This window comes from Eurosta solidaginis, chromosome 2 (genome assembly GCF_040869045.1).
Source record: "Eurosta solidaginis isolate ZX-2024a chromosome 2, ASM4086904v1, whole genome shotgun sequence".
NCBI classification, from domain to species: domain Eukaryota; kingdom Metazoa; phylum Arthropoda; class Insecta; order Diptera; family Tephritidae; genus Eurosta; species Eurosta solidaginis.
The window spans coordinates 91,219,389-91,291,477 of NC_090320.1; positions in this window are offsets into that span (position 1 = coordinate 91,219,389).

Consider the following 72,089-nt stretch of genomic DNA (forward strand, 5'->3'; position numbering starts at 1 on the left):
TTAGAGACGCCAATTTGGTAGGGTCTCCATATGACAGCCGCATACTCCAACTTCGACCTGATCGAAATTAAATTTAGTGTCAAAATACACCCCTAGGTTTTTGATTTCTTCAACAGATTGCAATGTATAGCCAGCGATACTATAGCAAGTACGAAGGGTATTAACTGATTTTGAAAAAGTCACTGAAAGCATTTTTTAATGCTTAACGATAAACGATTTAAACTACACCAGTTTTCGACATTATTAAGGTCTGATTGCAGACGTTCAGAGTCGCCAGAACTATTTATAGCAGCAAACACTTTTAGATCATCCGCATACAGCAGATATTCCGCAAACGAGAAGCATGAGCCAATGTCGTTTATAAAAAGTATAAACAGGAGAGGTCCTAGAATGCTACCTTGTGGGACTCCTGAGAATGCAATGAAGGGACGGGATGTGGTATTATCAACATCTACGACACAGCGCCTGTTAGATAAGTAAGACTTAATCCACATCAAAAAAGTAGAGTGAAAACCCAGAGCAGCCAGCTTCAATAAAAGTATTCTGTGAGAAACTTTGTCGAATGCCTTCGAGAAGTCAGTATAAATTGTATCAACTTGAAATTTATTCTGAAAAGCAGAAATGCAGTATTCACTAAACACTGTTAGGTTGCTTACAGTTGAGCGATTTGGTACGAAACCGTGTTGGTTGATAGTGATTAAACTTTTAACCGCAAAATACAATTTGTCATTGACAATAATTTCAAAAAGTTTGGACACCGAAGATAGCTTCGAAATCGGTCTATAATTGCGAACATCGTTTTTATTTCCACTCTTAAATATAGGTGAAACCGTTGTCAATTTCCAGTCATCCACAAAAAGACCAGCGGCCAGAGAATTGTTGAAAATGATTGTGAGTGGCATTGCCAAACACAGACAGCTTTTTAGCAAAATGACCGAGAGGCCGTCAGAGTCAGTCCTAGTTGACGGCTTAAGTTTCTTTATGCCGTTTATAACATCCGAAACGTATACACGCAGAGACCCGAAGTTAAGAGAAAAATCCTTCGTGGAAGGAAAACTTGAATCAGAGAGCAAATCGGATTCAAAGTTGGAGCAAAAAAAATCAGCAAATAAATTAGCGGAATCTACAGCACTATTAGCAAATGTGCTATCGTAGAATACATTATTTGGAAACGTTCGAAGAAGCCTTTTTAGATTTTATGAAGCCCCAAAAAGCCTTCGAGTTAGAAACTATATTTTTCTCAAAACTTAAAATGTAGTTTCTATACAGAAACTTATTCAAACAGTTGAACTCCTTCAAATAGTATTGAAATTTATAGTGGTGTACTGCATTCCCAGTTTTTTTTGTACAGCTTCCCAAATTTGTTTTTTAGATTCCTCAAATGCATTAACCGCTTGGAATGCCAGGGTGTCTTTTATGGTTTTATTTTTAAAATAGGAACATACTGCAAGCACAACTCATAAACCTTATTTTTAAAAGATGAATAACAAGATGTAACATCTTTGCCACAGAAAGCATCGCACCAATCAATGCTTGACAAAATTTCATTTAAGGTAGATAGGTCACAAGCGCTATAGTTAAATTTTATACCAGCCTCAGGAGCAACGTCGGCAAATTCATAAAATTCCAACTCCAGAGAAAGAGGAACGTGATGTTTATCGCGAGATTGGTGTGATGCATTCCGACAAAGTGTAATGAATATTATTAGAAATGAATACTAAATCTAGAATTCTATTTAAACCGTTATAGAAATGATTAATTTGAACTAATTCAGTACTTAAAATATTATCTATAAGGTGAATTTCGGCTGAAGAATTGACATTAGTGGCCATAAGTGCACCCGTGTTATCAATTCGGGACCAATTTAAATGGCATAAATTAAAATCCCCGAGGACACAAAGATGGTTGTCACCAACAATATTTGATGCTAATGAAACAACATTGTCAGCATGCGCAAAGTATAAACCATCTGCACTATTCGGTGGAATATACGAGGCGCATACATACAATATATCAGACGAACCATGCACACGTACGCAAAGCTGGTCAATGATTGTGTCCGAGTTGGTAAGTGTTACCAATGCGGCGCGGAATTTCCTCCGAACAGCAATAAGAACGCCACCACCTCGGAGGCAACCAGTTTTAACAGGATCACGGTCTTTACGAAAAACGTCATAAAGATTAGGATCAAAAATTTCGCTATCAAAGAAGTTATCATTAAGCCAAGATTCAACAAACACAAATATATCATAATCTAGGTCAGAGCTATACCTGTATACAGCCGAACATTTGGTCCGAAGGCCAGACATATTTTGAAAATATATTTTTAAACATTTTTTAGCCGAATTTGATACAGCTACATTATAAGGAGGCCTCCTGGTTCGCACGAAAAGAACGAAAAGGTCGTACTGTGACATTAGCTGGCCAGAGTTCTGATTTTAAAACAGTGTCAGAAACTGCAACAGGAACGCCAAGCTTGAAATTAACCCATTTAAGGGTTTTTGGCTCAACGCCTTTTTTGACCAATTTGTAGCAAGTTAGTTGACTTTTATCAAGAGCAGCATGTAGGGCAACGTAATCTATGATGTTTTCTTCTGTTACGGTGTGCAAAAATGATGATAAATGAAACCACTCAATTCGCCTCACGGCGTCACGTCGCACAACATCCAAATCTGAATTTAAGCTTGTACCAACAACAATTTTTTGCATTTCTTTATTTTGCGTGATCGCCTTATTTGACTGAGTGTTCTTCTTCTTATTTTTGTTTCTGCGTTTGTCCACAGTGATCCACTCAGAATTTCCTTCTGACGTAGATGCTTCCACTGGGATGACGTCAGCAGTATCATTATTATTGCTATTATTATTGTCAACATAGCTAATGGTAGCATCAGTTATAGCAGGTTGAGACTGAGCATTCATTATTGAGAGACTCTCATTGCATTTGCTTTGGGTATTGTTCGTAGCATTAACTAAATTATTACTATATTGACTATTATATTGACTATATGTGAAGGCGTTTTCGAGATATCGACCAAAATGTGGACCAGGGTGATCCAGAACACCATCTGTCGGGTACCGCTAATTTATTTATATATGTAATACCACGAACAGTATTCCTTCCAAGATTCCAAGGGCTTTTGATTTCGCCCTGCAAAACTTTTTCATTTTCTTCTACTTAATATGGTAGGTGTCACACCCATTTTACCAAGTTTTTTTCTAAAGTTATATTTTGCGTCAATAGACCAATACAATTACCATGTTTCATCCCTTTTTCGTGTTTGGTATATAATTATGGCATTTTTTTCATTTTTCGTAATTTTCGATATCGAAAAAGTCGGCGTGGTCATAGTCGGATTTCGGCCATTTTTTACACCAATACAAAGTGAGTTCAGATAAGTACGTGAACTGAGTTTAGTAAAGATATATCGATTTTTGCTCAAGTTATCGTGTTAACGGCTGAGCGGAAGGACAGACGGTCGACTGTGTATAAAAACTGGGCGTGGCTTTAACCGATTTCGCCCTTTTTCACAGAAAACAGTTATCGTCCTAGAATCTAAGCCTCTACCAAATTTCACACAGATTGGTAAATTTCTGTTCGACTTATGGCATTAAAAGTATCCTAGACAAATTAAATGGAACAGGGCGGAGCCACGCCCATTTTGAAATTTTCATTTATTTTTGTATTTTCTTGCTACATATCATTACTGGAGTTGAATGTTGACATAATTTCATTTCATTTCATTTTCATTTCATTTTTATTGAGCATTTTTCTTATACCTCTCTATTTACATATGTAGCAAAGTTACAATAGCAAAAAAATAAAATAAAAAAGTTTAACATTATGAAGTATAAATTAACGAATGCATAATATGTGTATGAGACCGTGTAGATAAAGGATAAGAAAAAGGTAAGACATTTTTTATCTTAAGCTTAACATAGTGACAAATGTCATATTTATCAAAAATATTGAAACATTAGTGCAGTGGGGTGACTGCTAAATATAGAAATTAAGTTATAATTTTTTTAAAACCTACATATGATTTTTAGCCTTATTACAAGATGCTACTATTGGAAAAGCTAAAAGTAAGTAAAAGAAAAAATAATGGTGTAGGTATATAAAATAAAGTAAAGAAGGTTACTACTATTATTTGCTTTTAGTCTCTGTTAATAAGCTGCTTATTGAATAGGTCGTAGCAAAACTTCGATTTCATTATGTGAGAAACTCAGAAGAAAGGATTTCACACATTTTGTAAATTGTAGAACATTCCTCTTGGCCCGAATTTCGGAGGGTAGTATGTTGAAGAGTTTCCTTGATACAATTGTATAAAACTTTGTTGAGCGTGTGGTTCTGGAAGGAGGAACAATAACTGTAGGATGAAAGTTTATCCTAAGGTTATAAGTTTCCGACCTCATACTCTGCAGATAACCACACCTAATGAAAACGATTTTTAAAACTTTAAAATAATAAAGGTCCCTTATTGGAAGAATCCTTAGATCTCTAAAAAGCTCTCTTGAGGGATGCAGTCGATTTACACTAGATATTTTACGAATAACGAATTTTTGTAAAACTAGGATAGACTGAATTATCTTAAGGGATGCTCCCCCCAACAGCTGATACCATATAACAATTTAGAATGAACAAGCGCATAATAAACTGTTTTAAGGGTGTAGTTAGAGCAGCAACCTCTGAGATGATAGAAACAACGTAAAGAATATTGGAGATAATGCTTTAGGCGGGATATGTGGATGCCCCAGTTCATATTTTGATCTACAGTTACACCTAGATACCGAAAGTCTTCAACAACGTCAATTATAAAGCACTCGTTATTACAAATAGCGAGCGGATTAAAAATACCATACCGAGCCATTTGGCACGAATTATCGTGGAGAGCGAGACGCTCACAACTGGAGGAGTGGAAAACAATGTCTACGTCTGGTCTTATTTTTGCATTCAAGCTAAAAAACATTAGCTTGGTCTTATTGCTAACAACGAGCTTGTGTTTAGCGAACCACGTTCTTAAAACATGTACATCATGATTTATGCTACTTATCAAGTCGAACGTATTTGATGAGCCGTAAGCTATCGCTAGATCATCTGCAAATGCAGTGACCTTCCCTAAGAATAGCATGTCGAAAATTGAATTTACGTAGACCAGAAATAAAATAGGACCGAGGACGGAACCTTGTGGAACGCCAACTTTAATTGGATTAGAGCTACTGAGGGTTCCGCAGACTTTAACGCGTTGTACTCTTCCAGTAAGATAAATCCTCGAAAGCCAGTATGATATAATTTATCAAGTAGAATTACATGATCCACAGTATCAAAAGCTTTTGTGATGTCAACGAAAAGACTCGCGCAATGTTTTTTACTGTCCAATTCTTGGTGAATAAATATACAAAAATCTAATAGAGCATCCTCGGTTGACCGGTTGGCTCTAAATCCAAACTGCCTTGGGCTGAAAAAGCTCTTGCTTTCAAGAAAAAGTAAAATACGGCTTTTAAGGGCTTTCTCGAAAACCTTAGAAATGGAAGGTACTAATGAAATTGGCCTATAATTGTTTTTATCTTCCCTGTTACCCTTTTTGAACAGAGGAATAATAATCGTACATTTCAAGTCTTCTGGAAAGATATTAACTGATGTAAAGATATTAACTTTTCTTTTAAAATTTGAATTTAAAAAATATTTATTTTAAAAAGTGGGCGTGTTCATTATCCGATTTTGCTAATTTTTATTAAGCAGATATATAGTAATAAGAGTAACGTTCCTGCCAAATTTCATCATGATATCTTCAACGACTGCCAAATTACAGCTTGCAAAACTTCTAAATTACCTTCTTTTAAAAGTGGGCGGTGCCACGCCCATTGTCCAAAATTTTACTAGTTTTCTATTCTGCGTCATAAGTTCAACTCACCTACCAAGTTTCATCACTTAATCCGTATTTGGTAATGAATTATCGCACTTTTTCGATTTTTCGAAATTTTCGATATCGAAAAAGCGGGCGTGGTTATTGTCCGATATCGTTCATTCAAACAGGAACGGACAGACGGACGGATGGACGGACGGACATGGCTCAATCGAATTTTTTTTCGGTACTGATGATTTTGATATATGGAAGTCTATATCTATCTCGATTCCTTTATACCTGTACAACCAACCGTTATCCAATCAAAGTTAATATACTCTGTGAGCTCTGCTCAACTGAGTATAAAAACTACAATAAAAAGCGAATCAGTGGAAGTTTTGACAGCAAAACTCCTGAATATGCAACAGCGCAGTAAAACCGCAAACAAATACACTGCGGATATAGAAAAAATAACTAGGTCATTGGAGGGAGCCTATACCTCGGATGGTGTAAATCCAGACTTGGCAACCAGATATGCTACTCGAGCAGCAGTCAAAACCAACTGCTTCAATGATAAATTGAAAATGATCATGCAAGCGGGAACGTTCACAACAATGAACGATGGATTTCACAGTTCACAAACAGCTGCACGGAAATAACAGGCAGCTGAAACACTATTTTTAATATAAGACATCAAAATGAATATCGGAGTAATTTCCGTGGGGGTTACCGAAATAGTAACTACGGAAGTTATAGAGGCAGAAGCTTCAGACCACAACCAGGATATAACAATAACACAAGACCCAATAATAATTCCCAAAGGGTCGCAACCCAAAATGGAAATAGAAATTATAGCCATACCCGTAACGTACGCAACTGTACGCACCAGGAAAACCAGCAGACTCCACTTCAAGAGCAGTAAGCAGAAAAATATGTGTACTAAATTTACATTTAAATAGCTACATATCCACTAAAACGACTCTAAGTAACTCAGTTTCAAACCTCCTAGTAGATACAGGAGCAAATATTTCAATTATCAAAAATAATCAAATAGATAATCATACAAAAATAAATACAACACAAATAATATATTTAAAGGGCATAGGTCAAGGCATAACCAGCAAACTATACACAGTCAAAGCGGACTTAAAAGGTGATGACCTCCTAATTTATCATAAATTTCACGTCGTAGAAGACGACCGTGCGATGGAATTATAGGTCAAGGCTTTATAAAGAAATATAATTGCATTCTAGATTATGGCAAAACAGAGGATAAATTAATCCTAAGGCCATATGATTTTCCCCAAACAATAACAATGTATTTTAAACATTGTCTGTCCGTTAATACAATTACAATCCCTGCTAGATCTAAAGTCATTAGACAAGTTACAGTAAACACTGATAGTAAAAACATCTTCATACCCCATCAACAATTGAAGGCATTTTTATGGCAAACACAATTACAAATAAAGATCAAATATTGGTTAGAATTGTCAACACAACAAATAAAACACAACTATTTAAAATTACAAAATTAATACTGAAAATTTAGATGACTATACACTAATTGAAACAAGTACACGCAATAAAAATAGGAATGATACAGAAAACTTAAAAAGACTAACCAAAAACTTTCCAAAATTTGTCAATTCTCAATTAACATCATTATGCACAGAATTCATAGACATATTTGCACTAGAAACAGAACCAATTTCTTCCAATAATTTTTATAAACAAAAACTACACATGAAAGACGAGACCCCAGTTTACATAAAAAACTATAGATTGCCTCAGGCACAAAAAGGGGATATAAGCAAACAGGTTAATAAGTTGACCGAAGATTACAGAATAAAACTTTCCATATCAGAATACAACAGCCCGATCCTACTAATCCCTAAAAAATCACCTCCAGGGCAAACAGAAAAAAGATGGAGATTAGTTGTTGATTACACTGGTCAACAACATTTTTGTACATGGGTCGTGCGTATATTTTTTGTATTGCTTTTGCACACAGAAATAAGAATATGAACATAAAAAAGTTTTTGTTTTGGTTTTGATCAAAAAAAAAAAATGAAAAAAACGAAAAACATCAAAATTCATCAAAATTTGACATAGATTTGATTTCTTCTAGTATAGTAAAAATCAATTTAAGATTTATTCTTATAAATTTAATTTTAGAATACAGTTTAAATGTTTAAAAATGCTTTTTCCTGCTTTTCCTGCCATATTCGGTAACATTTTCTCTTATTAACGTCCAAATATAGTCCCCCATCATGCTTTCCGTATACTGGCCTTGGTAGCATTTCTCAAACTCCATTATATCTTGAGGGAATCGCTCCCCGTGTTCTTCTGAATAAGCTCCCATATTATCTTTGAATTTTTCCAGATGTGAATGTAACATGTGAATCTTTAGCGACATTCTACATCCGATGGCGGAAAAATTCGTAATCATGACAGTTATCAGCTCATCATAATTTTCATCCCTATGATTTTCCTCATTGCTAAGTAGGTCCGCGAAAATATCGCAGTTCATATTTTTTTTTATTTGAGGGCCAACAAAGACTCCAGCTTTAATTTTCGCCTCTGACAGCTTTGGAAAAGTCTGCAAATATTTGTAAGCTTGAGACTCAATATTAAGAGCCTTCACAAATTGTTTAATAAGGCCCAATTTAATATGCAATGGCGGCATCAATATATTTTTAGGATCGACAATTGCTTCATGTTTAATATTAAATCTTCCCACTCCATACTCAGTACGTTCAGGCCAATGTTTTTGGCGATAGTGGGCGGCATCATTTCTGATATCCCATAGGCAAAGATAACAGGAGTGTTTGGTATATCCACCTTGCATTCCAGTAAAAAAAACAAACCATCTTGAAGTCTCCAATAACTTCCCACTTGTATTCCGTATATTTGATTGCAGTTAATAGCATTTCAATACTGTCATAATTTTCTTTGAGATGTAGGGAATGTGCCAGTGGAATAGATGGAAATTTGTTCCCATTGTGTAGTAGAACTGCCTTTAGACTTTTTGTTGAGCTGTCGATAAAGAGGCACCATTCATTTGTATTACAAGGAATACCAATTGCTTCAAATAAACATTTCTTGTCATAGCAAAAACAGAGTCCATCTTCCTTACTGTAGAAACAAGAAAATTCTTCATGACGCTTTCTTTGCCGAGATATTCGAACATCAGGAGTAAGTAAATTTCGTTATTTAAGCCGCGATGCTAATAACTCTGCTTTGTCTTTTAATAGATTTAAGTCTCTTATTAAGTCATTGAGATCTTCATAGTTGATGAGATGTGGTATTCCTGGTTCAAATTGATGAACAAATTCGGAATGTACGGATGCAGATGAACTCGGTGTTTGAAAGCTGCCTTGAGGGAATAACTGCTTTTCCAATACAGATGTATCAGGTACAGGATTTTGTTCCGAATGTGGTACTGGATCGGATGTCGATGGTAGTTCCGGATATATTGTTTTCTTTAAACATTTCCCTTTCAGTGGTTCCACTACACAAAAATAGCAATCAGTGTCATGATTACTCGGTTCCCCCCAAATCCTCGGCACTGCGAACTTCATGGCTCTTTTCTTACCCTGGTACCAAACTATAATAAAATGTAAAGCATTTAATAATAATTTCAGTTATTATGCAATTATATATATGTAGATATATGTATATATATATGAAACAGTTAATACAATAAAAAAAAGAAAATAAACTTACGCCCCAAAGTGCTTCTGCAAGAGTTACATGAAACCTGTGGAGCCCATTTTTTGTCCTGGTTTTTAACAGGTAGACCGAAGTAGGCTATGTAGGTCTCGCAAATCCTTGTGTTTTTAGTTAAATCAAACTTTTTTTGTCTTCTTTTAATACATTCGCTACATATATAGCAAAACGAATTAGCCGCTCGTTTACAACTTCTCGAAGACATCATTCCTCTGTGATATGCAAAAACATAGTGTCGCCCACAACGAGTGACCTAAGAAAATACAGCTTCTTAAAAAAAATTTTACTTACAAAAACGCTAACAAGGTAGCTGGCATGCTCTTTTGCTAGGCCTGCCAATCCGTCAGTAAAAGTTTCGATGAGTTTCTTAATATGTACTTAACGAATTGCCAAATCTACCTAAATTCATGTGTATCTGGGGCCTTTTATCTCCCTTTTACTGTTTCTCAGCCACATTTTTTTGGTTTCGTTTTTAAGATGAGTATGTTGTGCTTTAAGTAGATCTTTTTTCGATGCATTGCTGCATCAGGTAGCTACCCGCCGCCCTCTATCGACCGAAATAGCGCTACATTAGCCTGGTGCAAAAATGCAAAATTTTCAAATCGCTATAACTTCTACAAAACCAAATATGTTTGATTCGTAGTTGCATTTTTTTTATAGAATTGAACATAGAATCCAAATATATAGGGCAAAACCCATGTACAAAAAACATTTTTTTTGTTGCCCTGTGTTATAGACAGGTTAATAAAAACCTTGCAGCAGATAAATTTCCACTCCCAAGAATTGATGACATTCTAGACCAACTTGGAATAGCGAAATATTTTTCATGTCTAGACCTTATGTCAGGTTTCCATCAAAAAAATTAGAACTGGCCTATAGGCATATAACTTCATTCATTGCTGAAGACAGGTTCAAAAGGCTACCGTATTGATTAAAAGTAGCACCTAATTCGTTCCAAAGAATGATGACATTAGCGTTCGCAGGCATTTAAACTTTCCCAAGCATTCCTCTACATGTATGATTTGGTTGTATTAGGTTGTACTGAAAAACATATGTTAAAAAACCTAAGAGTCGTGTTCCCTACTTTTAGGAAATGCAACCTAAAATTACATCCAGATAAATGCCTATTTTTCAGCCACGAAGTAACTTACTTAGGACATAAATGCACAAGCAAGGGAATATTACCCGACCCAAGCAATTTGAACTACCCAACAAACAAAACAGCCGATGAAGTTAAAAGGTTCGTAGCGTTCTGCTACTACTACAGAAGATTTGTACCGAATTTCGCAGAATATTCAAGAAAACTAAATAGGCTTTGCAAAAAGAATGTTTCTTTCATTTGGACAGAAGAATGTCAAAAAGCTTTTGTCTACTTAAAGGAAGCATTAATCAGTCCAAAACTTTTGCAATACCCAGACTTCAATAAAGAATTCTGCATAACAACAGACGCTAGTGGGTATGCTTGCGGAGCAGTCCTCAGCTAAGAACACGATGGCAAACAGTTACCAATTCCTTACGCTTCTAGATCTTTCACTAAAGGTGAAACCAACAAAGCTACAATAGAGAAATAATTAGCGGCAATCCATTGGGCCATAACCTTCTTCAGACCATACGTCGAAGGCAGAAAATTCCTAATTAAGACCGACCACCGCCCTTTAACATACCTTTTCTCGATGAAGAGTCCTTCATCTAAGTTAACACGAGTAAGACTCGATTTAGAGGAGTATGATTTTGAAGTGGAGTACATTGCTGAAAAAAAAACTACGTCACGGATGCATTGTCCCGCCTAAAAGTAATGAAAGTCACAACTAGGCCAGCAGCTAAAAATACTAAAGATAATATTAAAAATAAAGAAAGTCACAAAGAGATCCCACCCCAAAATATATGAAGCGCTAAATAAATTTGAAGTAAAACGACATGTGAGGCTCGTTTTCGATCCCCTGAAATTATATTTCAAAAAGGGAAAGAAAATTTGTAACACTATAAATACAAGCAACCTAATTGTTGATGATAAAATTGATTTAGGAAAATTCTTTACCAGGCGTGAAAAAGAAGCCGCCAATTTAGGACTTGTACAAATAAAGTTGTCCTTAGGGGACAAATTGTTTAAAATTAATTATACTGCAGTAAGAAAATTTATAGAAGAAGATACCAAGGTTCTCAAAAATCTAAAAATCGCACAAACACCAGAGGTTATATATGTGACAAATACCGGGAAAATTAAAGAAATTTTGCACAAATATCATGACGATCCTATTAGTGGTGGCCAACCAGGAATAAATCGCATGATAAAGAAAATCAAGCAAAAATATAGCTGGAAAAACATGAGATAAAAATAAATAAATATAAGGCGCGTTAACCTCCGAAGAGATCTAAGGACGAGCTTCTCTTCCAATTTGCGTCGTGCTCCTCTTGATTTTCCCTACAAATTGGCCGGACTGGACCTACATGATTTTATGCCGACTCCGAACGGCATCTGCAAGGCAGATGAGTTTTCACTGAGAGCTTTTCATGGCAGAAATACACCCGGAGCGCCTTCCAAACACTGCCGAGGGGCGACCCCGCTTAGAAAAATTTTCTTCTAATTGAAAAACCTTATTTCTAAAATTTTTGATGTTGCTTTGCCTGGGGTTTGAACCCAGGGCATCCGGTGTGGTAGGCGGAGCACGCTACCATCACACCACGGTGGCATAGAAGTGACATAAATAAATACGTAAACAACTGCACCCACTGCAAACGAATAAAGTTAATAAGCATATAAAGGAACCAATGACAATAACGGAGACACCTCCGATGGCTTTTGATATTGTACAAATCGATACGGTCGGACCATTACCAAAATCGATAAATGGAAACGAATATGCAGTTACCATTATATGCGACCTAAACAAGTACTTGGTAGCAATCCCAGTCCCAAGCAGACATGCGATAACAGTTGCTAAAGCTGTATTCGAGCATTTCATTTTGACTTATGGTTGCATGAATATAATCGTAACAGACATGGGAACCGAATACAAAAACAGCTTATTCGAAGAACTGTGCAAACTGCTAAAAATTGAGCATAAAACCTCAACGCCATACCATCTCCAAACTTTGGGCACTGTAGAGCGTAGTCAAAGAACATTTAATGAATGTGTACGTTCATACATATCCAGTGACAAAGATGATTGGGATGAATACATCAAGTATTTCGCGTACTGTTACAATACGAATGCCATCGACCGTACATGGGTATTGTCCTTTCGAGCTTATATTCGCGAAAAACCCCCCGACCTACGAATTTCTAGAAGAAATTAAAATAAGCCCAGTGTATAACCACGAGGAATACCATAAAGAAATAATATACAAACTTCAAATAGCCCAGCAACGAGCTAGAAAACTAGTCCAAGAGACTAGAGAAAAACAAAAAACAAACTATGATAGAAGTAGCTACAGTAAGAATATAGATATAGGTGACCTAGTTTTAGTCAGATATGACCCGGGCAATAAGTTAAATAATAAATATAAGGGACAGTATAAGGTAAAGAATATTTATAAAAACAAGAATTTCACATTAATACCAAATAGAGTAGGAAATAGTGATAGGAACAGTAAAGATAAGGAAATAATTGTCCATAAGAATAGGCTTAAAACAATATAAAACATCTGCTAGTAACTCACATAATTTAACAAAAAAAAAAAAAAAACAGTTTCAACATCACCATTCCACTTTACTCGTCAAAAAAAAAAAGAAAAAAAATAGAGCAAAACAAATGCCTACACAATATGTTCAAAACAAAAATCAGCATAATAGATATGTATGTAAAGGAAATCTTAACAAACAAAAGCATAGAACGCATAAACATACAAATTCATTTTAGCATAAAGTTAGCATTACCTCATAAATTATGACCATACAAAGATTAAATGTTAAAGAATAATTTGTACACACAAGCGGATTTTAAGTGTGTCGAAACACTTAAAAGTCGATTGTGTCAAACGAATTTCAACAGGTAACACATGTGTAAAATGATACAATACTTCACTCACAATAATAAATATACAAACATGCCAAAGAAAAAACAAAATACCATCATATGAAAAAAAGTAAATAACAAAAGTCAGCATAACAAAAACAAATAAAAACTAATGTAAACAAATAAAAACGGCATAAGCACACTCATCACTGTCATATTTTTTATTTTATTTTATTTATTTATTACGACTCTAAGAACCTAGCTTATACAATTGAATAAAATTATTGCATTAATTAACAATAGGTTCAGTAGTATAGATAGATATATGTATACATATTTAAGAGGAAATTTGTAATTTTAGAATTAGATATATAAATTAGGAATACGTATCACAAACCAGCTCAGATCTTAGTAATTATTTTATCCCCATAGATTTGACGTAAGTGTATAACCTTTTTTTAAACAAGTTATTATCACTATATCTTGTGTATTCAGGTCGTTCATTGAAGCATTTAACCCTTTGTAAAAAAGACTATTCTGTTCAGATTCTGTTTTATAATTAGGTAATTTGAAATCATTTCTTTGTCTTGTATTCCTTCCATGCACATTATTAATAATTAATTTTAATACTTGTTCTTAAGTATTTAGGTAAATTTCCTGTTTTTATATTGTATATAAACTTCAACGTAAAGAAAAATATTTAGTCACCCAGCCGTATGAAAATTAGCCTCTACTAAAGCACTCATCAACAGCTTTCATTTGATATCCATATTCTCTAAACACATTCTAGGGGTAACCGGGTCCACGATTCGGCCTATATCTCGAGATCCTGAGCGTCGATCGCAACCAAACCTATGTGCAAACCACCGTGTGAGGTATGTGAAAGTTTGAACAAAATCGACCGGCGCATCTTTGATTCTATAAGCCTCACACAAACGAACATTCATTTTTATATATATAGATTGGGACTGTGATATAAACTGTAATATTTAATAATTTAGGTGTACAGTTTTAATGTTAAAAATATATAATTATGTACAATATGGAATTTTTTTGTCGCAGACGAAAAAGCCTAATTTCTCGAGTGTCTTCGTGATTCCAAGATGACCTCCACTTGGACCATTATGCAGCTCGCTGAGCACGTCAGGAATCCTCTTTCTGGGAGCAACTATCAGTTTCTTCTTGCATTGACCATCCTCACTCTCCCATACTCGATGCAAGCAACCGGATATCAATTCTAAACTGTTCCACTGTGCCCAATATGACTTCGCAATGGGACTCTCTGCTGACATCTCCTCTCTGCTTGGTCTTTCGTTTCGTTCGAGCCCTTGCATAACATGTGACAGATCTGTATCTTCTAGCTGACACTTTCTTAGTTGTTCCTTGTCCCATTCTTCCGTACACGTTATAGTCATTAGCCGGACTTCTATAATGTCTTCTTTAGCCTCGGCCTTTGAACAGTGCTTGCATTCCCAACTACATGGTCTTCGTGACATTGCATCGGCATTTCCATGGATACTACCTTTTCGATGCTCAATGGAAAAGTCATAGCTTTGTAGTCGCTCGATCCACCGTGCCAATTGTCCTTCCGGATTACGGAACTGCAGAAGCCATTTCAACGCTGCGTGATCTGTCCTGACACGGAACCGCTGGCCGTAGAGGTATTTGTGAAAATGTTTAATGCACTCTACCAATGCCAACAGCTCTCTCCACGTAACACAGTAGTTCCTCTCTGGTTTTCCAAACGAACGGCTGTAATATGCAACTACCTTCTCGTGTCCATCGACCAGTTGTGATAAAACGCCTCCTATAGCATATCCACTCGCATCTGTATCTAGAATAATTGTTGCTCCTGGAATCGGATATGCTAACATTGGGGCAGTGCACAAACGCTCCTTCAATGTTTGGAAAGCAACTTTTTGCTCCTTCTTCCATTCAAAAGCTTTGTTTTTTCTTGTAAGCTCATGGAGGCTATGGACTACGCTGGAAAAATTTGGTACAAATCGACGGTTATATGTGCACAGTCCGAGGAAACTTCTCAATTCATGCAGATTCTGTGGTCTTGGAAAATCCTTTACTGCCTCTATCTTTTCATTCGCTTTACGAATACCTTCTGCCGTTACCTTGTGACCCAAATAATTTACTTCCTTTTTAAACAGCGCACACTTTTTGGGACTTAACTTCAGACCAGCGCCATCTATTCTCTGGAAAACGTCATCTAAGTTTTTAAGATGTTCATCAAAGTTCTTGCCCAATACGATGATGTCGTCCAGGTACACCAAGCATGTTTTCCAATGTAGTCCTTTCAATACCTGATCCATGAGTCTCTCGAAAGTAGCTGGTGCATTACATAGTCCAAAGGGCATTACTGTAAATTGCCAAAGACCATCTCCGACGCTGAAGGCTGTTTTCTCTTTGTCTTCCTCCTTCACCTCCACTTGCCAGTAGCCGCTTTTCAAGTCCAGTGTGGAAAACCATTCCGTACCAGATAGCGAGTCCAGAGTGTCGTCAATTCTTGGCAATGGGTAGCTATCCTTTTTCGTAACGTCATTCAACTTCCGGTAGTCCACGCAAAACCTCATTTTTCCATCCTTCTTCTTTACAAGTACTACCGGTGAGCTCCATGGACTAGCTGATGGTTCGATGACGCCGCTGTCGCTCATTTCTTGTATAATTTGACTTACAACTTCCCGCTTCGCCAGTGGAACACTACGTGGAGCTTGACATATCGGCCTCGCGTCTCCAGTGTCTATTTGATGTTTCACAACATTGGTGCGGCCTGGTTTGGAACCATCGTGGTCAAATATGTTTGCGTACTTTAGGAGCAGTTGCTTTGCCTTACCCTGATAATCTTCCTCTAGCCCCTCCGTCCATGCCGTGATGTTATTTGAAAGACCAGTATTACTAGATGAAACGTGTTCCTGGAGCTGTTCACAGTTAATAATTACTTCAGCCTCTTGGCATCTTCCAAAATAGCTCCTTTGGTCAGTTTGAGTGGTTACTTGAACTCATTGAGTACTCTTACCGGAATACGTCCTTCTTGTTTTGTCATAGCCAGGGTTTTTCCTACAAGTATGTTCGGCGCTGATTTGTTAAATACACCCGCTCACCAAATTTTATCAAGATATCTCAAGAATTGAGGGACTAGTTTGCATACAAACAGACAGACGGACAGACGGACATGGCTAAATCAACTCAACTCTTCAACCTGATTATTTCGGTATACTTAATGGTGGGTCTATCTATTTTCTTTTAAGGACTTACAATTTTGGGTTTCGTGACGAAATTAATATACCATTTCATTTTCATGAAAGGTATAAAAACGCAGTTTCTTTGATTAGTTATATATGCTTCTCTATCATATAGCTCTATATTATTACAAATATCAGTAATACTATCAACAAAATATTTATTTAAGCTGACAGCAATCTCCGATTTGCGATTGTATATTTGACCGTTTATTACAATCCTCTTGATTGATGTATCTTATTTTCCTTTACTTATGGTATGTTTTAGATATTTCCACATCATTTTGCTATCATGACTATTTTTATTTATATTATATTCCATATACTTAATTATACCTTTCATGAAAATTAAATGGTATATTAATTTCGTCACGAAACCGAAAATTGTAAGTCCTTAAAAGAAAATAGATAGACCCACCATTAAGTATACCGAAATAATCAGGTTGAAGAGCTGAGTTGTTTTAGCCATGTCCGTCTGTCCGTCTGTCCGTCTGTCCCTCTGTCTGTTTGTATGCAAACTAGTCCCTCAATTTTTGACATATCTTGATAAAATTTGGTGAGCAGGTGTATTTGGGTGTCCGATTAGACATTTGTCGGAACCGACCGGATCGGACCACTATAGCATATATCCTCCATACAACCGATTTTTCAGAAAAAGAGGATTTTTGTAATATCTTACCCAATTTAACAGATTGAAGCTTCAAACTTCACCATATACTTTCGTATATTGAACATATTGTTGCCTGAAAAAATTTATGAGATCGGTCGTATATATAGTATATATCCCCACAACCGATTGTTCAGATAAGGAACTTTTCGTAATTACTGCCCTATTTTAAGAGCTAGAGGCTTCAAATTTCAGCGAATGCTTACGTATATAGCATATATTGTTGTCTGAAAAAATCATAAAGATCGGTGGTATATATAGTATATATATGGTGGTATATATAGTATATATATATAGTATATATATATATATTTTCGCAAATTTTAGCCCCATTTTAACAGCTAGAAGCTTCAAATTTCACCGAATATTTACTTATATAGCATATATTGTTGTCTGAAAAAACCATAGAGATCGGTTGTATATATAGTATATATCTCATACAACCGATTGTTCAGATAAGAAACTTTTCGCAATTTCTACCCCATTTTAACAGCTATAAGCTTCAAATTTCACCGATTGCTTACGTATATAGCATATATTGTTGTCTGAAAAAATCATAGAGATCGGTTGTATATATAGTATATATCTCATACAACCGATTGTTCAGATAAGAAACTTTTCGCAATTTCTACCCCATTTTAACAGCTATAAGCTTCAAATTTCACTGATTGCTTACGTATATAGCATATATTGTTGTCTGAAAAAATCATAGAGATCGGTTCTATATATAGTATATATCTCATACAACCGATTGTTCAGATAAGAAACTTTTCGCAATTTCTACCCCATTTTAACAGCTAGAAGCTTCAAATTTCACCAACTGCTTACGTGTATAGCATATATTGATGTCTGAAAAAATCATTGAGATCGGTGATATACATAGTATATATCTCATACAACCGACTGTTCAGATAAGAAACTTTGCGCAATTTCTGCCCCGTTTTAACAATTAGAAGCTTCAAATTTCACAAAATGCTTTCGTATATAGCATATATTGTTGTCTGAAAAAATCATAGAGATCGGTGGTATATATATTATATACTTCATATAAACTGTCATATTGACCCCTTTTTTACGGCTAGAAGCTTCAACATTCATCAAATTTCATCAAATAGTTACGTTTACGTCATATATTTTTGAAATACGTGATTCGTAGCCATAGTTTTTACATGCAGACCACAAAAAACGTGAAGCTTTGCATCCTCACACAGATTACCTACCTATTTTTTATTTTATATTTATCTTAAAATCGTTTAGATATGTTCAAATTTCACCAAATGCTTACGTGTATAGCATATATTGTTGTCTGAGAAAATCATAGATACCGGTGGTATATATAGTATATATCCCATACAACCGATTGTTCAGATAAGAAACTTTGCGCAATTTCTTCCCCATTTTAACAGTTATAAGCTTCAAATTTCACCGATTGCTTACGTATATAGTATGTATTGTTGTGTCAAAAAATCATAGAGATCGGTGATATATATAATATATATATGATGGTATATATAGTATATATATATAGTATATATATATTTTTTTTACGATTTCGGCCCCATTTTAACAGCTAGAAGCTTCAAATTTCACCAACTGCTTACGTGTACAGCATATATTGATGTTTAAAAAATCATTGAGATCGGTGGTACACATAGTATATATCTCATACAACCGATTGTTCAGATAAGAAACTTTGCGCAATTTCTGCCCCGTTTTAACAGTTAGAAGCTTCAAATTTCACAAAATGCTTACGTATATAGCATATATTGTTGTCTGAAAAAATCATAGAGATCGGTCGTATATATATTATATACTTCATATAAACTGTCATTTTGACCCCTTTTTTACGGCTAGAATCTTCAAAATTCATCAAATTTCATCAAATAGTTACGTTTTCGTCATATATTTTACGTGATTCGTAGTCATAGTTTTTACACGCAGACCACAAAAAACCTGAAACTTTGCATCCTCACACAAAGTACCTACCCGTTTTTATACCTTTCATGAAAATGAAATGGTATATTAATTTCGTCACGAAACCGAAAATTGTAAGTCCTTAAAGGAAAATAGATAGACCCACCATTAAGTATACCGAAATAATCAGGTTGAAGAGCTGAGTTGTTTTAGCCATGTCCGTCTGTCCGTCTGTCTGTTTGTATGCAAACTAGTCCCTCAATTTTTGAGATATCTTGATAAAATTTGGTGAGCAGGTGTATTTGGGTGTCCGATTAGACATTTGTCGGAACCGACCGGATCGGACCACTATAGCATATATCCTCCATACAACCGATTTTTCAGAAAAAGAGGATTTTTGTAATATCTTACCCAATTTAACAGATTGAAGCTTCAAACTTCACCATATACTTTCGTATATTGAACATATTGTTGCCTGAAAAAATTTATGAGATCGGTCGTATATATAGTATATATCCCCCACAACCGATTGTTCAGATAAGGAACTTTTCGTAATTACTACCCTATTTTAAGAGCTAGAGGCTTCAAATTTCAGCGAATGCTTACGTATATAGCATATATTGTTGTCTGAAAAAATCATAAAGATCGGTGGTATATATAGTATATATATGGTGGTATATATAGTATATATATATAGTGTATATATATATATTTTCGCAAATTTTAGCCCCATTTTAACAGCTAGATGCTTCAAATTTCACCGAATATTTACTTATATAGCATATATTGTTGTCTGAAAAAATCATAGAGATCGGTTGTATATATAGTATATATCTCATACAACCGATTGTTCAGATAAGAAACTTTTCGCAATTTCTACCCCATTTTAACAGCTATAAGCTTCAAATTTCACCGATTGCTTACGTATATAGCATATATTGTTGTCTGAAAAAATCATAGAGATCGGTTGTATATATAGTATATATCTCATACAACCGATTGTTCAGATAAGAAACTTTTCGCAATTTCTACCCCATTTTAACAGCTATAAGCTTCAAATTTCACTGATTGCTTACGTATATAGCATATATTGTTGTCTGAAAAAATCATAGAGATCGGTTCTATATATAGTATATATCTCATACAACCGATTGTTCAGGTAAGAAACTTTTCGCAATTTCTACCCCATTTTAACAGCTAGAAGCTTCAAATTTCACCAACTGCTTACGTGTATAGCATATATTGATGTCTGAAAAAATCATTGAGATCGGTGATATACATAGTATATATCTCATACAACCGATTGTTCAGATAAGAAACTTTGCGCAATTTCTGCCCCGTTTTAACAGTTAGAAGCTTCAAATTTCACAAAATGCTTTCGTATATAGCATATATTGTTGTCTGAAAAAATCATAGAGATCGGTGGTATATATATTATATACTTCATATAAACTGTCATATTGACCCCTTTTTTACAGCTAGAAGCTTCAAGATTCATCAAATTTCATCAAATAGTTACGTTTACGTCATATATTTTTGAAATACGTGATTCGTAGCCATAGTTTTTACATGCAGACCACAAAAAACGTGAAACTTTGCATCCTCACACAGATTACCTACCTATTTTTTATTTTATATTTATCTTAAAAATCGTTTAGATATGTTCAAATTTCACCAAATGCTTACGTGTATAGCATATATTGTTGTCTGAGAAAATCATAGATACCGGTGGTATATATAGTATATATCCCATACAACCGATTGTTCAGATAAGAAACTTTGCGCAATTTCTTCCCCATTTTAACAGTTATAAGCTTCAAATTTCACCAATTGCTTACGTATATAGTATGTATTGTTGTGTCAAAAAATCATAGAGATCGGTGATATATATAATATATATATGATGGTATATATAGTATATATATATAGTATATATATATTTTTTTTACGATTTCGGCCCCATTTTAACAGCTAGAAGCTTCAAATTTCACCAACTGCTTACGTGTACAGCATATATTGATGTTTAAAAAATCATTGAGATCGGTGGTACACATAGTATATATCTCATACAACCGATTGTTCAGATAAGAAACTTTGCGCAATTTCTGCCCCGTTTTAACAGTTAGAAGCTTCAAATTTCACAAAATGCTTACGTATATAGCATATATTGTTGTCTGGAAAAATCATAGAGATCGGTCTTATATATATTATATACTTCATATAAACTGTCATTTTGACCCCTTTTTTACGGCTAGAATCTTCAAAATTCATCAAATTTCATCAAATAGTTACGTTTTCGTCATATATTTTTGAAATACGTGATTCGTAGTCATAGTTTTTACACGCAGACCACAAAAAACCTGAAACTTTGCATCCTCACACAAAGTACCTACCCGTTTTTTATTTTATATTTATCTTAAAAATCGTTAAGGTATGTAGATCTGTTCACTATATATTTCTTATCTTATACATCCGATTATTCGGAGATTACGAACGGGATAAGATTATTGTTCAGCCCCATTCATAAAAGGTATGAAGTCTTCGGCACAGCCGAAAACAGTCCCGTTCTTACTTGTTTATTTTATATTTATCTTAAAAATCGTTTAGATATGTTCAAATTTCACCAAATGCTTACGTGTATAGCATATATTGTTGTCTGAGAAAATCATAGATACCGGTGGTATATATAGTATATATCCCATACAACCGATTGTTCAGATAAGAAACTTTGCGCAATTTCTTCCCCATTTTAACAGTTATAAGCTTCAAATTTCACCGATTGCTTACGTATATAGTATGTATTGTTGTGTCAAAAAATCATAGAGATCGGTGATATATATAATATATATATGATGGTATATATAGTATATATATATAGTATATATATATTTTTTTTACGATTTCGGCCCCATTTTAACAGCTAGAAGCTTCAAATTTCACCAACTGCTTACGTGTACAGCATATATTGATGTTTAAAAAATCATTGAGATCGGTGGTACACATAGTATATATCTCATACAACCGATTGTTCAGATAAGAAACTTTGCGCAATTTCTGCCCCGTTTTAACAGTTAGAAGCTTCAAATTTCACAAAATGCTTACGTATATAGCATATATTGTTGTCTGAAAAAATCATAGAGATCGGTCGTATATATATTATATACTTCATATAAACTGTCATTTTGACCCCTTTTTTACGGCTAGAATCTTCAAAATTCATCAAATTTCATCAAATAGTTACGTTTTCGTCATATATTTGTGAAATACGTGATTCGTAGTCATAGTTTTTACACGCAGACCAACAAAAAACCTGAAACTTTGCATCCTCACACAAAGTACCTACCCGTTTTTTATTTTATATTTATCTTAAAAATCGTTAAGGTATGTAGATCTGTTCACTATATATTTCTTATCTTATACATCCGATTATTCGGAGATTACGAACGGGATAAGATTATTGTTCAGCCCCATTCATGAAAGGTATGAAGTCTTCGGCACAGCCGAAGATAGTCCCGTTCTTACTTGTTTTTTAATTAAAATATGATTGCAGCGACCTTTTTACTTTGACTTTATCAAACTGTGATATTTGCCGGCTCAAGGTCCAATGTAAAAAAAACACTTTTTTTAATATTTCCCAATATATTTCAATCTCCTTCGGAGATCGTCTTCAGGGGCTATACAAATAACAAACAAATATTCACATATAAAACTGAATACAATTGGGATACAATTTTTCCATACATACATACATTAATTCTTTTGTCCGGTACACGACACTTGTTAGTTCGCGATGCAGTTCAGAACTAATTTTTTGTTTTTTGGTGAGTCAAGTAAGTGTCTATAAATATGTGAGCAATTTTCTGTGTCCGTTTTGTAGTTTAGTCTCTTGCTTGGTGGTGTATTTGCTATGTGTAGCATTTCTAACGTAAACCTTTTGCTATAATTTGTCTCCTGCTCTAGTATGCTCACCGCTTTAAAATCTGGTTGGTGTCCGTTCTCTGTACAGTGGGCCGCAAGTGCTGTTTTATGAATGTTGCCAGATGATCTACATTTAATATCCGATCTGTGTCCTGCTGTTCTTGTTTTTAATTTGTTCTTTGTTGTACCCACATATTCTTTTACACAGTTATTATTTTCATTTCCCGCACATGTAATCTTATATATTACATTATGTTTGTCTGAATTTGTTATTTTGCTTTCCATGTTATTAAAAAATATGTTTGTTGTATACGATGGTTTGTGTGCAATTCTTATATTCTCCTTGTCATAAATGTCTGAGCCCTGCAATCTTTCTGAAAACCCTGGTATACATATATACTACAGATCTCTCTGTTCTTCCGAAACACGACTACAAAATTTGTTGACAAAGTCACTGTCTTCATAAGTTCAAATATGGAATTTATAATTTTTGCACATAAAAGAGTTTATTTAACAATTCAGATAAATAATTAAAAGCCCCATTTCACATGAAAATAAAAACTGACACGGATCAAATAAAAACACGTCCGTCTTCTTTCGCTTCTCCTTACACTCCCATATCAAGTAACCATTAAGTAATAAACTACAATAGAATATGAAAAAAACAATTAAAAAGTTAAGTGGGTCATTAAGTATATTGAATAGTCATATACAATTGTCTTCAATTATATATGACTCTTTTTAAGGCGGATGGTGCAGCGTTATGCACTTCTCTGCCAATGCATTTTTATGCGTATATAAATATCAGCCGCACACATTCAAATAACATTCAAATTACAACATCGACCCACATAAATTTTGTTCAACCCAACACAGCGGGATTTCAACATCACATACAAATGCCGACAGCAACACCCATATCTGTTTACATTCGTCAACTCTATTTGACTGGCACATTGACCAACTCGTTAACAGCACGACTGAACGTCATTAACAGTTTGTCAACGTGCCTGCCAAAATATTTATATGTACATAATAACAAATATCTAAAATTAGGTCAAAGTAATATGCTGACACAGAATGATGCATTAGGAATGTAGATACCTTTAGGTTGTAAGAGTTGGTGTAATTACCTATGTGTAAAATAACAAATCTTGTATAAATAGGAAGGCATTTATTCAATAGACGATCATATTTTGACGCTACACTTCAGCGTTTCTTTTGTATTAATTGTTAATATTACACTATGTCTTCGGCTTTTAATAACCTTAATATTTCTGCAAGAGCTGAGTCGAACCGTTGGAGCTGTCCATTGGCTTTGCTTGTGTGTGGTGGGGTTTTGTAGATTTTAATTCTCAACTGAGCTTCTAGCATGAAACTTATCGAATGGAAGTTAAGTGACTTTTCATTGCCTTTGACTACTGTTTGGGTACTCCAAATATGAAAAGGATTTGTCGTAAAAGGTCGCGTATGTCTTCCGTTGATCTAATTATTCTTGCTTGGGCGTACTTTGAATACTTGTCTATAGCGGTTAGCACCAACTTTTTTTCGGCTATAAATATGTCTATATGGATGATTTGCCCTGGATATTCGGGAATTGGAGTTGACTATATTTCGGGTTTGATTGGATGTCTATCATATTTGTTTTCGGAACAGGTTCTGCACTGTTTAACTAGTTTGTTTATTTTAGCCTGCATTTTGGGGATGTAAAAGTTTTTGATAATTTGTTTATTTTCTATCGCATTCCTACGGGCTCTTTTGTGTTCAATCAAAATTTGTCGTTCTTGTCGTTCGTTTCTTTGTAAGTCCTCTACTTGCGATTGGATGAATCTAATTTTGAAGGTGTTAAAATGTATGGGGTATAACTTCTGAATTTGGCCCATTATCTCCTCTGAGGTAAATAAGGCGTTGATTACAGAAGGGTTTAAATATTTGAAGCTTCTGTTGCTGATATTAGGTTGTGTCCTGAGCTCTCGTCGGAGTGGGTGGCTATTGTTACTGAATTTAGTTCCGGAGGTCTAGAAAGAGTGTCGGCAACGACATTAGTTTTGCCTGGTTTATATTTAAGTTCATGGTCTTATTCCTCCAAAATCGCTTTCCATCTTTTTAATTTTGAATTGTCATTTGTATTACTGAGGGCGTATGTTGAGGGTTGGTGATCCGTAAATATTTTTATTTTTGCTGTCCCATATAAATAATTTCTTGGAGATTTTAAAGCCCAGATTTTCGCGAGCCTCTCTTTTTCGCTTGCAGCATAATGCTCTGCTGTTCTTGTTAGTGTTCTTAAGATGAAAGTGATTGGTTTTCCGTCTTGTTCTAGAACTGCACCAATAGCGTGTTTTGAAGCATCCGTGGTTAGGAGAAATTCTTTTTGATAGTTCGGGTAGGTGAGAATAACATCTCTTGAAATAAGTGAGCTTTTAATTTTGTCCAATGCTTTAATTTCCTCGTCGTTTAATTGAATAGATTTCTTTTTTGATTGGTTTTTCGATACTCTACCTCCTTCTCCTCTAAGAAGGGTAGTGAGCGGTTTTGTAATTTTAGCGTAATCTTTCACGAATCGTCTATAGTAGCCAGAGAGGCCTAAGAATGATCTTAAGTGTTTTAGTGTTCTCGGATATGGGAAATCAACTATTGCTTTTACCTTAGTGGCATTTGTAGTAATTCCATTAGATGAAACCAGGAATCCTAAAAATTCAATTTCTTTTTTGAAAAATTCGCACTTGTCTATTTGGACTTTCATGTTTGCTTCTTGTAGGGTTTCAAAAATTTCGCGGATATTTTGGGCATGTGTTTTCTCGTCTTTACTGAATATGATTTGTATAAACTTGCACTATGTGGGGTATGTGCGCACGGGAGATAAGGGGAAAGCACTTCACTGCGAAAGAAATAAAACAATGCGATAACTTTCGGTTTGTATATATATAAATATAAACTTTATTAATATTAATGTTTATTATTTAAGTCTTTGTTTCAACGATTTGGGATTTAACACTTTTATTTATTTAGTAGGTATGTATCTTTGACGCGATTTTAGGTTCTTTAATTTTAGAGGCGTGAATATAGATAGGCTGACGGCGAATAACTAACTTAAAAGCGGTCCAATGCATTCAGTTGGACCGCTTACTTTTTAACTTAAGGAGAGAGAAAAACGGTAAGTGTATAAATAGGTAAATAGGAAAATATGTATGCATTTCTTAAATCTGCATATTTTAGGCAAACGGTAGCTTACTAAATCGATACAGGGTGAATGTAAAATATGAGTATGAGTATGAGTATGTGATTTTATACAATGTAAATATTTCTGAATGGTAAGTATTTCAAATAAGTAAGTATTTCTGAAATGTCTATATATAATTAAAAAGGGTAGGTATATATTACAAATTTAAGGTAAGTATTAAGATGTAAGGATTATATATATTAATATTGTACGTGTATGCATATGTATATTTGACTCATGTCTTCAACATGGCGGCCGGCCTGCGGAGCTGAGGGATGTAGAGAGTTGCTATGGCGGCAGTTCCTGAGATGGGAGGAGGCAGAGTTTAGTAATGTTTCGCGTGACTATACCTGCTTGGGTGCGGACATCTACCACACGAACCCGTTGATCGGCGCCCGCATGGAGTTTGATAACTCGGCCCAAACGCCATTCATTGGGGGGGGGGGGGGGGGGGGGGGGGGGGGTGAATGTCGTCTTTAATAACGACCATATCTCCTTCGCGAATATTTTGTTGGAGATGTTTCCATTTATATCTTTTATGCAAGGTTTGTAGGTACCCGCTCTTCCAACGTGAGCTGAACTGGTGATGCAGAACCTTTAATCTTTGCCATTTCATAGTAGGGCATTCGGTTCGGGTGAGGAAGTTAAGGGGGCTCCTCGAAGAAAATGTCCAGGAGTTAGGGCTAATAAGTCGCTTGGATCCTGTGACATGGGAGAGAGAGGGCGAGAATTGAGCACTGCTTCGATTCGAATGAGGAGAGTGGTGAATTCCTCAAATGTAAACTTTTGATTTCCAGCTACTTTTGTGAAATGGGTTTTGAAGCTTTTTACTGCGGCTTCCCATAGGCCGCCCATGTGTGGGGCATACGGCGGTATGAATTGCCAAGAGAGGCCCTGTACCGCATACCTTTGTGCAATATCAACAGCTGCTTCTTTGAGGAATAGGGCTATCTCCCTCTGGATCGCTCGTTGTGCGCCAACAAACGTCTTTCCGTTGTCAGACATTATTTTGTGGGGTAATCCGCGCCGCCCTACGAAGCGGGTGAAGGCGGCTCTGAAGGCTTCAGTTGTCAAATGTGTGCATGATTCGAGGTGGACTGCTTTAGTGGAGAAGCAGACGAATACGCAAACGTACGCTTTCGTGTGAGAAGCGGGACGTTTTCACCATAAATGGGCCAGCGAAATCAACTCCTGTTACGTGAAATGGCACTGAGTAAGTGGCACGTTCGGGGGGTAGAGGGGCCATTATTTGTGAACGCATTTGTTGTTTGTATATCGTGCACGTCTTGCATTGGAATATGCATTTCTTTACTTTCTGCTTGATGCGGGGAATATAGTATTCCGCTTGTATCATGCGAATCATCAGTTGCACCTAAGCATGAAGCAATACTTTGTGGAGAAAGTCTAACAGCAGTGAGCAGTACTTGGAGTTATCTGGGATAATTATCGGGTATCGTTCATTCTCGCTGATGTCGGCATTAACTAAACGACACTTAACTCGCAGGATGCCAGCGTTATCTAGCACGGGATTGAGGGTCAACAATGAACTTTTCTTGCTGATGTGGTTTGAGGCTTCTAATTGCGCGAATTCTGCTGGGAAATGATGGCGTTGCGTTAACATGATGAGTTTAATTTTTGCGAAATATAGTTCTTCCTGCGTGAGAGCTAGGGAACTGGAAATTGGTTGTTTCTGGGTTTGGCGGATAAACCGGTACATGAAGGCCACAACTCTTAACGCGCGCGGATATGATGAGAATCGTTACAGTATATCGGCATGATCGACAGCATGCCAGGCTTCTACGAGTTTCTTCTCCGGAGGGGTTGAAGTAGAAGAGACATATTTTGGCCAGAACAAGCTCGGTTTAGAGAGCCATTGGGGTCCATTCCACCATTACGAAGAGTCAGCTAAGTCTTGCGGCTTGCATCCTCGGGTTCCTAAATCGGCGGGGTTGTCAGCACTGGGTACGTGGCGCCAAGATGCGTTACTAACGTTCTGTAGAATCACGGTGATTCTATTTGCCACGTAGGTTTTCCATGTATGTGGGGGCTTTTCTAGCCAAGCCAACACGATGGCGGAGTCTGACCAGAGTGTCAGTTCGTGTGGTGGCAGATTTAATTGGGATTGAGTGTTTGCTACTAATTTTGATAACAGTACTGCGCCACAGAGTTCTAATCGTGGTAAGCTAATCGTCTGTAGAGGAGCGACTTTGGTTTTAGCCACGAAAAGCTGAGATGAGAAGGAGTTTTCATCATGTTGTACTCTGATATAGACGCATGCTGCATATGCTTTTTCTGAGGCATCTGAGAAACCGTGTATTTGGATGCATTTATTTGTGGCGAATTGCACCCATCGTGGAATACGTATATTGCTTATGGCTGGGAGACTTTCCCGGAAAGTGTTCCACTTATGAACAGATGCGGGTTTGACCTGTTCATCCCAGTCGGTACCTTCTAACCATAGCTGTTGGAGGAGAATTTTGGCTTGGATCATTATTGGCGAAAGCCATCCTGCGGGATCGAACAGCTTAGCTACGGCCGAGAGTATTTGCCGTTTTGTGTGTGACGTAGAGTCCGGTATTGGGTCGTAAGAGTACGAAAAGGAGTCAGTTAGAGCATTCCATCTTATGCCCAGAGTTTTAGTGGAGCTGGTGTCATGGAATTTAAGAAATTCCGCATCTAAGACATCAGAGGCTGGAATCGAATTGAGAATTTCTGCTCTGTTTGCAGTAATTTTTTTGAGTGGAAAGCCAGCCGATTTTAGAGCTTCGATAGTTTGATTCATGGAAGCGAGAGTGGACTGTAATTATGCCCGCCTGAGAGGACGTCATCTACGTAAGTTTCTCGAAGAATGATGTCTTTAGCGAGCGGGTGAGTTTCTTCGCAATCCTGAGCGAGTTGGTGGAGTGTACGGATTGCGAGATGTGGAGCGCAGTTTACACCGAAAGTGACGGATTTCAACTTAAAGTCTTGGAGTGGCTGGTAAGGAGCTTTCCGAAAGAGAATTCTCTGAAAGTCTTGATCATCTTCCTTGACGAGAATTTGGCGATACATTTTTTCGATATCGCCATTGAACACGAACTTGTAGAGGCGCCAATTGAGAAGTTGTTTTGGAGAATCGGGCCTGGGTATAAAACATCATTCAGAGAGTTTCCTGAGTGCGATGTCTTTGATGCATTAAATACCACGCGAACCTTTGTGGTTTTGCTGTCGGGTTTGAGAACAGCGTGATGAGGGTGGTAAAATGAGAAATATTTACCATTTCTGATTACTTCTGTGTTTGGAGCGGGCTGCATGTGGTCCATTTGGAGGTACTCTGTGAGTACTTCCGAGTACTTTTCACATAATTCGGGATTTTTTTCCAGACTCCTTTCTAGACTGATGTATTGTTGCTGCGCTGATGGGCGGGAGTGACCTAGTGCCAATGAGTGGGGGAAATTGGGTTTAAAGGGAAGTTTTACGACGTAACGTCCATCTTCTCTTCTTGTAGGTGTAGATGTGTAGAGGGCCTCACAAAATTGGTCCTCCGGTGATCTGGACAGAGTTGTGTGGATCTCTTCCTGTTCCCAGAACCGTTTGAGTAGAGTGCTGATGTCCGGTTCTGTTGATTCACTGGCTTGTGTAGAGTAGGGGGAGACTAGTTTCTTTACTAGTCCGCTGAGAACCCATCCAAATATTGTGTTTTGAGCTATAAGGGTTTCTTGCGGATTTCGTTGCAGACCATCGAGCAGTATTTGGGGAATTATATCGCTTCCTATAACCATGTCTATTTTTGAGGGATGGGGACAGTTAGGATCTGCGAGCTGGAGAGATTGGAATGCCTCTAAGCTGACTTTTGAGATTTTCTTATTGGGAAGAAAATGAATGAGTTGTGGGAGCAAAATTGCGTTGGTGCTAATCTCTTTGCTTAAGTCTGAGGAGCAAAGAGTTACCTCGCAGATTTTGTTTGCTTTTTGCACCACTGTGCCTCCCATTCCTGAGATTTCATATCTTGCATTTTTTGTTGGGAGGCCTAACATTTTTTGGATTCGGGTTGCCAAAAATGTTTTCTGAGAGCCTTGGTCAATAAGTGCGCGAATTTTATGGTACTCCCCGGCATGGTGAATGGGGACTAGTGCCGTTGGGAGTAGTGTTGTTTCACAGCTACTGGAGAAATGTGACGAGACCGTGTGGGTGGTTGAGTCCTGGTGTTTCTGCGCCACTGCTTCAATTGCTGCTTGCCTTGATGTCGATGCTTGTTCATCATTTATTTGATATGGGATTGTGGTTTGGGCTAGTGTATTTTGGGGTCTGAGGCCTGTTGCCCGAGATGCGTTCTGATGTTGTTGACAATGGAGGAGAGAGTGATGTCGTTTTTGGCAATAAACGCATGAAAACTTGCTTTGACAATCACGCTTGAGATGTGAGTATGACAAACAATTCTCGCAATAATTGTTTTCTTTTACAAATTTGAGGCGGTCTGCTACCGTAAGCTCTTTGAATTTCACGCAAAACATCATTGAGTGGTTTGAGTTACACAGCTTGCAAGAGACTTGCTGTGGTTTTGAGTGATGATTATTAGAGTGAAAATTATTTGTTCTGTTTTTATTTGAGAACGTGGAGTTGTGGATTGAGTTTTGGTTTGTGGACCTGGGTGTGAAGTTTGGTAGAAAATTTCTAGGCTTACCTGGTCGGTAATTGTGGAGTCTCTCTACTACTTCGTATCTGGAAGTCAAAAATTTGTCCATATCTGACCACAGTGGCAACTCTTTCCGAGAAGTAAGAGATTGCTCCCATAGGGACAGGGTTTCACTGGGCAGCTTTGAGGAGCAAATATACACAAGAATGGGGTCCCAATTAGAGGTTGGGATACCTTGTGCTTCCAGGGTACACAAACAATTATTTATGGTGGTTTGCAGCTTTTGAATTTGCTCCCCGTTTTCTGAGAAATTTTGCTGAAGACTAAAGAGGGTCTTCAGTTGGTTATCAACCAATATTCTTCGGTTTTCGTACCGAGCTTTGAGGGTGTCCCATGCTAACTGAAAACTGTTGTCTGTGAGAGGGTATTGCTTCACTAACTGACCTGCTTGGCCTCTCGTTTTCTGCCGTAGGTGATATAGTTTTTGAGCTTGAGTGAGTTTGGGATGATTGCCGTAGACTGCCGTAAACATATCCCTGAATGCCGGCCAGTCTTCGTATCCGCCGTGGAATATTTCAGTATCGCAGGGTGGTACTTTGAGGTATACTTGTGATGAGAAGTATTTGGGGGATTTAAGGGCTGAGATGTTTGAGGCGAGGGTCGCAGTAGTTGTATGGCGTCCATAATTTGTGACATGCAAATTTCATAGCTTTCAGAGCACTTTTGCTATTTTTGCTCTATCGAATCGGTGGACTCCTGATGGGATGGAGAAAGGGATACATTTCTGTAGGAATCTAGGAGTGATTCCCACAATCTTTCGAGCTGTTGTGTTTTTACCTTAAGAAGTGACTCAGTTTGGTCAGCTATCAGGGTTGCTGACCACTTTGAGTAAAAGGCCTCTAGTCTATTGCTTTCGAAAATGAAAGTATCAAGGCTTGCATCTGATCCGCTTGCGGGGAGAGATTCATTTTTATTTTCCAATCCCATTTTTCCGCTTTGAGTAATACTTGAAATTTAATTTATTGGAAAGAGGTAAAAAAAATTAATTGAGTATTGAGCGGGGAGCTCACAAAATTATTTTTGATATTTTGTATTGATTTTGTCCCACTGTGAATAATTTCCTTTTTGCTACACTGTACTTTAACACCGCTTATGTATCAGTGATTGAATTGAGAGTGAGCAATGTGGGTGGCGCTTACGTATATACGTATATGAGTTGTGCAAACGGTAGCTAAATTAGACTGGCCCTTTTTTATTTATTATTATTTTTTTTTTTCCAACCCGAAAATCTTATTTGAGAAAATATTTTAACGAATGTGTACTCAAGCTGGAGACTATTACTATTAAATTGTTAATATGAGTAAGTATTTTATGTTTAGGGGTTTATTGGGTCACTCTAGTAATGGTGTTTTATTATACCTTTCTCTGTTCTGCCTTAGCGCGTCTAAGTGCAGTTAGCGGATTTTTTGGAAGTTTTTTTTTTTTTTGACGCTGCTAATGAGTGAGTAGCGTGGGGTATGTACGTGATGGGATTTGGGTTGGTATGTACATATGTATATTGGTAGCGGTTTCTTTCCAGAGATTTTTTGTGAACAAGAGTATTTTGAGAAAATTAAATATCGGTAAGTATATGTAGGATATATACTGTTACCCTTTGGAGGAGAGTTAAAGTTCACTAACTTTAATTAACGACCGCTACTTATATACTTATTAAATTGAGACTTACCGCTTGTCTGCTGTTACTAGGGCTTTTTTTTTTTTTTTTTTTTTTGGGGACTGTACCTTGCTGAATGTTGTTGTTGCGGTTGTGGAAGGGAAGATTTCGTGCTGTTGTTTCTTCTTTTCTTATTAACTTTAGTTTTCAGGTTTGCAGATCACCTCTTTTCTAACTTTTGGTTTTTCTTTTCAACAATTTATTCGTTTCTTTGCAGGTTTTTCCGGAGCACCACACTTATGTAAACCTTTCTTTTCCTTTTCAGGTTTTTTTTTGTTTTTTGTCAAGGTTCTGGTGCACCACTTTTGCAGGTCTACTGCTCGTGGTAAAAACAAATATTAATTCGTGATTTTATTTTTCACTGCTATTTCAAAAATTTAGACCGCTCTTCTTTTTTCCGTTTTTTGAATTTTCTATTGTTATATTTTTGTTGCACACCCTATTATGCACTATTTATATATGTATGATTATATATAACTATGCTTCAAAAACTTTTTTTTCACTTCCACTGTATTTGCTCTTTCTTTTTTTTTTTCTTTAAAAGTTCTTATATGCAAAAAAAATTTTTCTCAATTATACTGTTTCTCGGTTTTTTCCAATTGTAAATTTTTTCACTTTGTTGATTTTTTTTTTTCGCACCACTCTATTTATATGTAGGTACTCTTTTGCGGTTTTCCTTTTGGCATGCACAAAATTCTTTTTTACTTTAGATTATGCACTTTTAATTTTCTTCTTTCTTTACTTGTTGCTTCTTAATTTTCACTTGTGTACACTGTAAGCGTTGTGGTAAACCTTTTTTATGTTGTTGTATTTGCACAGTAGGCTTTAGAAAGTTTTGTTGATTACTGAATTTTTTTTTTTTTTTTAACAATTTTTTTTTTTTTAGTTCAGCCTACTGAGCGGTATGTATGTACATATGTATGTGATTAGATGAATGTTTCACTGCTTTCTTTTCTTTTTAATTTTTACTTTATTTTCACAATTTTAAAAAGTCAACGCGTCGCGAAAGCCGATATAATTATGTTTAACTTTTTATTTAAATTTTGAGTGTTTCGTAGGTCACTGTTTCACTTTTATGGCTCCAAAAGGACCATGTATAAACTTGCACTATGTGGGGTATGTGCACACGGGAGATAAGGGGAAAGCACTTCACTGCGAAAGAAATAAAACAATGCGATAACTTTCGGTTTGTATATATATAAATATAAACTTTATTAATATTAATGTTTATTATTTAAGTCTTTGTTTCAACGATTTGGGATTTAACACTTTTATTTATTTAGTAGGTATGTATCTTTGACGCGATTTTAGGTTCTTTAATTTTAGAGGCGTGAATATAGATAGGCTGACGGCGAATAACTAACTTAAAAGCGGTCTAATGCATTCAGTTGGACCGCTTACTTTTTAACTTAAGGAGAGAGAAAAACGGTAATTGTATAAATAGGTAAATAGGAAAATATGTATGCATTTCTTAAATCTGCATATTTTAGGCAAACGGTAGCTTACTAAATCGATACAGGGTGAATGTAAAATATGAGTATGAGTATGGGTATGTGATTTTATACAATGTAAATATTTCTGAATGGTAAGTATTTCAAATAAGTAAGTATTTCTGAAATGTCTATATATAATTAAAAAGGGTAGTTATATATTACAAATTTAAGGTAAGTATTAAGATGTAAGGATTATATATATTAATATTGTACGTGTATGCATATGTATATTTGACTCATGTCTTCAACATGATTATATCATCGATATAAATATAAAAGATTTTTCCGATCCATTTTCTTAATATATCGTCCAAAGTACGTTGGAAAATTGCCGAGGCATGGCCGAAGTAGGAGTAATTTCAGTTTGAAAAGGCAAAAAGTTCCCTACGGACCTTCTCACTGATCGGAGGGTTAAATATCGTTAGTTATCCGGTAGTCTTCCAATAGTTTCTTTGTAAGTTCTTGGTAAATATTTCCAAAATTATAGCCTAATTTACCGATGTTTTCATGTCCAGTTACTTACTAGTTAATAATTCCAAATTCCAAATTAAATACCAATAAAGTCAATACTCTATCAAAATTTATTAATAATTCATTTTTTATTTAACAATAATTAGAATTCGAACTAAATTTAAAAAGGGTAACTTCTAAATTTAAAATTTAAAAAAGTTAGCACGTGGTCACTAGGGTAGGCACTTTGTCGTTGGTGTGAGGGCTTTGCCGAATCCTATAGCGCCCGACTATGAGGTGGAGTTGTTTAGGACTGACATCTACGCCGCCTCACCTCATAGGAGGGCGGCGGGATGTCGGTGACCAAGAACTGCCAACCCCCTAATCCAGAGTGTTATGCGGACCGTGCCTATTGGACGATTTGCAGCCAGGGGATAAATTCGGCTGTATTAGAACGGAGCCTTCCCGATACCGGCCCACCTCGGGAAGAATTTATGGCCTTACTACAGTAAGGGGCGCTGGTGTGGCGGACGGTTCTTTCCACGATATAATACTGGACCGCTGAACCCGCCTTGTCGGGCAGGTGGTCGTAAAACCAAGATGAACGACTCATTGCCTGATTGTAATAAGGAAGATGTAAAGAGGAGGACTGAGTCGTAATCCAAGGACGACAAATACGAATTGAGCGATGCTTCGGACTCGGGGAGCGAGAGTAGTGCTAATTCAATGAACTCCGTGTTGGAGAAAATGGAGTAGAAGTGTGGAGAAGGGTACGGAGCAGAGGAAGTAAAAGGTCTCTCTCGCAGTACCGTGCAGCACTAAGAATTGTACAACGCTTGGGAGCAGTGGTCGACCCAACAGAAGTGGACCCAATCAATATGGAGTGGGCCCATGAAGCGGTAGAAGTAGGCCGAAGGCTATTCAAAAGGTTTGCTGCGAGAAACCCTCGGTTCTGCAACCGGTACGAGGAGGAAGAAGCGTCGAATGGCAGAATGAAGAGGCAACGTTCGGCGGAAGGCGACAAGCCTGCTTTCAAGACTGGGCATAGACAAGACAAGTACGCCCAAAGCTGTAAGACAGATGGGCTCCAATAGCGAGGTAGCAACTACCTCGAAAGCGAGTCAGAGGGAAGTTCCAACTACGGAAGTAGGAGATAAGCAAAAGGGAGATAACGCTAAGACTCCGGCTTTCTCGGAGGCACTGTAGGGAGTTAACGCTAAGACTCCGGCTTTCTCGGAGGTGCCAAAGGGAGATAACACTAAGACTCCTGCTTTCCCCGAGAAGATGAGTGATATAGAAAAGCAGTCACTGGCAGTGGCGCTGGTTGATCGTAGCAGTCCTTTCGGAAAAATGACTAATGGAAGGTGGAGATCTGTGGAAAGGGAGCTTATTAGCTTAATGCTTAAGATGATGCGGGAACAACCAAGTAAGCCCCTTCCAATCTTTGGGATGGTATAATGGTGTGAAGATGATAGCGTGCGACAACATCGCGAGCTTGCGGTGGCTGGAGGAAGTGGTTCCAAACCTCCAAAGGCAAGGCACGAATGCGCGGTTTGAGGTGGTGAATAAAGCGCAAATCCCCACGGTACCAAAAGTTAAGGTATGGATACCATGCGTGATAAAGTCGGAGAATACACTGCGACTTCTGCAGAATCAGAATCCGAACATACCGACACAGGATTGGAAGGTACTTACTGTATCTCGGCCTACCGAGGATGGTCAGTTCTACATCTTCCAAATAAACAAGCAGGCGGAGGATATTTTATTTTATTTACATGCAACTCAGGAAAAGAAGTCCCGAGGATAAACCCTAACACGCTAGAAGTGGGCGAAGTCGAAAAGGACCTCAAAAGCATAAGGGAAAAAAGACAGGTGGAGGTCACCGACGTCACCACGAACGTGCTAGAAGAGGACCAACCACTAAATGGTGCTGTTACTCGCACAGAGGAGCGCCCGGCACAACAGTCACGAGAGGCTGAAGGGGGCCTCGAATACTCTAAACCAAAAGGACAAGGGGGGGGACGACGACGTCAAGACAAAGGTGCTGGAGGGGGAAAGACAGCCCAAGCTGCGAGTCCTACAGATAAACCTCCAACACAGTAAAGTGGCGTCGAGCGAACTCCTCCTAACCTTTGAGGAGGGTTCGTTTGACGTGGCGCTGATCCAGGAGCCGTGGCTCTCATCGGGAGGAAAGGTTTCTGGACTTAGCGTGCGCGGGTTTGGCGTTGACTACGCGCAAACGGAAGGACGGGTGCGAGCTGTAGTAATGGTAAGGAAACAGCTGCATTCATATATGCTGCCTAATTACATCACTGAGGATCTCGTAGCGGTGGCCGTTGAGCAAAAGAATAAGCAGGCATTTATCCTGGCGTCCTGCTACATGGTCCATGCTGCGGAGGTTCCACCGATGGAGTGCAAAAGGCTAGTACAGGAGGAAGGGCGCAAAGGGCGGTTGGTCATAGGCGCGGATGCAAATGCGCACCACAATGCGTAGGGAGGAGCAGATACGAACGAGAGAGGCGAATCTCTATTTTGTTACGTTGTGAGGTTCCATTCTGGAACCTCTGAAAATTGATGTGCGCTGCTCAAACTCTTTTAAACGGCGATGCTTGTTGGCTTGCACTTTATGGTGATGAAAGTGAACCTCCCTTTAACCTGAGCAAAACTTCGATTTGCTCCAAATTTATTTAATGCACTTTGCACCTTAACACGTCCCCGGTCGCTTTAGCCATCGAGTTGCTAATTGCATATATAAAAAGCATTTATTCACTTAGCAATCAAATGCTTTTCCAAAAGAAACCCAGAACACGCCAAGTAAAACAAAAGATGTCAAGTTGACTATATTTTTAATTTTAGTTTTCTCGCACTAGCTTGTGTGTTAACTTTCATGTCCAAATTTTAATAATAATGGCCGGTCTTTTTCTGCCGAGCCGAATTGTTCTGTTTCCAAATTGTTCCAACACCTGTTGTTCGTTCACAGTACACAACGGGTGTTGCAGCAATTTGGAAACAGGGTAACATTTTTATAATTTGGTAAGGCTGCTGTTACATCATCCTTTTTGGGGAAAAGAAGAATTGACAAAGTGATCAGTTTTGTCACATTCTTCTTTGGCCATAAACTTATAAAAATTGTTGCGAACAAACGAATATATATTTATATTAGGGTGTACCTCCCCTTTTTAATTCGTTGGTTCGGAACCATTTTTATTATTAATTGAAAAATGAACTTAGAACTAAAATGCTTGAATTTTAGTTACATTTTTGTTTAAAATATTGTTGGTTGTTTGTGTTTTTTTGCTTGAATTTTTCTTTGTATAACATGTATATTTTAATATCAACTTAAGGTTTTATTTGTTTATAAAGTATTAATTTGTTACATGTAGAATATGTTTTTGTTTGTAGCTTAAATACAATTTGTTCGATAATAGCCTAAGCTTTTGTTAAACTTTTTTTTTGGTTGTACTATAATTTTGATAGGTTATATTTTTAATTTGAATGTACACAATTTTTGTGCTATTTTTTTTTTTTTTTTTGTTTTAACAATTTTTTTTGAGCCTTCGTGGCTGCTTACATGCTATAAAAAAAATTTTTTTTTGGATTTTTTTCAATCAAATTTTCGGTTTATTCAAAGTATTAAAGTAATGTTAATTTACTTTACTTAGGCGATTTTTATGTACTACTTTTTCTTTGTTTTTAACTTCATCGAAAATAGTTACGTTAGGTTCGTTAATTTTGGTTATAATAAACGGACCTTGATAAATATTTTCGTGTTTATGATGTGGTTCTTTCTGTAAAAGTACTTTATCTCCGATTTTGACAACTAAAGGTCGTGCCTTTTATCGTACAGATTTTTACTTTGTAACTTATTTTTATTAATTAGGTTTTGTGCCATTTTGTGTGCTTTTTGCATTCTATACTTAACTTCTTTGGCATAGTTTTCGACATTATAGATTGGGTAAATTTTTTCTTTTGTCAATTCATTAGGCAAAGTTGCCTTTTTCCCAAAGACTAACTCGAAAGGCGAAAATTGATTGTCGAAAACTCTGCTACTCGTAGTATTGTGTAGGAAAGTAAAGTATTTTAAATAAACATCCCCATCAGAAAAAGTATCTTTTAAATATGCACGTAAGTATTCATTAAAAACTCTATGATTACGTTCAATCGTAACAACAGTTTCGTCATGGTAAGCAGTTGAAAAATTAAGTTTAATATTTAGAAGTTTAGTTAATTCTTCAAATAATTCATTTTTAAATTCAGTACCTAAATCTGATTTAATGGCATTCATTGTGCCGTATGTTAAAATGAATCCTTCAAAAATTGCTTAAGCGATTGTTTTTGCCGATTTGTCTGGCACAGCGACTGTTACCAGGTATTTAGTCATGTCGCAAATCATGGTAAGTGCGAACTTGTTACCATATTTGGACTCAGGTAGGGGTCCTATTGTGTCAATTACTAGTATATCAAATGGTTTACAAGGAGTTGGTGTTAACACAAGTTTTTCTTTCGTTTTAGGTTTAAACTTGTTTAAAAGACAATCTTGAAAATTTTTAATATATTTCGATATATCACAAGTCATGTTCTTCCAATAAAATTTTGTTCGCAGTTTTGCGTAAAGTCTTTTCATTCCGCAATGTCAACCAGAAATGGGATCATTATGGTAAATTTTCATTAGCTTTACTTTTGTATCTTCATCTGTTGCTGTCTCCAGTGGATCTGTTAGTATAATTTCTAATGATTTTAAAATTTTATTTCCAATATTTTTGAAATTTTGTAATAGTATAATGTTCGAACAAAATATCGTTTTTAGATCATTCAATCTGCTTAATTTTGCGTTTGCCGGCTTCTGATTCAAACTTCGAAAGTAATTTCTCTAAAGTCATTATTTCGTTAACAAGCTCAAAACTATGTAAATCGAGTTTCTTATGTTTAATATGCGCAAAAATTCTTAAATTTGATGTTTTATTATTTTTATCGTACGTAATTGCAGATCTTATTCGTGGAACTTTTTTCGAAAAATTAAATGAAAATTTGTCGTAGACGTGTAAAGTAAGTTGTTTTTCGTCGTTTTTGTCTGTTTTAATAGGAAGGTTATTGTCATTGATCTTATCTGTACTGCTAAAATTTGTTTGTTAGCTTCTTTAATCTCATCCATAGTGATGCACGATAGTGCATCAGCACCAACGTTTGAAATTATATTCAGCTAGTTCCAGCCTTATTCTTGAAAGTTTTGAAGATGGGTCTTTCATATTGAATAAGTATACTAGAGGTCTATGATCTGACTTTACAATAAAATGGGTTCCATAAACGTATGGTCGAAATTGCTTGATTGCAAAGTAAATAGCTAAAAGCTCTAATTCTTTTTCCGCTCTGCTTTATTAAATGATTTAGAAGCGAAACAAATTGGTAAATTACTACCTTGCTGTTCTTGACTTAAAATAGCGCCACATCCAGTTGTGGAAGCATCAACGGTAATAATGAATTGTTTAGTAAAATCTGGATATTGAAGTAATTTTGGTGAAAGTAACGCTGATTTCAAAGATAAAAATGCTCTTTCGCAATCTACATCCCATACAAATTCAACTCTTTTCCTGCTTAATCGGTTTAGAGGCTCTGCCAGAGATGCAAAATTAGATATAAACAGTCTGTAATAGTTTGCAAACGCGACGAATCGTCGTACCGCGTCTTTGTCAGTCGGTTATGTATACTTTTTAATTGCGTTTATTTTAGAGTTGTCTGGCAACAAACCTTTGGCTGAACATTTATGCCCTAAAAATATAACTTCTGGTCGTAAAAAGTTGCATTTATTTGGGTTAAGTTTGAGATTGAAAGACCTACAGGTATCGAAACTTTTGAAAGATTTTTAATATGGTGTGCTTCACTACAACCTATGACGATAATATCGTCGACGTACAGAAATGCGACGTTGGGTGGTATGCCCGAAAAAGCTATCGTCATCATTCGTGAGAATGAATTAGGTGATATATTTTAACCGAATGGAAGCACTTTCCATCTAAATGCACCTCGGTCAGTGCTGAAAGAAATAATGTCACGTGAGTCAGGATGCAAGGGGATTTGATGAAATCCTGAAAAAAGATCTAATGTGGAAAAATATTTTGCTCTACCGAGATTATCTAAAATATCGTCAACTCTAGCTAGTGGAAATTTATCAGCAATGAGTTTTTTGTTTACTGCGCGAAAATCTACGCACATACGATAAGCTTTCTGATCATTAGTATCTAGTTGTTGTTGATTTTCTATGTTGAGACTATTGGATAGTTTTTGTTGAAGGATTTCGCTATCAATTATATTACCTTTTTCATTACAATCGCCAGAAGTGGTGAATATCCTTCGTTTTTTACTTGCAGGAGTGGTAATTTTATCTTTTTGTGGTTGCGCTGCTGGAATTTGTTCTAATTGGGTATAGAACCCACATCCTGCAAATGGAGCTTTCATTATGTCAGAGTTATTAAAAAACTAGTCAGCATACCCTTCATATTAAGTTCATTATGAGATAGTTGCGGTATTTCAACTGCGGTATGCTGAGTGCCAAATGATCCCCATTCTAGATTTTCGAATGCTGTTGTCTCCATATTCTAGTGTATTATATTTTTTTATTAGTTATTATGTTTCATTATATACTAACAGACCTGGCAGACGTTGTTTAATAAGCTTTTTCCGTCTAACTCTGCCCTCGCCCGTATAAAATTTTTCCTAATCTTTGTATTCACTACTCCCTCCGTATTTTTCGCTTCATCTATCGCCATCTTCGTCTCATTCTATCTCTTTCTCAGTCTCCTTCTCCCCTCTTTTTCTCTTCTGTCAAGTTTTTCTCATTCTTCATATCTTATTGCCAGTCCCAGGGGGTGGTATGTATTTTGTTCCAGTCCCATTCCGAGTCTCAGTCCCAGTCCCACCCCGAGTCTCAGTCTCAGTCCCAGTCATAGTCCTAATCCTAGTCCGAGTCCGTCTCTGGTCTACTTCCCGGAAAAAACATCGTAAATATTAATATAGGCAAATTTATATACCAAATTTCAGGCAAATCGAATAGGACGTATGTAAATAGGTATGTGGGTATTATTAATTCATGTCTTTATTTCGGCTTCGCATGCATATTTATAAGTTTTGCCAGGTTGATGCGACTATATCGAATATCACAATGATAATTACTTTAAAGCTCTCAGCAACAGCTTTCATTTGATAGCCATAATCACACACATTCTAGGGGTATCCGGGTCCATGATTTGGCCTGTATATCGAGACCTTAGTCACCCAGCGGTGTAAAACTTGCTTTGTATTAAAGCATACAGCAACAGCTCCAATTTGATACACATAATGTAAAAACACATTCTAGGGGTATCCGGGTCCATGATTTGGCCTGTATATCGAGACCTTAGTCACCCAGCGGTGTAAAACTTGCTTTGTATTAAAGCATACAGCAACAGCTCCAATTTGATACACATAATGTAAAAACACATTCAAGGGGTATCCGGGTCAATGTTTTGGCCAGTATATCGAGACCTTAGTCACCCAGCGGTGTAAGACTTACTCTGTACTAAAGCATAAAGCAACAGCTTCAATTTGATACCCATAATGTAAAAACACATTCTAGGTGTTTCCGGGTTCTCGTTTTGGGCTATATTTCGAGACCCTAGTCACCAATAGGTATGAAAACTACCCTGTACTAAAGCACTCATCAACAGCTTCAATTTGATAACCATAACGTAAAAACACTATCTAGGCGTTCACGGGCCCACGTTTTGGCCTATATCTCGAGAACCTAGTCACCCAGGGGTATGAAAATTACCCTCTACTTAAGCACTCATCATAAGTTTACATCTGATATCCATATCCAATAAACATATTCTAGGGGTACCCGGGTCCACGTTTTGGCCTATATCTCGGGACCCTAGTCACCCAGGGGTACCCTCTACTAAAGCACTCATCAACAGCTTTCATTTGTAATCCATATTCTATAAACACGTTCTAGGGGTAGCCGGGTCCACGTTTTGGCCTATATCTCGAGACCCTGTGCATCTATCCTGAATTTTCTTTGCTATAAACCTCACGGAGCCCGAGACCTTTTAAGGCGTCAGGAAGGAAACCCCGACTTCTTTTTATATTGTAGATTATATTACGATAATTCATGAAATAAATGATGTAATAGGGGAATAAGTATAAACTTATCTTCGTTTGGAATTGAAAAAAAAAATTATAACAAATTTCATCCTTTTCAACTGTGGAAATACCCGTATCAATGCAACTGCAGCATATTATTCTTAATACTCTATCTGATTCTACAAAGAAATATTCTACCTGTTGGAAAAAGTGCCCTGCTATTTCTTCCTCTCCCATGTATTTGAAAGCTCCTCTATTTCGAACATAGCAAAATAAATTTTTTTCTTTTTTATGATTCACCTCAAATGATCCCAGTTTCTTACGACTTTTTAAATTGAAAGGAACTTCATTTCTTTCATATATCATAGAGGTACATAAGGCAATTCCATCCCGACGCCAATTCCGATTAACTGAAGAACTCTTTAGTAAATTATCCGATAATTAGCGAGTAAATACCAGTAGTATGTTTGCAGGGAAAGCTCCAGTTTTGGTAGTGACTGTCGTTTGGTAGGGGCCACCCTGGACTTCGCCGTGAGAAGGCGTACGCGAACATTGCCGTCATAATCAACAATGCAGGTATATAGTCCACAACCATACGCGCGACCCGACGAATCACAAAATACATGTATTTGCAGAGACAGTACCTACCTTGGGACCTTGATGGCAGTAACATGCGAAAGATTATCAAGAAAGGTTTGCAAGCCGATAAAATATTCTGCGGAACATACTCGTCCCATTCGAGTTTCAACAACCATATCGCTTGAAGAAGTGATATATATATAAATAATATAAAATGAGTTCAAGTTATAAAAGTAGCAATAAACCCTTAAATTTATATTAAACAACAAAAAACTTTTACTTTTAACTAACCAACCGCAAGAAAAACGTCCCCCATGTGCTAAATCACCGTGATGAGCTTGCACCTCCGATTTTCTTTCTGAACATGATTAATCAACATTTCAGGAAACTGTTCCTATAGCTCATAAAATCGAGCGCTTGGCCCTTTTTTTTAAATGCATTTTTTTCCAAAATTGTATTTGCTGGGTATGCATGGGCATATATTCAGATCTAAATAAGTTTTGACTATCATTATTTATGTTTTTTTGTACGCTGATCACGAAAATGATATTCATTTTACGACAAAATAGTGCTATCAAAAGTTATTAACCCCACGGTTGTCTTCGACCAAGTTTATTTAACCGTGATGAAAGAGAAAATGCTGTCAAATAAAAACAAAACTTTCAAATTATAAGCATCCGGAGAAGCACAAGACAGGAAAGCAACACGCTCGTTCTCATGAAGAAAATCACGAAGAAAATCGGGCAAAGTTTTTGATGTTAAACGCGTAATTGGTAAAAATAGTTCTTTAGCGTCTGAGACGTTGATATACTGCACGGATGTAAAGAAATTGATTGACTTTATTACTAAATCATTAATAATAATTTGGATGAAAGTGAAAACAGATCTACTCGACAAACTTACAAAGATGGTATAGCTACAAAAAAATTGCGTAATTCAAGTGTGAAGAAATTAATGATTATAGTTTTTGTTGGGGTAAACCTACGAAATAAAGTTAAACACGCACTCAAACATTAGATGTGCATCGCACGATTTATTAACAGCAACTAACTCATATAAAATGTAAGGTGAAATATAGAAGAGAGAAAAGTGTTACAATTTTGTCAGTGTTGTCGATGTAAATCAATTCTTATAATTGGGAATTTTACTAACAATCCTTCTCTCAAAATTAGTTAACACTTTTTATTTAAAAAGAAAACTTGGACAATTCAATTCATATGCTTCTTATTTCATTAAAGATCATATAAGTTTATGTTCACTCGAAAAGAAAAAATATATAAATACGTACCTATATGCATATGTACATATATCTAAATTTACATTTTTATTTCAACCCTAATTTTGAGGTAAATTCATTATGTTTTATTTTCTTTAAATTTTTAGTTAAAATATCTGCAACCATTTTTTCTGTTGGCAAATATTTTATGTTTACAAGCGCCTTCTCTGCTACTTCTCTAACGTAGTGAACCTTAATGTCGATGTGTTTTGTTCGAGTGTGGAAAACAGGATTTTTAGCCAACTTTTGCGCACTAATGTTATCGCCATATAAATCTGTAGCATTTTCGACGAGTTCATTGAAACCCAACTCTTCTATGAAGCGCCTCAAATAAACCAGTTCTTTACAGGCTGCAGAGAGAGCGACGTACTCGGCTTCAGTACTGCTGAGGGCAATGGTGGCTTGGTTTTTACTCTCCCATGAAATCGGTGCTCCTGCAATAAAGAACGCAAAGCCCGTATATGATTTACGGTCAACGCAATTTCCACCCCAGTCGGCGTCAACAAATCCTTTTAATTTTTCACGACTCTGGAAATAAGTAAGGTTTAAATTAAGGGTTGTATTAAGATACCTTAATAAATGCTTAATGGCATTCATGTGCTCGACATGCGGAAGCTTATTGAATTGTGCCAGTTTGCAAACTGAATGCATGATGTCTGGTCGGGTACAAATGCTCAAATAAGTTAAGGAACCAACGACAGACTGGTACTTCTTCTGGTCTACCAATACACAATTGGGTCCACCATCGCATCTTTCAAATTTTACGCCAGGGTCTAAAGGTGTTGAGCAATTTCTGCATTCGGACATGCCGAAATCTTCAAGTAAATCTCGGATTAACTGCTTTTGCGATATCTGAATACCGTCTCTATTTCTAGAAACCTCCATACGCAAGAACTGATCAATGGGTCCTTTGTCTACCGCGTCGAACTGCACAGATATTTGGTGTTTTATTTCTTCAAGCATATCGACACACGAACATGCAATCAATATATCGTCGACATAAACTGCAGCGATTACTACTTCGCCTGGAACATTTTTAACGTACACACACGCGTCCCCGTTGCACTTTACAAAATTCAGTTTCATAAGTGCAATATTAAGTTCTTCATTCCATTGTCGTCCTGATTGCTTAAGACCGTACAATGCTTTATTCAATTTGCACACTTTATTTGGGTTATCTTTGTCAACGAATGCTTCTGGTTGCACCATAAATATCTCTTAATCTAACTTTCCATTAAGGTATGCCGTAGCAACATCCATGGTATGTACGAACAAATTGTATTCTGCAGCGAGCGCTAATACCAAGCGAATTGAAGAATATCTTGCTACTGGTGAAAAGACTTCTTGAAAATCAACGCCATATTTTTGGTTGCAACCTTTAGCTACTAGGCGTGCCTTGTAGCGAACAGCAACGCCATCTTTATCACGTTTGACATTAAACAACCACTTTGATTTTATTGCTTTACGACCACTTGGCAAATCGACTAACGTCCACGTGTTTTTGTGTATAAGGGATTGAAATTCAGACTGCATAGCAGACTTCCACTTGTCTGCATCTTCTCGTTGCATTGCATTTTCCACTGTTAAAGGATTATCAGTTTTCATTAAATTTACTTGTGGGCTTAACGGCTTCCGTGGTCTTAGTTTCATTTTTATGTTTTCGGCTTCAGTGTAACTTGCCTTTGGAAGTACTTCATCTTTATTTTCAGTATTCTCGGCTTGGACGGTCGTATCGCATTCTTCAGAATTTACAAAATCTGTGCATACTGAACTATTAGCGTCGTTTGTGCATTCACTTACTTCCTTTTTGCTATTTACTGCTGGTACTTCGGTCGTACTGTCAAACACATATACATCTTCTGGTGTGAAACCAGCTACCGCCTCGGAACGCTCACCTTGTAAAAATTTTACATCACGTGCAATCACTACTGTTCGTTGCTTCGGGTCATATAACCTGTATGCCTTTGCTTCACTTGCATAGCCCACCATGAAACATTCTCTTCCTTTTGCCGAGAACTTAGATTTTTGCGGAAATTTGTTCAAAACAATGCCTTTTGCGCCAAATATCTCGAAGTAAGAAACAGCTGGCTTACGGCCAGTCCATGCCTCATGTGGTGTAATATTTTGCAATATTTTTGTCGGCGAACGATTTCGCACGTAAACAGCTGTATTGATGGCTTCTGCCCACAAAAATTCTGGCAATTTCGAATCAAGCAACATGCAGCGGCTCATCTCAACTAACGTTCGATTTACTCGCTTTGCTATGCCGTTTTGTTGCGGCGTGTATGGAACAGTCAATTGCCTGCGAATCCCTTCTTTCTTTAGGAAATTGCAAAAATCATTATTCACGTACTCTCGGCCATTATCCGAATGAAATATTTTTATTTTATTGCCCGTCTCGCGCTCTACAGCAGATTTAAATATCTTAAACTTTTCAAGCACTTCACTTTTTTGCTTTATAAAGTACACAAAGATTGTTCTGGTGAAATCATCGACGAACGATACAAAATATTTAGCACCACTGAGCGATGGAGTACGCATAGGACCACAGACGTCGCTATGAATGATTTCTAAAACACTTTTACTATATTTATCATAATTTTTTGCAAACGGCAATGAGTTTATTTTGCCTTTTAAACAAATGTCACATTCAAATTTTTCCAATGGTTTTATGCTCATTCCGCGCACCATATTGTTCTTTGACAACTGCTCCAAGCTTTTAATATTCAAATGCCCATACTTTCTATGCCATTTAAAAGCTTTAATGTAATTATTTGTTGCTGTCGCAAAGCACAAATTATTTGATTGCATTTCATATATAAAGAGATCACCATTTTTGTTAGCTCGCAATACTTCTACACCTTGAAGTGTCATCACTCTTGCAGTCTCTTTGCCAAATTCTACTTTACAGTCATTCGCCGTAAACTTGCTCACTGATAGGAAATTAGATTTGAGTTGCGGAGCATAAAGTACATCATGTAAGATAATTGTGCTAGACTTCGTCTCTACGCGTACAATACCAATACCTTCGGAGTAAATGAACTTATCTCCTGCTAACTCTATCTTCTCACGATGCTCGGCAAATTGAGTGAAAGACGATTTTTCACAACTCATGTGACACGACGATCCACTGTCCAAAACCCAAACAGACTTGTTCAGCTTATTTCGATGCTGAGAGACATTGAGCATAGCGAAATTAACACTCTGTTTGCTTATGTTACTTGATTTGCAAGACGAGGCACAATGCCCTCTCTTATGACATTTATAACATTTGCCCTTGAATGTTCTGTTTTGTTGTTGCGCTTGCCGTTGTTGATGAGACTGATTGCGGGACTTATTCGCAAAAAATGCAACCTCATTGGATTCGGACCTCACACACTCAGATTTTCGCCTTTTTTCTTCTTCTAATAATTTGGTTTTAAGTACAGTTGTACTTGGCAAGCTGTCTCGAGACTCGATCGCAACAATGAAATTTTCATAGCTTTTCGGCAGACTGGAAAGCATAACAATTGCAAGTAATTCGTCTTGCAACTTTATGTCCAACTCAACAAGTTTCTCGAACAGATCAAAAAATTTGTTTAAATGCTCTGCCATGGGGTCTTCCTCACCCATTTTCAAGTTGACCAACGACTTGAAAATTGTAATTTTCCGCGCTGGACCGCTAGGTGCATGAACTGCAGCCAACTTTTCCCATGCTTCTTTCGAAGTTTTAGCATTTTTCACATTCAGTAATTGACTCGGTTTTATGCACAAAAGCAATGTAGCTAATGCTTTTCCGTCCAACTTTTTCCATTTTTCTGCAGCAACCTGCTCAGTTGGCTCGACACTTTCACCGGACACATAGCCCCATAAATCGCAATGCACTAACACGGATTTGATCAAAATTCTCCATCCATCATAGTTGCTTTCATCTAGTTTTTCAATTTGATATAGCCCGGAACTCATTTCGGTAGTATTACAAAAAACATTTACCGCGTCAATAACTTTAAAACGCTTTTATTGAAACAGAATCTCGTCTGGGCCCATAACCATTGTTGGGGTAAACCTACGAAATAAAGTTAAACACGCACTCAAACATTAGATGTGCATCGCACGATTTATTAACAGCAACTAACTCATATAAAATGTAAGGTGAAATATAGAAGAGAGAAAAGTGTTACAATTTTGTCAGTGTTGTCGATGTAAATCAATTCTTATAATTGGGAATTTTACTAACAGTTTTGACTCCACACGTTCAAGAAAATTACGAAAACAGGAACTGTTAAATATAAATAATTTTGAGTGTACTATCGCAACTGACTTAAAACTTGCAAACATCCTTGTTGGTGTAATGTCACATTCCAGTTTGCATCCATCCTGTTGGTGCTACGCAACTAAAAATAGTATTGACTACAGAACCATAGGAAGCATCCTGAAAAATTAAATAGCCTGGTGCGATGCCAGTAGTGAAAAAAGAATTCTAAATACTATAAAAATTGCATAAGACCACCTGTTATTGAAACTAGTGATTTTAAATATAATTCCTCCGCCAGAACTACATTTGCTGCTAGGGGTCGTAAATACAATATTCTTCCATATGTTGAAGGATTTTCCGAAAGAAGCTACATAATGGGCGGAACGCTGCTATGTTAATCGGGAAATTGTACACGGAAGCCTTTCGTTCAAAGGAAACAGTTGTAAAAAAATTTTAATAAATATTGATTTATTGATGCCAGTTTGCAGCTTGGGCTGCCTAAAGTACGTGGAAGCTTTTCGATGGTTCAACAGAGTAGTCCAAGCTTCACTGTGGAGCTAACTCCGGAGTTCGGTGAGTCCGTTGACAAATTTAGGGAAGCATATTTGGCATTAAATAGGTATATCGATGACACCAAAAGTTCATGCTGTATTTTTCCATGTAAAAGATCTTTGTCTGAGCCACAAGAAAGGTTTAAGTTTTTACAGCGAGCAGGCCATGGAAGCTGTTCATTACCACTTTTCTGCAACTTGGGCCAAGTATAAAGTATCCAAAAATCATCCGGATTATGCAAAGAAATTACTTAGAGCCGTATGCGAGTATAATTCTCAGCAAGGGCGTTCCCGGGGAAGGGCAGGGGGCCGTTGACATTATAAAATGCGCCGAACACATAACTAAAATTTTGGAACTAGTACAAGCGCATATATCGACCACTGATATTGTATTCAATAACATATTCAAAGATGCTTCTGAGCTGGCTGAAAGTGTTTCTGTTGAAATGAGCATGCCGAGAGTGATGGAAAGGCAAACAAATAGATCGAACGTTCCTTTTGCATCTATTTTAGAGTATTACCGGCGAGCAGTTTTTGTACCTTATCTAGACTCTCTAGTATGTTCCCTTAATGAGAGGTTCTCGGAGCAAAATAATCCTGCCCTTTCATTAACTGCGTTGCATCGAAATATTTTAAAAAATATGAGTATTGAAGACATTAACAGCAAACTTGTGAATGCCAAAGTTTTTTATGAATTAGATGGCATCGAAAATGAAGTGGAATTATGGTATATGGCCTCCCAAAATCAACAAACAATAGAACTTGTGTGTGCCTTCGAGAATACAGGATTTTATCCAAAAATAAGAAAAGCTTTTGGAATACTGCTGGCAATGCCCTGTACAACCGCTACGCTGGAGCGCTCCTTCAGCACTCTGAAGAGGGTTAAAACGTGGTTGAGAACAACAATGACGGAATCTAGACTTAATGGTGAATAAACTTCTTTTCCAAAAATATATTTACTGTAAATTCGTGTATTTTTTTTCAAGGTTTATGCATGCTAAGTGCGCACAGAAAATTGGTTCAGGAAAACGATGCGGAGATAAAAGATTTAATTTTAGATGAATTTGCAAAAAACCCATGAAAAATGATAATTATTTAGCAAATATATAAATTTTTTGATGTTGCTTAGCCCGGGGCGTTCGATTTCTGAGATGAAGTTCGACAAGGTGCATCGAAAACCACTCTTAATTTAGTTGTTGTGCTATTAGGCTTCAAAACGCAGTGATGTGGGATATAATAATGAGGTTCATTTAGTTTTGGGTTTGGCACGGTTACCATGTGACCCAAGCCTTTATACTCATCCACAAATGCGACATATTGTGATCTTAGAGCAGGACATTGTTATAAGCGACGTTCTAATTCGTCAAGCCTTCGTAAAGCGGTTGTGTATGATTCACCTAGGGAGGTAGGATTGGCCTTGATTGGAATTTTAAGTACCACCCGACCATCAGGGATCCGTGTTACGTTGTCGTTACATAATTTTTCGCAAATATGTTGTTCAGGGGTCCAAACGTCCACATTTGTTGTAACTTTTCAATATCCCACAGATTTTCCAATTTTGAATCGATTTAGTCCTCACAAACAAGTAAGCCAAGCCAGTAGTGTTTTTTGTAAAATAGGAAGATTGTTACCAAGTTTTATTTGCCCTACAGAAAGTAATCTGAAAAAGCACTCTGTCCCTAAAAGCAAATTAATTTTTTTGGATTTATAAAATTGATCATCAGCAAGCACAACGCTTGATGGGATATGCCATGAAGATGTATCTATATCCGGTTCTGGCTGACAAGCGATGTGCGACGTGATACAAAACGTGACTGGAAGTTCAAATACCGTTGCTTGCGACTTTATATTCGTAGATGTTTTATATTTAATATTGGTGGAGGACTCACCTATAATCTTTATATCAATGTTATGTTTGCTGTGTGGGAGCGTCAGTTTTAGCGAAAGTTCAAAGTTGATAAATTTTACCTGTGAGCAGGAATCCAGCAAGGCTCGGCCAAGACGATAATTTCCGGAAGCGTCGCGAATCAAAACCATAGCAGTGACGAGGATAAGTGTTGTTCATGTGTGTGTGAACGGTGGATGGCAAAAAAGTATTTGATGAATCCGGAATAGTGCCTCGATGGAACAAACTATGGTGTTGACGGGAGCAAACTCTGCACTTGAACGTTGATGTGCAGTTCGACAATTGATGTCCCTCCGAAAGGCAATTAATGCAAAGACCTATTTTCTTCGCATGGTCAAAGCGTTGCGAAGCACTAAGAGTCTTGAACCGGTCGCAGTTTTGTATTTTGTAGGTGTTACTAGAACACACCGAACACAATGAATTTGAGCAAGCAAATGAATAATCCTTGTTCTGATTCTTTACCTTTGATGCCTTGATGGGATTTTGACGTACAGCTCCAACGGCGTTAGCGTTGTCGATTGAGTCGAGGTATAGGCAACGTCTATCTAAAACTTTGGTACAATCTGTCCAGCTCGGTAGTGAGTTGAAATCCAACGACTCCTTCCATTTACGATTGGTTTCCTCATCTGCTTTCTGCAAAACTAAGTAAATAAGCATGGCTTGTGCAATTTGGCTTTCACTTCCCAATGACAATAACGAACCGTAAATTGTAAGCGCTTTGTCGATCAAGCTTCTGAACTGACCATCATTTTGTTTCGAAATAGGCGAAAGCTCGAAAAGGGAAGACATATTTTCTAAAAATATAAGGTTGAATTGTCATGCCGAGATTTAAGTCTTTCTAAAGCCTTCGAATAATTTTCATTGGAAACTGGGAACGCTTCCATAGTTTCTAATGCGGGACCATGGAGACAGTTGCGCAAGTGATTGAATTTACCTTTGTTAGATAAGCTAAACTCTCTATCGATGATTTGTTTGAAAGTAGTGATGAAATTTTGATACTCAGAATACTTGCCGCTGAATGACGGAAGTTTTAGCTTAGGTAATTTTGAACCTGACTGCATAACACAAATGGTATCTGACAGTTCAGTTTCATTGTTATGTACAGCTCTCCCAAGTCTACACTACCACTGTCGTTCGAATCCAGTTTTTCCATGTCCGTTTGTGTAGACAACACATTTTTGAAATACGACTCAAGAATAACAAGTCCACAATTTTCTTCGGCAGGATGTAGGGTTCATATATTTAATTCGTTTATTCTTTATACTAAGTTATATTTATTCTACTTTAATATTTATTACTTTAAAATTTTGTTATTGTAAATGTAACAAATTATTTAATTTTCAGTTTTGATTATTTTTAATTTGATTTATTTATTATTTTGATTTGTTTTGAATTATTCAATTTTTCATTTTGGAAATCATACGTTCTAGTTTTTGTAATAAAATATATTAAATAAAACCAGTACCTATCTTATTTAAATGGATATCTATAATTGGCGATCTCTGCCAATATATACAGGATTGACGAGCAGTAAATCCGAAACACCAAAATCGCACATAATCAAGCTAAATGAAGAGAAGCTCACTAATGGACAACATAGAAGTATCGTAAATGAACTAGATGTCAAAATAAGAATAACCTATCATCAGAATCAAATTAAAAAAAAAAAAAAAAACAAGAAAAAGTGTGCAGCTCTGTTTGCAGTTTCGAATAAATCGTGTCTTACAACTTACACCATCACCATCACTTATTGCTAAGGGTCGATTTAAATACATATTAAAACAGACAGGACAACAACTAGACCAATAGCGGAACTAAAGCCAACAATCCCAGGGAGATCTAATCTATCTCAACAATCAATTTTGTTAACAATTCATTAGCCACATAATTTAAATAATAACGTTAATACTAAAGTCTATGAATAATTGTCTAACAGTAAATACAACAACACTTATTTGAATGCCGCATACGGACTGTGACAGCTTTTAAAGAATTACCAGTGTATACCCAGTGTACAAAAGGATAATCAAAAATGTGTTGGGTGAAAATACAAATACATTTCTTGGGTAATATAGAAATACTGGTGATAAAAAAGTGAGTGATTAATATTAATAAATTTAATTGGACGTGGAGCAATCATTCATTGTAAACCAAATGCATTGGTATATATATTGATGATTTTATAACTTATTTATATACATATATGTCATAAAGACATTTAAATTTTTTTTTAATATTGCATATACAGTGATGTGCAAATCAACATAACATACGTTCTTTTTATAAGCTTTTATTTAGTTTCACTTGGCTTCTTGTCTGTAATCAAATCTTGCAAGTTAAATTTGATACACTTCCCGGTGTCCGTTTGAGCTGAAATTTTGCACGCCTGTATAACTCCGATGACAATGCAGTATCACTTTGCGAGAATTCGATAAATTAATCGATAATAGAGTTATCGGTAAAGATTTGTGCTCACAAGCAATAAAAGCCTAAGCCCCAGACAAACCCGGCCTAGCTACAGCGGTACCTATCCGTGGAGTCTGAGACTTAGGCGATTGTTGCTTGTAACCATAGATATTTATATTGCATATTAACGAACTGCGAGAACCACGGACACGAACCGCTGTAGCAATTCCATGCCATTACTACGCGGGTATGGGATTCACCATGCCATTTTATATGAGAAAATTGTCTTACCACGTGGTGAATCCCACGCTTACTTCCATGTTCGTTGTTTAGAGGGATAACCTACAGCGGCTCAAGAAAGAAGGTAACTTCGCTTTGTTTGTGTATACAACGAACGTAGAAGTTAGGCTGTTATCGCTAAATGTTGCATAGTTTTCTGTGACTTGATTATGTTTTACAGATTTTTTGCTATGGAATTTTAGCAAAGCGAAAGTTGGAATTTTATTTTAAAACAGATTTAACCCACAGAGCAGAGATCTGCAATGAGTAGTTATAAACAAAACGTGACATAGGCAAAGTCACAATAAAATATGATTTTAAGTTTGTTAATACTGTTTGACACAATTTTATATGTTCTCTCTGTCAGAAATGCTTCAACTAACTTAGTCACATTTTATTTCGATTACGAATATGCCCCAATATATTCGTATCATGATATAAAAAATCGCGTAGACTTTGGTAACGATGTCGTTCACTTAATACAGCCTAAATCAGTTTAATTTCCTTCTAAATTTAATCACGGCACAGCTGAAAGAAAAATGCTCCCGATTGTCTTGTCGTGGGCTTCAACTGTGCAAAAAATGCAGGGAACTACTGTAGATCATGCTGTTATTTATCTAGGCTGAAAATTATTTGTTGCTGGTCAAGCTTATGTGGCTTTAAGCCGAGTTAGGTCTTTAGCAGGTCTTCGAATCGAAGAATTTGACTGTTCAAATTTGACTTCAAAGAAACCTTGTAATGTTGATACATTAAAAGAAATGGATAGGATGAGAAACGTTACAAATAACTAAGTAAAGATTACATAACTAATTTAACCAATATTTTACCGTACTAAAAATTAAAAAAAAAAATTGATATTTAAATTAAATTTAAGAAAAAAGCTTTTCTAAGAACAAGCTTTTATTACTTGTTAATAAAACGAAATAAAAAGTAAAAAATAAAATTAAAGAAAAAAAACTTTTAAAAATAAGCTTTTATTATTGGTTAATAAAATTAAATAAAAAGTAAAAAATAAATTGACTGTAAAGAAATATAACACTTTTTAAGTTCATTGTAACCTTTAGCGATAATTAGGCTTCTTCGTCTACGACAAAAAAATTCCATATTGTACATAATTATATATTTTTAACATTAAAACTTTACACCTAAATTATTAAATCTTACAGTTTAAATCACAATCCTAATTGTTCTAATAAAAGAGTGTTGGGTTCAGCAAGCGGAAAAAAAATTTTTTTGTAATGTATTTTTAGATGAGTAATAGATCTAATTTAAAATGAGTTCTGAAGAAGGTTCGACATCTGTATCTGAGGAACAATGTACTGTGGGACTGATTACAAGTTCTTCTTGTCACAGTCAAGATTTTACTAACAAGAAAGAAAATCAGCTAGTGTTAAATTTGTCAGATGAAAATCAATAAATCATTGGTTGGAGGTTAACTCAAAACTTACCACCTAGTTCTAACATATGTCTCCACCACTTTCTGTTTTATACAGAATATTATGAAATTTTTAAAAGAAGTGTTGTGACCCCTATAAAGTCCACAAAAAAGTTATAAGAGCTTTTTTAAGGCCAACTTCATTGCAATTTGCAAAAATGGTAAACCACAAAAGGGGAATTATCTTAATGTAGGAAAAACATTGTGGCACATGTTGATTAAAATGAACGAGTAATTGCAGATGACATTAATCATGAAACTGGAAATACTGACTGTTTAAGCCACCAGCCTAAATATTTCGGACCACCCTAACGCGCGCATTAGCTATTTTATTATTAATACCGGTAACGGCCAACACCAGTCGAGAGCTAACTTTGAAGAGCAAAATTCAACGAAAGTTAGCTATCGGCAGGTGCCGCGGACTTTCCGCGGTCTTGACTCCTTCTTCTGTTTTAGAACGTTCGAGCGCCAGCAGCTATCTCACAGGTGAGTAATCTAAGCCAACCATTTTCACTATTTAATAATTTGCATTTTGAATCAATATTGCAAGTAACTAATTGTATTATTTGTGCATTTAATCAATTCTTTCGTGAATTAATATTGCAAATAACGATTTTCATGAATTCGAATAGCCAAGTGCACAGTGAAGTGTGCATGTAATTAATTCTCTGGTTTGTGAGTTTATATATATTGTAACGAATTTGCTGCAAATCCTCTTCTTTGCCCTTTTGCTAGGTTCGTATCGCTAAACTGTTGAATAAATAACTCCAATATTGAATAATGAAAAAATGGCCTTTATTAAAATACTTCACAATAACACTCAAACTGTGCAACGAATAGTTTAATAACCAAACTGATAGCTTAAATGAAACTGACTTTCAAAATAATACTGCTATTGCTCGCTAGATATCGTCTTAGTCGTAACTGCTTGACAACTCAAATCAAACTGAATCCCAGCGCCTCTACATCTGTCGCCTTTTATACTCTTTGACTTTAACATTCGCATCTTCTAGAATCTACTAGTCCAGCAGCTCTCAAACTTTTCAGCTGTAACTACAATTGCACAATTTTATACATCTTCTAGGCGCTTCCAGAATCTACTAGTCCAGTAGCTCTCAAACTTCTCAGCTGTAACTACAATTGCACAATTTTATAGTTTTTCTCATTGCATACTTATAGGAGTATCTCAGTTATATGCATGTGTTAGTGCATAGACTCTCCGCTGCTCGTATACGTACATGGTACATATATGTAGACGCAGTTATTGTTTCGTTTATGAAGATACATAATGATTGAATTATTGATGTTCATTCACGTCACTGCTTAGCATCGGCTTAGAGACGGCAGCACTCCTTAGTTTTGCTAATATTCGTAACAATATTTTTTTTAAATTTAACACTTGCAATTGTCATTTAATTTAGATTTGCAATTAATCACTTGCCTAAATTTAAATGTGCCAAGTGCCCTTTGTATTTGAATTAATTAAACCCTTTCAATAAATACAGCGAATAGTTGTTCCCCTTTAATATAGTGATTAAAAGTTGTTATTGTATGATACTAACTCGGTCTTTTCTTTTCTTTTTATTTGCGTGCGATCGCGCCCCACGACACGGGTGCCACATTCCCCCCGCAACACTGACAATAGTGTACTTACACCAGTAAAACAAAGAAAACTGGACACCCCGTCTATAGCTTTAGAAAAGCATGATTTAAACACAAGTTTGGCAACGTTAGGAGTTTCAGCAATAAAACTAAAATCATTATCAATGCGATCAAAAGTTAATTATGCAAAGCGAAAAGTAACTGAATTAAAAAATAAAGTCAAATCAAAGGTTACCTGTGTCTTGAAACTACCACAGCAAGAATTAGAATCAGATTCGTCATGTTCGTCAATTGAAGCTATATCTACTATAGCACAAAAAGCTGAAGACTTGGATTGCCTTGTTGATGTTATAAAAGAAAAACTGAAAATCACTAAAAGTAATCAAGAAAAATTCAAATTTTGACACTGACGCCCCAATCGTGGTCTAAGAAAAAAAGCTGTTAATGAATTTAATGTGACTGACTACATGGTAAGAAAAGCAAAAGAGTTACGTCAATCAAAAGGAATACTATGCTGTGTGCTGGGTAACTTTCACCATTATAATTTGCAATTTAGAAGTACCCGAACTAAGAAGTCAAGTTGGGAGAAGGAAATTCAGACTATCTAAAAAGAGTACCAAAAATTTAAACGCTTCCTGGGGCCCTATTCAGTAACTATGAGTTTTGAAATGTACATTTTTCTTTCATACAAATTATATGAAGAAAAAGTGTACATTTTAAAACTCACAGCTACTGAATAGGGCTCCTGGCGTAGGAGAAGCCAAGTTTAAAGTCACTGCCACCTGTAAATATTATAAATTAAACATAATTCTACCTGATACGAGTAAAGAGGTTATAAAACCTAGTTATCTGGCATTGTATTTATCACTACTTTTTATGTTTCACATCTTAACAGTGTGATTTTGCATAGATGTTCAAGTATTTAGGCGAGCTCAACTGCGCTTCATAATTATAGACAACCAGTAATTCAAGTAAGACTAAAATCAATTTTATCATATATTACAATTACCTGAAAGGAGCTGATTGTAGACTTAAATGATAAGTCAATATAAATAATTACTTACCAATGCTTAACATTGAAGGAGTCGATTTTAAGAAATGCAAGGATTCAAGCTTTTTTTAGGACACTTACCATCAAATACCCACAAATTGTATTTTATAGTATAATAGTATTTTCACTTTCTTTTAAATGACATCTTCCTTAGCTTTGTATCAGGTGTTAGAAAAAAGTGTTGACCATTTATGGAGGAGACCATGCAGAGAAAAAAATCCTAAATATCAACTCTAAAGGATGAAAACACAAATTTAGACAAGACCTATGTTATTTTTAACCTCATTTTCACAATTCTGGTGAAATTTCAAGTTAAAACTGTAAGTTTGACAGCTTTTAGTTAAAAAATAAGTTCATAACAGACTTTTTGCTGAAAAGTACCTTTTGTCGCCGAATATAAAAGGCGCAAATCGACTAAAAATGGAGAGTTTATAAAAATTTATAAAAAAATAACTAAAGCGATTTTGGATAAAATGAAAAATACGGGTTGTTATATTTGTCCATAGATACTGTAAAAAAATTGTCATGCAAATCTGAGGAGGTGGGGTGTAGACCCTGGTTGATTTCATTTGGACTCACCCAAAACAAATAAAAAACGTGACAAAATTTTAGTGTGGGACATCATATCGAGTGAAGCTTTTGAATGCATTAAGAATAAGTTTGCATACACGATATTGTTAAATCATTTTAACAAAGATGCCAAATTATCTTTAACAGTAGATGCATCTAATAAATCTATTGGTGGTGTTATACAACAAAATTATAATAATAGGACTGAACCTCTTGCAATCTTTTCAAAAAAAACTTTCTCCAACTGAAACTAAGTACAGTGCTTTTGATAGGGAACTATTAGCAGTTTATTTAAATATAAAACTTTTTCGATATCTTTTGGAAAGACGACAATTTACAGTTTATACGGACCATAAACCTTTAACCACAGCCTTAAATTCAAAAACAGAACGGAGTCCTAGACAAACGAGACACTTGGAATTTATAGCACAATTTACTGATGACATACAATACATTAAAGGAGAATCCAATGTTGTAGTGGATACGCTATCTAGAGCTTTTGAGGTTAATGCAATATACAATACAGAACTGAATTTTAAAATTTTACAAACTCAACAACAAAAAGATGAGTTAAATCAACTTGTATCTGATTGTCAGTATCTAAATTTAAAGCTAATTAGTATTCCCATTTTAAATTTTAATATTTGGTGTGAAATTTCAGGAGAAACTCCTAGGCAATTTTTACCGAGTAATTTTCGAAAAACAGTATTTGATATTTTACATGGAATAGCACATCCGGGTACAAGAGCTACACGGCGGCTAATAGTTACAAAATATTATTGGCCTAATATGAGAAAGGATATTAATGTTTGGTCAAAAGAGTATCTTAATTGTCACAAGTCTAAAGTTTATCGTTATACAAAATCTCCTGTTGTCAAAATTGAAATTCCCAAAAATAGATTGGAGCACACCCATTTTGATATAGTTGGACCATTACCTATTTCAAAAGGACATCGCTATATTTTAACGATTATTGAAGGATTTATCCGGTGGCCTGAGACATATGCATTAAAAGATATTTCAGCAACTACAATTGCAAATAAGTTTTTTAGAGAATATATTTCTCGGTTTGGAGTTCCGTTAAAGATAACAACTGATCAAGGTAGCCAATTTACATCGAAATTATTTTCAGAGTTAACTAAATTACTTGGTAGTCACCAAATTACAACATCCGCATATCACCCTCAAGAAAATAGTATGGTTGAAAGGTTTCATAGGAAATTAAAAGTTACTATAACGACTAGAGAGGACACAAATAATTGTTGTGACGAGTTACCTGTCATATTACTTGGTTTGCGATCTATTTACAAAGAAGATATTTCGGCTACACCAGCGGAAATGGTTTTTGGCCAGAGTTTACGTTTACCGGGGGAACTTTTTGTTCCATCAGCTGAGAATAGTTCATCAACTGAAATATTGAGTAGTTTACGTGAACATTTTTGTAATATTAAATCTAATTTAAATCATCTTAAAAATTTCGATACCGGATTTTACGTCCCTAAAGACCTCCAAACTTGTACATTTGTTTTTGTTCGCGTTTTAAATAAACATTCGATGCAACAACCATATGAAAGACCTTTCAGAGTTGTTGAAAAGGATAAGAAATATTTTAAACTTGAAATTAATGATAAAATTAAACTTTTCCTATAGATAGGTTAAAACCAGCGATTATTGAAACAACACACACAAACAATGCCACTAGTAATACACATAAAAAGAGAGTAACATTTAATTTGTTTGATGTTAATTTTTAGTGAAGGGGGAGTACTGTAGGGTTCTTATATTTAATTTGTTTATTCTTTATACTAAGTTATATTTATTCTACTTTAAAATTTTGTTATTGTAAATGTAACAAATTTTTTAATTTTCAGTTTTGATTTTTCCGTTTTTCAAAAATTTTCTTATTTGAGAATTATTCAAGTTTTCATGTTGCAAATCATACGTTCTAGTTTTTGTAATAAAATATATTAAATAAAACCAATACCAATCTTCCTTAACTGGATATCTATACAGGTGAAAAAACTCTAACCCCTGGTCGTAAACTGGCCTCAACAATATTTTTGATGCGAAAAATATTTTTCTTCATATTAGCTTGCTGTTGCTAAGTTCCTCGAGAGACATTGTAATAGGGCTTTACTTAAAATGTGCGAAAGCTTAGTACGTGCTAGTAAAATGTTTGCTGTTTGAATGATTAGTGTGTGGCTGGACACTTGGCATATGCAGCGTGCAATAAATAAACTACTTTATCTAACCAATATAGAAAGTTTGATTGAAGGTTTAACCTTATTTTTTGCGATGGAAAAATGGAGTACAATGACAAATGGCAGGAAACGCCGTTCAATAGTTTGTTGGGTAGCAACAAATATTTCGATAGCAGGAAATCCCAAATGAACAGCCGATTTAACGAAGTTTTGGCAGAGAAAGTATGTACCAACGAAGCTAGCGATAGCGTAATGAGCAGTGACGAAATAGCAGCAGCTGACTATGACGGTAGCGGTAGCGAAAGAAATAAGCTAAGGAGCGTAGCAGAATTGCCAAAGGGAGCGACGATAAATATAACATCAGGAACGTATTGACGGTGTAGCGGCAGCGATGTATTACAAAAAGTGCAAAGTAGCAACTGGATCCAATGTCCAACAAATTATTATGATGATGATGTTGATCTTCATATGATGATGCACGAGCGATATATTGTGACCACCAAGAGTAAACAACGATATTTTATGATGCCGAAATGCGCGTTAATAGTTTATTTTAAATTTATTTTTTAAATCGATTAAATTAAATTTTAATTTAAACACTGCCTCACGTAGGGTGAAGAAGCTTTTTTCTTACCGCGGAAAAAATAATAAAAATAAAAACAGAGACTGAGCTGTGCTCTAAACTAAAACAAAAATCACGAAATTAAACAATGCCTCTTGGTGGTTTATTGTAGACTAGTTTATTCAATATTATAAGAAATGTAGTTTAGTTTTGATTACATAGGAATATCATAAACAGCGGTGGGCACCACTACATTTACACGGTTACCAAATTGAGAATGTTTTAGTATACACGAACGCGTAGCGTGCACGAAAGCAAAATCATTATTTATTCAGTTTGATTTCAATGCTTGAACTGTGAGTACGTGTCACATGCACTCTTTGGTACTCTGTTTTAAGCGCACGTTCGACACTTCCTTACTATACGACCATCGAAATCAAACTAAAAGAGCTGCCGTTGATTTTGACGAAGTAACAATTGTGCTCTCGCTTATCGTATACATATACGGTCGCATAGCAGGTGCTAAGCTCACGCCCACCCCGGATCATAAATGTTTGTACGAATGGATATTCATAGCCATGCACAAGCGAAGGATGGAAATGCCAATGTGACAAAATCTGTAGCTATTGTTTCAGCGTAGTTACATAAGTAGGTGTACATGCGTTTGTGTATATTAATTATGTGGGTACATACATGTCTGTTTGTGTTATAAGTTCATGCCCTAATATTGAAAATCCAATGCGACAGTTATGTACATTATGTGCTCCAGACCTACGGCAACATGCAGGGTGCGTCGTTAGGTGACCCAACATTCCTTAAATCTTAACTTTAATCAATGTTTATTCAATCATACATGTATTTTTGTTCCTATATCTATTACTATGCTTAACTTGAATTTATTTTTTATTTTTGTGCAGTATGTATTTACGAATGTGTATATTGTCACGGATATTAGCATCACTAAGCTATACCATCACTAAGGCGATGATAAGGCCATGCTAAGCGATATTTACGTCAATAATCAAATCATGTATAGACATATATAAGACAGCCGAGAGATGTCACACAGATGCATTTACTTATACGCCTATGTGTGTGCAAGAGACTGTAAACTACAAACTCACATACATCTGAGAGACGCTGCAAAGTAGACAATTTTAAACAAGTAGAAACTATATGAGAACTATAAACACACGAAATAGTTGGTAAGTTCTGGAAATAGAAGAGCCTAGATGTATGCAGCATAAACTATAAAAGCGGCGCAAGCGAGTAAGAAGTAATTCAGTTTGATTTGAGTTTCGAGTAAGACGATATCTAGCGAGCAATAGCAGTATTATTTTGAAAGTCAGTTTCACTTAAGCTATCAGTTTGGTTATTAAGCCAGCTAATTGCAAAGTATAAGTGTTATTGTGAAGTACTTTAATAAAGGCCATTTTTCCATTATTCAATATTGGAGTTATTTATTCAACAGTTTAGTGATACGAACTTATCAAAAAGGAAAATAAGAGGATTTGCAAGTAAATTCGTTACAATATGTTAACGTAGCAGTTTGCTCCTTACATTATATATTAGCCTACATTCGAACATGTTTATCCAAACCAAGTTTTCAAGTCTCTCACTTCAAATTAAGCTCACAAAGTCAATTTACAAAAGTTTCGCATATTCAGGTTAATCCTCTTAAACAAAAGACATTTCTCATTTTTCTTTGATTTATCTTCATTCTCAAAAATTCTTCTTAATTCCTTATTAATAAGTCGCAATTATTAATTTGGGATTTTCTTACTGAGCACAACTGAAAATGTCACTCATTAAATGTATTCCCTTATTACACTAATACTAATTCAAAAAAAAAAAAAAAAAAACACATTCTCTCCATTATTTCAAACTCTCAAAATTTATAGTCCAGAATATTCAGATTTTCCCTTTAAGTACAGACTTTCGAGTAGATTTCTCATTAAGCTATTTTTGCTAACTGCTTCAAAAGCAAGTTATCTCTCAATTATATTTCTCTCGCTTTTGACATAATTCATCTGACCGGAGATCTCCCTAAGTTGATATTTTTAATTTAACATAGTTTAAAACATTGGTCACCATTTAGTTGAATAATTATTGGCTCCACTTCACACGTATTATTATTCTTTTTCGTCTTTATTCGGCTATAGTTGTCGCTTAAAAAGCAGAGCAGCAACATCGGATGAGGCTCTTGTTTATTTGCGCATTTGCGAACAGATATTTTGCAAACAAACGCTCATGTGCAGAATGTTTTAATGGTTTCATGTTAACAATTTATTTTGTTTAAAATTTTACTTAGACTAAAGCAATAAAGTAGTATTTATATGGCATATTTACGAATTACTTTTCTTGTGTTTCCAAACATGCGGGCATACGTCCTACCTCATTGATTTTTCATCAACAACTAAACCACTACCAATAAGATGATTTTAGTTTTACTCACACAGCCACAGTTTGAATTTTTGCTACCCCTGGTTTAAGCGGGAGTCATTGGTGCCGTATGCCGTATCGCTGTAATCGTATCCCTAACGTAATCAGCTGTTTATCGTTACGACGGTAAACCAAAAACCAATTGGTTGGCTACGATACGGTTACGACCTTAGCGGCACCAATAATTGATTGCATTGATTCCCATAAGGTTGGTCGAATCAGTTGTTATAAGGTTACCGATACGGTTACCGATAAAGCACCAATGGCTGCAGCTTTAAAACATATTGTGAGGAATATGAGTGACACTAAGTGATACTCACATCCCTAGTCTGATGCTAAGTAAATAAAATCACAACAGATAAAGTTGCTGCACTGCTCATGGCATTGAAAGGGCCTGCAGCTGTGGTTTTACAAACCATCCCAGAGGGCGAACGGAACTGTTATGAAGCATTGATTGGCGCTCTAAAGAGACGATACGGAACTGAGCATAGGAGACAGATAAACCAAATGGAGTTACTGAATCGCTTCCAGAAGCCTGGTGAAACATTGCAAGAGTTTGCGTCGGATGTTGAAAGGCTGGCACATCTTGCAAATGCGGACGCACCCGTGGAATACACTGAAAGGGTAAAGATTCAGAGCTTTATAAATGGCATACGAGACATCGAAACAAAGCGAGCTACATACGCAAACCCAAAGCCAACATTCGCAGAAACAGTATCACATGCTCTGATCCAGGAAACAGCGTCGGTTCTGTGTAAGCCAGTTTTCAAAGTACGCCGTGTGGAAGAAGAAAGGCCAGAGTGGGTAGACGCAATTTTAGAAGCTTTAAAAGGAACGCAACAGAAGAATAATGGTGCAATCAAATGTTTCAAGTGCGGTAACCAAGGTCACATTGCTCGTCATTGCAGCGCCGATACTGGTAGTTCCAACAATCAGGGTGGCCGTAAACGCAAAGTTGGAGGAGATGAGCAAGATCGTGTGAGATTTAAAGAACGAAAACTTGCCCCAGCTATTGAATGTCCTGTGACATCTGTGTCGCAAATTGGAAGAAAATCGAGCAGTCTTGCCGTCGAAGGAAAGCTGGATGGCAAGGAGCGTGTACTGACTGTAGATACGGGCGCATCTCATTCCTTAATCCGATCTGACTTGGTCAAAAGGAGAGTAAAACCGTTACCTGGAGCAAGGTTGCGTACGGTCACTGGCGAGTATAACCAAGTCCAAGGAGAAGTGGTATGTGAGGTATTAATTGGAAAGATCATGGTTCTACACAAATTCATCGTGGCGGAGATTGTTGATGAAGTCATATTGGGAGTAGACTTCTTAGTTGACCATGACATCAGGATCGATATGCGGACAAAGATTATGCGCTATAAGAACCAGGATATACCACTTAACTTTAGTTTGGAGAAAGGGTTCAGCAGTAATTGGGTACTGGTGGAGAAGACTCGGCAAAGACCGCGAAAGTCAAAGATAACGGTTGATGGATCGAATGGGCCAAATAAAGCGAAATCAAAAATACCTGCGAGAGAAACACTGGCATTGACAAACCCTAATGGACACGCAAAAACGAAGGAACGAATTTTCCAGAAAGAATGTGAGGGTAGTTTCAAGCAGGGGTTCACTACTGTTGTGAAACGTGGGAACGATACTGATTAAATCAAAGGGTATAAAAGGCAGCGACAGATAGAGGCGCTAGAGTCAATCTCAATTAAGCAAGCTAACTGTCGGGCAATAGTAGAGTTATTTATTGTGAAGTACTTTAATAAAGGCCATTTTGCATTATTAAATATTGGAGTTATTTATTCAACAGTTTAGTGATTCGAACTTAGCAGAAGGTTGCAAATAAGAAGAATTGCAAGTTAATTCGTTACAATATTTATACATCGCTCTCTGCTTGCGAGTGAGGGAGAATCCCGCTTGCACTTAATAAGTAGTATGGTCACTCTCGATTATATGCTCTCATATACTCACTGCACTTAGAATTCATTGATATTGGTGCATGGAGAATGATCCAACAACGAAAAGAAAATTTAAATTAATGAACAGCTGAGCATGATAAGTTAGGAAAATATATTTACGTTAAGTCGTCTACTTCAAATTCTCTTGCAAATTAAGAGAAGTAAAAAAAAACAAATTCTTTAGCCAAAAATCGAAATTATGTTAGTGCGGTAACATAGACTTCTTGCAACATGATCAGAGTTAAGGTAGTTACATGCCCCAATTTATCAGAGTGCGAACAAAGACTAAATAAATTTAAAAACTCATGTCTCAAAAGTTTATTAATGTTAAAACTTTTCTTGTGTTAATATTTTTAACGTAAATTTTTAGTATAATTTGTGTCGATATAACCCTCAAAGTGGTGCAAATAAAACATGAATGGGTTGTATAGATATGAATACAGACATACAGACCGGTTAACTTTCTATTAATGAAAAAAAAAAACTACACAAACACTAATCGAAAATCAATTGTTGGCAATCAGAATTCTTCGACAATTATGGAGTAGTTCATAACTAATGAAGACAATCAAATGATTAGAGTTAAATGATATTGATTGAATTATTATATTCATCGCAAAAAAAATGCAAAAATTTAAATATTATAAGAAAGATTTAACAAAGAAAGCAGTTAAACCAACTAATTGGATTAATTAATTTCTCTTCAATTTTTCAATTAATAAATAATCAAATTTAAAACAAAATAATTAATAATCAGTTTTTTTTTTGGTGAATCAATATTTAACAGGTCTTACACATGTATGTATAAATGAGTCAAAAAGATGAGGCACTTACCGAGTCATCCTCCTTCCGCTGGCCAGTGATGAAGTGTTGACGGTTGAAGCAGGGTAAGGCTTTTTCAACTGAGCACGGTTTCCACCAAAGTCAATATTTTGCTATGATATTTGGTCAGCGCCGAGTCTTGTGGTCGAGAAGAACGCTGTGTGAATTTTGTTGCAAAATTCTGCATGGTTTTTTTAAATTGGCAATTAAATATTATTGGATTGTTTTGGGAATTTCATTGTTTATCCAAAAGTAAGCGTCCAAATGGGAAAATTTTTTAGGTATAGATTCAGAAGACATTCAATACAGAGCAAAATTATTTTTTTTTGCAAAAATTATTTTTGTTGTTGGTTTGCAATAAATTTTCTATAAACAATTGAATATTTAAACAATTTCTCCGCCTTGCAGAGATTTTCCTTGATAGGATTTTCCACAATATTTTTCGAACCGTCTTCAGCAGTGGAATTTATTTACGTGACATAAAAAATAATTATAACATTTGCACAGGGTATGACCAGTATTTCCATTAGGAGACGAATGTAGTTTTCCGTTGTGTAAATATTTTCTACACTTTTGACCAACGTATTGTCCGGATAGTTCGCTAAATTTAACATTTTCATCACTTATTCGCACTAAATTTGTATACACTGTATTATGGTTATTTTTTTGAAAAGGGTTCACCAGTGATTTGGATTGGGCATTTTGTTCACAAATATGATCGTATTTAATATCAATGCAAACAAAATAATTATTAATAACTCTATTTTTATTTTTTCCTTGTTGAAAACAAAGTTTTTAGTAATAAAGCTTTCGTAATACAAAGCAATGTTTTCAAACTATGTCAGATCTCAAGCATTTTTTTCGTAGATTATCCCAGAAATTGTTTTTACATAAGCTGTTGTTTAAAATTTCCATCTGCAAGGCGGATAAATTGTTTATAGAAAATTTATTGCAAACCAACAACAAAAATAATTTTTGCAAAAAAAAATAATTTTGCCCTGTACTTGAATGTCTTCTGAATCTATACCTAAAAAATTGTCCCTTTTGGACGCTTACTTTTGATCAACAATTAATTTCCCAAACAATCCAAAAATATTTAATTGCCAATTTAAAAAAAAACCATGCAAAATGTTTCCATAAAATTCACACAGCGTTCTTCTCGACCACAAGACTCGGCGCGGTCCAAATATCATCGCAAAATATTGACTTTGGTGAAAACCGTGCTCAATTTACCCAGCTATAATATTTTTTGTTTGTTTTTGTTTTTTTTTTTTTTTTGGGAGAAAACACAATCACTTTTTGTATGATTTTAATAATCGGGGATTGCCCATATTGCTTTTTTAAATGTATGAAAACATTTATTTGAAGCAATTTTTTAATTTTTATAATTTATTTAATAATTTTTCCCAAATTATTAAACAATCACTTTTTATTTAACGTCTTTTTTCCTCTAACATCCATTTTCTTTACAAGTGGTATAATCTCCTGGGGCCTTTTGGATCGCTCACTCGCCAACTCCGACCTTATATTATTCGTTTCACAATATTTTTCTCTTTCCGTCTTGTTAGCGATACCTATATATCTTAGTTTTCTTTTTGTAAAAGCCTACAAACTACAAAAAACCTATTTTGTCCCCGCCACCTGACCCTGGACGAAACTTCTGCTGATAATATGAACTCTGACTTGACATTTTGCCTCATATCATTGAAGATTTTTTTCCTCACGACCTGTGTAGAATTTTATATATATTTCACGTTTTATAAAATCAAGTTAATCACTCGTGGTATATTGCTTTGATTATTTAGATAATAAGTACGTAAAATATTTGTTGCGAAATTCACAACTAACCATTGATCATGTCTGCATACACCTCTCGCAAATTTTTAAAATTTACAAATAAAATTTTTTTTGTTATTTCTTTTTGCAACTAATTTCTTTTTCTAGAACTTCACTTTTCACTAGTGTTGATGTTTTTCTTCGGTTTTATAAATTTCTTTTATATATTTTTTTTTATAAAGTGTCGGTCATTAGGTCTTTAATGTTTTTTTTTTGCATTAAAATTTACAAATTATTTGTTTTTCTACTTCAACTAATTTCCACTTTTTTCTTTTTATAACTTTTCGGTTCACATGTGTAGATATTTCTTCGATTCGAAATAAAATTTTTCTGTTTTTATTTGTGTTGTATTCAAACTAACAAATAATTTTTTTTTCTTCTTCAACTAATTTCCTTTTGTTTTTTGTATACCTTTTCAGTTCGCTTGTGTTGATATTTTTCTTTCGATTTTAGAATTTTATTATAAAGTTGCACTTTTTAATCTTATTAACTTTTAAAAATTAATTTTTTCACGGACGGGATTTTAAATTTTTTATTATTATTTTTTTTTCGGACAACCGATCATGTTTCAACTCCTTCTGCAACTGCCTTGTCCAACTTTTCGTGATCCTTTCCTAAGCTCGGTATCCGCCGCAATTAAGCCTATTGCTCTCCAAAAAAATTGTTTTCGAACTATTTTCTATACTTACATTTATGGACTATTTTTCCCGGTATATAGCCTGTTTACGAACTATTTTCCTCTATATAGTTTTTATATTTTTATTCTCTTCTAACTTATAGAATTATATTGTGACGAATATTAGTAACACTAAGTGATACTCACATCACTAATCTGATACTAAATAAATAAAGGCACAACAACAATAAAGCAAGTTGCCACACTTGTATGTACGTAAACAAATTAATCATCATGTACACACATACATACAAGCAGCAGAGAGATACTCACAAACGAAGAATTTAGAACATAAATTGCGTGCAAGCGAATGCGCCAAGGATAGAAGTCCATCACCCCCCGGAAAGCGACCGAGGAATAATTCGTACTCGACCAAGGAGAACAACGTGGTAAAACCCACTACTACTCTAAAAGATGTCTTACCAGGGCACGTGGGTGGACACAAACGACGGCAAGAAACGCAAGAGAAGACGGAGCGGAAAGAGGAAACTGCAGCCCAAAAGACGGGAGAGTGGCAGTTAGCCAAAAAGAAGAGCAAGAAAAAATCACTTAAGGCTAGGCCGGATGCAATCATCATTTCCAAGGCGGGGGATGCGACGTACGCCGACATATTGCGTAAAGTGAGAAGATGCGACGAATTAAAATCCCTGGGTGATGACGTCAAAACGATTAGAAGAACGGCGAAAGGAGAGCTGTTACTAGAGCTGAAAAAATCGCAAGATGGGAAAACAAGCGCGTACCAAGCAGAAATTGAAGCGGTACTAAAGGACTCGGCTAAAGTTATAACAAAGTCCCAAATCGTCACGCTACAGTGCAGAGATCTCGATGAGATTACTACGCCCGAGGAGATTTGCAACGCCCTCCACCAGCAATGCAACATCAAACTTCCAGATGTGGCTGCCATAAAAAGCATACGCACAGGGTACAGTGGCACGAAGTCGGCACTTATAAGCCTTACAGCGGATGATGCCAAGGCGGTTCTTAATACGCAAAGAATCCGGGTAGGATGGGTTTCCTGCCGAATTAGAGAGCTCAAGCAAGAAAAACGCTGTTATAGGTGCTGGGGCTACGGGCATATAGCTCAGAAATGTAAGGAGACTGTAGATAGGTCTAGCCTATGCAGGAAATGCGGCCAGGAAGGTCATAAGGCTGCAAGTTGCGAAAATGCACCGAAATGCGCGCTATGTGGGGGACAACATTCAGCAGGCAGTTTTAAATGCCCACAACGAGAGGGCAGCAAAATGACTGTCTCATGAGGGTATTGCAGCTCAATTTAAACCATTGCGAGGCAGCCCAAGAGCTATTATCCCAAACAGTCTATGAAGGAGGATATGACATAGTGGTACTCTCTGAACAATACAAAAATCGCCAGGAGCAGGGTTGGCTCTCAGATTCAGCAGGGAAAGCCTCAATTTGGGCACCAGGGAAATTTCTCCCACAGGAAATTATGACGCCAACGGTAGCAGGATTCACGTGGGCAAAAATCAACGGTATATACGTCTTCAGTTGCTATGCCCCTCCGAGCATGACCATCGCCGAGTTCGAAGACATGATATACGGGATCACCATTGAAGCATGAGGTAAACACCCGCTTTTAGTGTGTGGAGACTTCAATGCATGGTCATCTGTGTGGGGAAGTAGACGAACCAACGAAAGAGGGAGAGTTCTCCTCGAAAGTCTTACTTCTTTGAGGCTAGAACTCCTAAATGAACCAGGGATATATACCTTCGATACAGGTACCAGACGATCCATTATAGATCTCACCTTCGCTAGCAGCGAAATAGCAAGACGAGCAAAATTGTCCATAAGCAACGTCTACACACACAGCGACCATAAAGCTATTAGCGTAGAGCTGCTCGAAACTCCACGAACGGTAGCAGCAAGACATCGACAAAGTAGGAAATGGAAACAGCACCTTTTCGACCCACAAATATTTGACATTATCTGGAAGGACGCCATAGTACGAGAATCGCATGCGGAAGACCAGTCGGTTCAAATCACTAAGTTGCTATGTATGGCATGTGATGCTGCCATGCCCAGAAGTCGCGGAAAAGCACAGCGCACTCCGGTATATTGGTGGAATGACGAAATTGCGGAAGAGCGTAGAAAATGCCACAAAGCACGAAGAATAGCGCAGAGGGCACGCTCATCACCACGATATGCAGAGCTACACAGCACCTATGTCGCACAAAGAAAGGCACTTAAAAATGCCATAAAAAAGAGCAAGAAGTTATGCTTTAGGGAACTGCCGGATAATGTCGACCTAGATCCTTGGGGATCAGCCTACAGAACTGTGATGGCCAAAGTTAAAGGACCGATATCACAGCAACCTACGTGCCCGATACTGATGAATATTATTGTTGAAACACTTTTCCCGGCGCAAGATCGCTGGACTTATCCAAGCGAGGATCTAGAAAGTACGGAAATTCCGCAAATTACAGAGCAAGAGGTGCTGGACGCTGCAAAAAGAGTTGCTGATAACAAATCCCCAGGACCCGACGAAGTACCAAACATAGCCCTTAAAGCCGCGATTACAACTAGGGCTACATTATTTACTGATCTTTTTAATGCCTGTATGCAAGAAGGCGTGTTCCCTCGCCCGTGGAAACGACAAAGACTTGTCCTATTGCTGAAACGTGGTAAACAGCCGGACCAACCATCCTCATATAGGCCACTTTGTATGCTGGATTCCCTAGGGAAGATTTTCGAGCGTATAATTAGTGAGCGCCTACAGCTGACTCTAGAAAGACCAGGTGGCTTATGGAATAGTCAATATGGATTTCGCAAATCAAGATCCACCGTAGATGCAATACAAACA